General features: G+C 40.9%; 1 protein-coding gene across 1 annotated transcript; it reads right to left on the reverse strand.

Annotated features, from left to right (window-relative positions):
* Positions 1-10,634: 10,634 nt before the first annotated feature.
* Positions 10,635-57,026, reverse strand: OBI1 (ORC ubiquitin ligase 1). Its single transcript, XM_089680460.1, has 6 exons — positions 56,870-57,026; positions 38,034-38,169; positions 30,596-30,687; positions 27,862-28,104; positions 21,276-21,364; positions 10,635-12,164 (listed from the first exon to the last, which is right to left on the reverse strand). The coding sequence occupies exons 1-6, from the start codon at positions 56,939-56,941 to the stop codon at positions 10,802-10,804; spliced, it is 1,995 nt and encodes a 664-aa protein (XP_089536586.1). The 5' UTR covers positions 56,942-57,026; the 3' UTR covers positions 10,635-10,801.
* Between the last annotated feature and the right edge of the window lie 14,296 nt (positions 57,027-71,322).

Consider the following 71,322-nt stretch of genomic DNA (forward strand, 5'->3'; position numbering starts at 1 on the left):
TTGACTGCCCATGCCACCAGACCAAACCCTTCTATCTTAGTATCTCTGGCAGAATTTTGAAAGGAAGTGGCTGGGGATATTTTGGGCTTATTCAGCTACCAAAACCATTCTGCACAATTCTATATCGCTTGCTCTGTGATAGACACTTCTTTGAATCCTGGTTTAGATTTTCACTTTTCAGAAGTTTGATCATCACTGCTAAGCAGTTTCAGAACATCAGAGTGGCTGCAGACTGAAATGTAAAGTTAATTTAAAACATTAAAAGGTTTGTGTGATTAGTTTGTTATAACATTTTTAAATGATAGTGGACTAGACTACTAGCTATAATAAATGTACGGTGACATTAGAATTATAATGAAAGGAAAGATGCATCAGGGCATATTTAGTACCATTTAAGGGTGCAATGTGCATCAAATTTAGGCCATTTGCAATCCTAAACAATGAAAGAAATCATTAACTTTATAAACAGAACCGTTGGTCTCCTGAGTATCTCCTTAATACTGGATCTCACAGCATCATTTAGAAGCAAGCCAGACATCTCACACTTTCTAATGAATTTCACTCGGCTCGGCAGGGGCTCTCATTCTCATTGCTCAATTAAAGATCTGCCTTGTGTTCCTCATTCTCATCCAGCAAGGCCCTCAACTTTCCTATTGTCATTGCCATCCCATTGTGAATTAAAGCATAGATAGATTTGGCAGCCCACGATCACATCAAACATTGAAGAGAGCTGTTACAAAGCTGCATCACTTGGAACAAAATCATATACAGTCACAAACAAATGGCATTGGAACTTGATTTGGCAAATCAGTTTAATCATGTGTGAGAAAATCTTAATCACACATTTCACTTGCTAAGGGGAATAAACAGAGTTGCGCTTTTATTTTACAAATGTTAATTTATATGAAAACCGCTAAAACGCAGTTGTATAATCTAAATATTTTCTAATACACAATGCAGTATTATGGCAATTTGTAAACATTTGCATATAATAATTTGGTACAACTGTGAGCAAGAATGTTGACTTGTTTTGCTCTGCTTAATTAACCTTTAAAGCTATACTGCGCACAAGAAGTAATTAAGACAGCTCAATGACAGATTAATGTCTTTCTGATTTGGCAAAGCACATGAATGGGACAACAATAGTTTCTGTAGAAGTACTCACTGACTAAATTACTAACTTGAGATGGACATAAGGGTTCCAGTCATTAACTTGAGATAAGTGTACTTTAGGCTCAGAATAGCCTCCTTTGCATCCATTTGCATCACACCGTATTTATTAATCACTCTTCACAACGAGAATTTTTGATGCAGGATGGCTATAAATGTGCAATTCTGGAATCTACACAAATTTTGTTGCAAGTTAGGCACATTACATATTCATAAGCCAGAAAACAATAATTATGGGAGTTTTACTGAAGAATGCTGGCAAGTGTGCAGAAAGATAACAAAATAGCTGATCACACAATCAAATGAGAAACTTTGTAAATGCATTAGAGAAATAAAGCTGATAATTTGTGAAGAGCAAATCGATTGATATATGAATAGTAGGTTTGTAAATCTGGTCTACCTTTTTAAACTTAATATTAGTAACATTTCATTTTTGATTGGTCTCTTTTTCACAAAGCATAATTTAAGTCCTGAGAAACCTACTCAATGTAGCGAGAAGAGCGATCATTCAATCAACACAAATAACATCAATGTAATATTTCATCCCTTTGTCATCTGCATTGAGAGCCTGTCCTTCTGTTGGTCTCATACTCCTACAATATAAAAATCAAAATGTTTCAATGCTGTACTATCCTTCTGCAGAACAATCATATCATAACACGTACAATTGCAAAGACTAAGCAGGCATATCACACCCTGTACAGACAATCCTGTCAGTAAACGTATCATGGTAGGAAATACAGTTGTCACCTATAAAAATCCTACCTGATTATCTATTCTTCCGTGAGAGGGGCTCTCCAAAGACTGGTAGCAGCCTAAAGACATACACTATATTGCCAAAAGTATTGGGACAGCCTTCCAAACTGCTTCTACAAACATTTGTGAAAGAATGGGTTGCTCTCAGGAGCTCAGTGAATTCAAGCATGATACGTGATAGGTTTCCACCTGTGCAATAAGTCCATCCGTGAAATTATCTTGCTAATAAATATTCCACGGTCAACTGTTATTGGTATTATAACAAAGTGGAAACAACTGGGAACAACAGCAACTCATCTATAAAGTGGTAGGCCACGTAAAATGACAGAGCGGGGTCAGTGCAGGCTGCAGTGCACAAGGAGCAGAAGTTGCCAACTGTCTGCAGAGTCAATAGCTAAAGACCTCCAAACTTTGCGTGGCCCTTCCGATTAGCACAATAAGAAAGCATAGTGAGCTTCATGGAATGGGTTTTCATGGCCGAGCAGCTGCATCCACGCCTTACATAACCAAGTGCACTTCAAAGTATTGGATGCAGTGGTGTAAATCACACCACCACTGGATTCTAGAGTAGTGGAGACATGTTCTCAAGTGACAAATCATGCTTCTCTGTCTGGCAATCCGATGGACCTGTCTGGATTTGGCAGTTGCCTGGAGAACGGTACTTCCCTGACTGCATTGTGCCAAGTGTAAAGTTTGGTGGAGGAGGGATTATGGTGTGGGGTTGTTTTTCAGGAGTTGGCTTAGTTCCAGTGAAGAGAACCCTTAAGGTGTCAGCATACCAAAACATTTTGGACAATTTTATGCTCCCAACTTTGTGGGAACAGTTTGGGGTTGGTCCCTTTTTGTTCCAACATGACTATGCACCAGTGCACAAATGTAAGGTCCATAAAGACATGGATGATCGAGTTTGGGGTGGAGGAACTTGACTGGCTTGCACAGAGTCCTGATCTCAACCCGATAGAACACCTTTGGGATGAATTAGAGGGGAGACTGCGAGCCAGGCCTTCTCGTCCAATATCAGTGCCTGATACCACAAATGCGCTTCTGGAAGAATGGTCAAACCTTCCCATAGACACACTCCTAAACCTTGTGGACAGGCTTCCCAGAACAGTTGAAGCTGTTACAACTGCAAAGGGTGGGTCAACTCAATATTGAACCCTACGGACTAAGGCATTCAGGTAAAAATACTTCCTTCCAAATGCAACATCCAACATCATCAATTCGTAGACAAATGCATAATTGGATCATAATGTGTAAGCCTGTATAAAAGCTGGAAATTAAAGCAGGCCATAAATGATTCAGTTTTCTTTCCTGCAATCACAGGTTGCAGGTAAGAAAATCACTTGATTCCCCCAACAACACCGTTAGCGTTGATGGGGGAATTGATCCCAAAAGTGCTATTATGTTCTGCTGGCGGGGAGCCTTCCCTGATGGCAAAATATGATTACTGCTGGCGGCTATAGCTGTTGGCACTAAGCACACAGAAAATTTTGACAGTACAACCAGCTTGCCATAGATGGACCGAATATCGGCTATTCCCTGCTAAACTGGCTAAGATTCGATTCATCTATGGCTGGCTTAAATAATTTTAGAACTTTTCTCTGCTTCCTGTTTACTATGTGCTAAACAAGGTTGTGCCTTGCTGCACCTCTTATCCCACAGCAAGTCTATCAAGCAAACTCTGATTGAAACAATAGGTCTCGACAGTCATTAATGATGTGAAATTCCAGAAAATGCTCATTGATAGTCGTAGACTACACGATCTAGGCTGCATTGGTTTTGACTGAGCAAAACAGGACGCTTTTGTGAGATAAAATGTGAGTTAAATGAGGTTTATAGTTTGGTGATTTGCTATGTACAAATGTCCAACAGGTGTGTACAACCCTATACTGAGCAAGCATGGCATAGTTGGCAAACATGGCTATGGTCTGCCGTTGAAGGACAAAACCAGACAGGACGTTTTCTTTTTCACAACTGCAAGTGTAACTCCAGCAGATGATCGAATACACAGGTGAAACATATATTTATGGTTTTACCTGCCAAAGTATATGTAGTGCTATTCAACCAGTCTAGATACCAATCCTTCCGCCACAACTGCACACAAGCAGGAAGGTCCCTTTCCTACTTCCCAAGTCACCATCTTTCTCATTGGACAGAAATGATGATGATGATGCTGCCTAATTGTCCAATAAGCAGGCTGAAGAAAAAAAGTTTACTGCTTAGAGGGTCACTCAAATTCTTTTTTTAAAATTTGATGATACGATGCTGTTCAAATGAAATGGCAAAATAGGAACACAGTCTGCATTAAATATCAGTAGATGAGCTGGATGGCCCTATTTGTATGGACATTCGTTTCCACAAGTGGGCCTGTGATAGAAGTGTAACCACACACTGGAGATGGGCTTTAAAACAGTGCATGAGGGCATTCACTTCAAGATATACCATTTATCCTTAAAGCCCAAATGAACCTTCTATATTTATATACACTCACTGGCCACTTTATTAGGTACACCTGTTCAATTGCTTGGTAAAACAAATTGCTAATCAGCCAATCATATGGCAGCAACTCAATGCATTTAGGCATCTAGATGTGGTGAAGAAGACTTTCTGAAGTTCAAACCCATCAGAATGAGGAAGAAAGGGGATTTAAGTGACTGAACATAGCATGGTTGTTGGTGCCAGACAGGCTGGTCTGAGTATTTCAAAAACTGATCTACTGGGATATTTAAACACAACCATCTCTAAGATTTACAGAGAATGGTCCAAAAAAGAGAATATATGTAGTGAGTGGCAGCTGTGTGGACAAATATGCCTTGTTGATGAGGTCAGAGGAGATTGGGTAAACAGGTTGAGGTGATACAAAGGTAACAGTAACTCATGTCAACATGAGCCAAAATCTCTGAGGAATGTTTCCAACACCTTGTTGAATCTAATGAATTAAGGCAGTTCTAAAGGAAAAAAGGGGGTCCAACCCAGTACTAGCAAGGTGTACCCAATAAAGCAGCCAGTGAGTGTATGTAATGCAGTCATGTTGCATATGCAAATGTAAATAGGATGGTTTTTTATTAGCTTCTAAATGCTACAGCAAGGGGCTGCAGCACTTAGAAACTAAACAATCAGCATATTTATTACTGTATACACTGTCAGACTGCATTACAGTTCAGATCAGTTTAGGTTCAGTGGGGTTTAACTCAAGGGAGGGTTATTTGCTTACCAGGGGATATGTTTGCATTTCGCAGGACCCCTAACTGAAATCTCCCTATGTGAAGGCAATTAAAGTAATTGTAAACCCTTCCTTTGTAAAACAACACATTCAGTTTAAAATACAAATGAAAGGAAAAATGTGTGTATACATATATATACAGTTGTGTTCAAAATGATAGCAGTCAGACATCACTAACCTGATCAATCACTGTTTTTGGTAGAAATGATATTTCTACATGGCAAATAATTTACTAGCAGGTGTAGTAGAGTAATAGAAATCCAACAGACCCAACAGTCATGACATGCATGCTGCTGATTCTGTGTAATTGAATCACTAATTGAAAGGGGCATGTTCAAAATAATAGCAGTGTGGAGTTCTATTAGTGAGGTCATTCATTCTTTGAAAAACAGGTGGCAATTATTGCCCTTATTTAAGGAAGGAAGGCAGCAAATGTTGTACATGCTGGTTACAGTGTATTTCTCTCTGAAATTCTGAGGAAAATGGGCCATTCCAGACATTGTTCAGAAGAACAGCGTACCTTGATTAAAAAGTTGATTGGAGAGGGGAAAACATAAAGAAGTGCAGAAAATGATAGGCTGCTCAGCTAAAATGATCGCAAATGCTTTAAAATGGCAACCAAAAACTGAAAGACGTGGAAGAAAGCGAAAAACTACCATTCGAATGGATAGAAGAATAGCCAAAATGGCAAGGACTCAGCCAACAATCAATCAGCTCCAGGAAGATCAAAGAAGGTCTAAAGTTACCTGTGAGTACTGTTACAATTAGAAGACGCCTATGTGAAGCCAAGCTATCTGCAAGAAGCCCCCGCAAAGTCCCACTGTTGAAAAAAAGACATGTGCTGCTGAAGAGGTTACAATTTGCCAAAGAGCACATTGACTGGCCTAAAGAGAAATGGCGCAACATTTTGTGGACTGATGAAAGTAAGATTGTTCTTTTTGGGTCTAGTGGCCGGAGACAGTTTGTCAGACGACCCCCAAACACTGAATTCAAGCCACAGTACACTGTGAAGACAGTGAAGCATGGTTGCACAATCATCATGATATGGGGATGTTTCTCATACTACGGTGTTGGGCCTATTTATCGCATACCAGGGATCATGGATCAGTTTGAATACATCAGAATACTTGAAGAGGTCATGCTGCCTTATGCTGAAGAGGAAATGCCCTTGAAATGGGTGTTTCAACAAGACAACGACCCCAAACACACCAGTAAACGTGCAACATCTTGGTTCCAGACCAACAAGATTGACATTATGGAGTGGCCAGCCCAATCACCGGATCTTAATCCAATAGAAAACTTGTGGGGTGACATCAAAAATGCAGTTTCTGAGGCAAAACCAAAAAAAAAAAGAGAAGAACTGTGGAATGTAGTCCAATCATCCTGGGCTGGAATACCTGTTCACAGGTGCCAGAGGTTGGTTGACTCCATGCAACACAGATGTACAGCAGTTCTCAGAAACAGTGCTTATACAACTAAATATTAATTAAGTGATTCAAAGGAAAGCAAAATCTTCAAACATTTTTCAGTTTATATAGTGAATGTTTGAGTTTGTAAAGAAGAATACAAACATTGCTATTTTTTTTTTTAACAGTCTAATATTCACTTTTCTTCAGTTTTTTTAGAGGAACAACACAAATTTGATATATTTTTCTCCATGTTTTGATTTGGAATAGAATGTGTAGTGTTCCCAATGCATTTGTGTGTATGGAAATAAAAGCTATTAGAAGGATTTTGACCTTTATTCACTTTTTTAAACACACTGCTATTATTTTGAACACAACTGTATATATACACATACATATATACATACACACACTCTCTCTTTTTTTTATGTGGGGTGGGGGCGGTGTCAGATCAAGTCTAATCATTGGAGGAGAGCAGGCTGAGTTCCCAGCACAGCTAGAGAACTGACAACGCTGTGCTTTCCTACTTAGTGTGATCAGTTTTTAATAGGAAAGCAGAGGGACTGGCAGGGACACTGAGGATACTTTTTCATCCAAGTACATGGTACAGCAAGCACATATCTGGAATATGAAATGTTGGGTTTACATATTCTATAACTAAGCCCCACAGTCTTGTATGAGGGTAAAGATAACTGGAAGTTATTTTTACTTTATGAAGCAAATCTATCTTTCTACTCCTCACCTCACCCCTTCAGTCTTCTCTACCATTACTAACCTACTAAATGACATATCAGTATGGATGTCACTCCACTTCCTCAAACTTAATCTTTCTAAATTGGAACTCATACTATTCCCTCCAGCCCGTGCCCCATCCCCTGGCTTCTCCATCAAGGTCAATAATACAACCATCAGTCCCTCCCCTCATGCCAGGATACTAGAGATAATCCTGGACTCTCATCTGTCCTTTCAGCCCCAATCACTGTCCAAATCTTGTAGAATTCACCTTTGTAACATCCCCAAGATACGCCCGTTTTTAACCACCAAAACCACCTATCAACTTTTTCACTCCCTTGTTATATCTCGCCTTGACTATTGTAACTCCCTCTTCATTGGCCTACCTAATTGCAGGCTATCCCCTCTTCAGTCTATTATGAATGCTGCTGGCAGACTCATCCACCTTACCAAACCGTTCCATATCTGCCACCCCTCTCTGCCAATTCCTCCACTGGCTTCCCATTGCCCAACTGATAAAATTCAAAACATTAACAATAACATAAAGCCATTTATAACTCTGCCCCCAATTACATCATCAATCTTGTCTCCAAATATCACCCAAACCGTCCTCTCCGCTCCTCCCACAACCTCCTGCTCTATAGCTTACTTGTCTCCTCCTCACATGCTTGTCTCCAGGACTTCTCCAGCGCCTCCCCCATCCTCTGGAACTTTCTACCCCAATCTGACTATTGCCTACTCTGCTCACTTTTAGGTGATCTCTGAAAACCTAGCTCTTCAGGAAAGCCTATCCTGCCTTCAGCTAATAACCAAATCTTTTATTTCTCCCATCAGGTTGTCCCCCCCAGTTATTACCTTTTGTACCACTAGCCCCTCCCTCTTAGATTTTATGCTCCAAAGGAGCAGGGCCCTCCTAACCCTCTTATATTAAATTGTATCATTGCTGTATTGTCTCCTTTTATATTGTAAAATGCTGAGCACACTGTTGGCGCTATATAAATCCTGTATAATAGTAATAACAATAATAATAATAATGATGATGATGAAGTGAACGCTTCATGCACACAGGGAATTTTAAAAATGCTCCTCCTCTTGGCAGCAGCATTTTGGCAGAAAAAACGCCTGACACTTCTCAAAGTGTCCAACGCTTTTACAAGCATTTAGGCACGTTTACAGGCGACAGGTGCTTGGGTGTTAAATCATTTAATTGGCCAGAATAATAATTTATACTGGCCATTGAAATGAATTAACGCTCAATCACTAAATGCGCCTAGTGTTACACGCGCCAAAGAGTTTTTTTTCTGCCAAACAGCTGCTGCTGCAGGAAGCACTGGCCCTGGGTTTTTTTCTCCTGCTGGTAAATGCTACTGTTACTAAAAGCTTCCAAAAGTCTATGTATGCATGGACACATAGAAAAACAAGGAGGGCGGTTTGGATGCAGTAAAAAAAAAAAAAATAACAAAACCTCCTGATGCCCCTAAAAGTGGCTGCAAAATGCCATGTGCATAAGGCCTTAGTTATTAAATTATTTTGGCTTGTGAAAGTTACTGTTTAGATGAACAGTGTTGGAATGTCTCTGCCGCTTTAAGGGAACATCAACATTTTTTATATAAAATAACCTGATGCAGTTGTGAAAATCAATGTGAATTCTTAGAGTCTAGGTTTATTTCCTTCATTTAGAGTACCGTATTTTCCGGCGTATAAGGCGACTGGGTATATAAGACGACCCCCTAATTTTCCAGTTAAAACATAGGTTTTGGGCTATACTCGCCGTATAAGACTACCCCCCTTCCGAGGCAACACCATTTAAAAACAATCAGATTTTTTTATTGAAATGGTTATGACTTACCGGTACTTAAAATCCTTATGTTCATCCTCTGGCATCATAAGTTCATGAATGACATCTTGTGATACATTTGTAAGACAGTCATCATATGGATCAAATTCTAAATAAGATGGTTACCGCTGGATGTGCGGTAATACGGTAGCTTCGGCTACATACAGTATACAGTATATATATACAGCCTGCTGGATGTGCGGTAATACGGTAGCTTTGGCTACATACAGTATACAGTATATATACAGCCCGCTGGATGTGCAGTAATGTACATACAGTATACCGCGCTGAGCCAAGCTGGCTCAAAACAAATGTCCCTATGACATTTTAATCTGTCAGCCCGCTGGGTGTGTGGTATATACAGTATACTGAGTATATACCACTGTGGTATATACAGTATACTGAGCCAAGCTGTTTCAAAACCTGTGACATCAGCCCACCTTTCTGACTCAGTCAATCCGAGCAGGCTTTGTATTCATTAGTAGTATACATCACTCGCCGTGATTGGCCCAGTGTATACTGTATGTAGCCGCAGATACTGTACATACACGCATCCAGCGGTCTGATTACAGTAGGGATGTACCGGTACGTTTTGAAACCGCTTGGCTCAGCACAGTATACTGTATATAGCGCACATCCAGCGGGCTGACAGATTAATCTGTCATGGGGACATTTGTTTTGAGCCAGCTTGGCTCAGCACGGTATACTGTATGTACAGTATTGCCACACATGCAGCCAGCTTGACCCAAACAAACTCCATTTTCACATTTTATACCCCGCGTATAAGACGACCCCCAATTTTTGGGGTATATTTTTAAGTATAAAAAGTAGTCTTATACGCCAGAAAATACTGTAGTTAAAAATAAAGTCAGTTTTAATAAACAAATATTTGATGCTGGGTTATCTTTACTAAACATAACTCAAATATTTAGGATGGTTTCAGATCTTAAAATTCCTGTGTTACAGTAATGCCCAGAATTATTCTTTGCATTATAGTGTCATACACTTAGAATGGAACCCCAATGCACATGTACAGTGAGTGCTGACAGACCTGCACCATAATGTAGCACAATGCCCATAAAGCGCATAGTGATACACTGAATTTTCCTTCTGTTATGCATTAGCAGTCCATTCATTTAGAACAGGCTGTTATCTTTTAAAGTATGTAACTACAGACAGGTATTGTAATTATAGGTCAGGCGTGAATCAGACTCAACTTGTCAATTAAAAGTTCACATGATTTTGGGTACCTGCTTTTTGCAACAAAATTCTATTCATGTTTAAATAGACAAAGCATTTTGATAGCACCTAAGAGCTTAATACACAGGGGAAGTTTACAAAATGCTTTCTAAAGGTATTGCCTTTCATTAGTTCATAGTCAAAGAGCTTAACGCATAACTCCAGCTATTCTTTTTTTTGACAGAGTGGAGAAGGGTTAGGTATTTTTTGTACCAGAACATCAGAAGAACACTAAAATGCTGATCAAAGTAAAAATCCAAATAATTTCAAATCAGTTAAAAACCCTTTATTGCAGCTTAAAAGTTACGTATAGAAAAATAGACGTGTATCAAATTCTGTGTATCAAATAGAGCAGTCACTGGATATTTTACAAGCATATTCATCTTCTAAATGAATCACACCAATTTCTAATGACATGATGTGAGGGAGGATGCAGGTTCAGTGTTTGGAGGATTTTGCAGGGCTGTTATTACATGGGTTTAGTAGCTTTCGTTTTGCTGGAGGACTCCCACTGTAGATTTGAGAGGAAGATAGACATGATGACTCAGAAATAGATCCCGGAAAGAGGATATTTTTAGAATGAGCATGAGGTCTGACTTCCTCTTCACAAGGTAAATCATTTGAGTGCAAGTCGTTATTGAAATCTATATTATACCTATTAGTAGATGACTGAGCCATAAACAAATCTGCTTGTTCTTCATGGTCAGCTACAGCAGAGGGCAGTGAGTTGAACAGACTGCTTTCATGATGAGACAGTGCAGTGGTTTCAGAGGATTTACACATGTGAATTGGAGAGTCACTTTGAAACTGCTTGACCCAGTCTGGTGTCGAACAGGGAACACTTGTATGAGGAACATTTCTTTGGCTTTCCAGGTGGGAACCCACATTATTGGGATCAACACTGTCATAATTTAACTTTACATCTGCAGTGTTTTCACATGAGGTCCCAGGGTGGTTTAAGTCTTCTGCACTTCTGGTATGTAACCTGGTTAAAATTTGATCTGCTGCATTCCTCCCTTGTTTTCTGAACTGTAAACTACTGTCTGTCTTTTCAGAATTCTTGTCCTGTAAGTCTCCATTAATATGGCAAAAATTAGAAAATATGGCATTTGTTTGCCCAGGTTGTGTTGTTCCATCAGCACCATTTACATTGTGCTCAGTACTTGCAGGTGCCAATCTGTCAAGTTCTCGCCTTTGAGGCAAGTCATCAAACACTAATTTTCTAAGATATGTTAGTGGCTTTTTTAAATTTGTATTGCTGAAAGAGCTAGTTTTGCAGTTTGGGGTATTCAGCTGAAGAGAGCTGAAAGGTATGGATGAAGAAGGGCTTCCCAGGTCTTGAGACATTGAAACTGTGATCTTACTAAGATTGTCTCTATCCAAGCTAGTTTGTTCTTCACCATTCCAAACAGTGGAATGTAAACCATTTTTCAGTTTAGGTGAGTCAACAGTTTTAGACTGTGCTTGCTTTAATCTCACTGAAATAGGGCAAAGGCCTTTGGAGTCATTGGAATAGATTCCATCATCATTGCTGTACTTTGGAAATAATCTGGCAGTGCTAACATCTTGACAGACGTAACTAGCTGCAGCTCTGCCAGCATGTTCCTCCATGAGGGCAGTATTTCCACCCTGAGATTTTTCTATTTGCTTATCCTCTGGTGGCCTTTTCAGCTGTACAATCTGCGCTTCCAGTTCTTCAATGTATTGATCACTCCTCTCTAGAGCTTTTTTAAGTCTGCTCATCTCTCTTTCATACTGATCTACTTTAGCTTGCAATGCAGCCACTGTAAACCGTCCAAATCTGAAATCAGAGAACAAAAGAAAAAAGACAGAAAAGTTTAATTTCAAATCTGAAAAGACCCGATAGAAAGAGAGCCTTACAAAAGATACTCAGGAATATTTAATCAGTAGATTCCCTTGTCACTATAACATCCAATACAAACTGCCCAGAAATTATTTGTATTAAAAGTAATTCATTTTTAAAAACGGCATGTCCATATTGGTCAGAATGTGAATGATGGCAAATATAAAGAAAAAAAATAGCGATCATAACCCAAAAATCTAAGAAGTGATGCAAAATAATTACGATTGCAACTTCACATAGTAAAACTGCTTTACGATTGTAGATCTGATTATCTCTTCTTCACAAAACAATCTCCAATAATTATTTGACGAGTAACTCAAATAATGTGATTGTACCTCACTGCATTATATGGTTCTATTCAGAAAATCAAAATGCCATGCATATAACATGACTTCGAATCAAGGTTTAAAGACCAACTGAAGTCTCAAAATCTTTTTTTATAGTTTTATAATCCTGTACCACCACATGCTATAATTTGTGTCTGATTTCTGCTTGGAAATTGCCTAAAATGCTGCCTGCTCCAGTGCTTTATGTTGACATAGCCAAGTAACAGCATCACAAGTGTCTTCAGAAAGAGAGAGGGGATTGGTCTGACCATTTCTATTATGGAGTCTGATTACAGAGTCCAGGAGGTCGAACACTTCTGTATGTACAGTGTGGTGTAGGTTGTTGCTTGCACAATTACATGACTGAAGTCATGACATTTTCCCTACATTCACACTAACCTAAGTGAAAATGTCCTTGCAAAAGTAAAAATTCACTTTGCAAAGTTAATATGCTCTACTCCTTTAATAAATAGGGTCATTATATACAGCTACATTTCTCCTATCATCCTGTAATGGCTCTGTAAATAAGGGGTCAGCCACATGCAAGAGTTGTAAATCATTTATCAAAATGAGACTGATCCTATGTTGTCTAATACCTTACTGGGAGCACACTGAGCAAATGAGTGTGTCAACATCAGATAATCACCAATTATCCAGCACGTAAAGTAAAAAGGCACTTTATTTAATAACAAAACATATATTTTGCACAGAGCAGCCCCAATCTCTCTCTTTGCAGGTCCCCTGCTGGTGCTCCTGGCCCCTTCCTCCTGCCAAAGGTATAAAGACCCAGTTACCTCTAGGAACCTCCCATTGTCCCTTTCATCTTCTTTCCTTCCTCCACCTTCATTTTACTTCTCTCTCTTTTCTCCTTATGTCTTCTACGTATATCTCAACAGATTAATGACTTTACCGAATTAAATGCTATCTCCAATATCGTACCCTCAGTTATACATGGTGTGAACGACGGGTCTCCTTATCTATAGGAGCACCGTCTCCCCTCCACTTGCCATTTTTTTGTGGCACAACTTAACCGTCTTTGACAACCTGAAAGGTTCTGATAATGTACCTGATACATCTGTACAGTTTACGCTGCTCATTACTACTTTGTTATACACTGTACTGTGAATGTCACAACCCTTAGTTGTACAAGTTTGAAAGCTTATGTTTTGACAAAATACAGTCAGGTCCATAAATGTTGGGACATTGACACAATTCTAACATTTTTTGCTCTATACACCACCACAATGGATTTGAAATGAAACAAACAAGATGTGCTTTAACTGCAGACTGTCAGCTTTAATTTGAGGGTATTTACATCCAAATCAGGTGAACGGTATAGGAATTACAACAGTTTGCATATGTGCCTCACACTTGTTTAGGGACCAAAAGTAATGGGACAGAATAATAATCATAAATCAAACTTTCACTTTTTAATACTTGGTTGCAAATCCTTTGCAGTCAATTACAGCCTGAAGTCTGGAACGCATAGACATCACCAGACGCTGGGTTTCATCCCCGGTGATGCTCTGCCAGGCCTCTACTGCAACTGTCTTCAGTTCCTGCTTATTCTTGGGGCATTTTCCCTTCAGTTTTGTCTTCAGCAAGTGAAATGCATGCTCAATCGGATTCAGGGCAGGTGATTGACTTGGCCATTGCATAACATTCCACTTCTTTCCCTTAAAAATCTCTTTGGTTGCTTTTGCAGTATGTTTTGGGTCATTGTCTATCTGCACTGTGAAGCGGTGTCCAATGAGTTCTGAAGCATTTGGCTGAATATGAGCAGATAATATTCCCGAAACACTTCACAATTCATCCGGCTGCTTCTGTCAGCAGTCACATCATCAATAAATACAAGAGAACCAGTTCCATTGGCAGCCATACATGCCCACGCCATGACACTACCACCACCATGCTTCACTGATGAGGTGGTATGCTTAGGATCATGAGCAGTTCCTTTCCTTCTCCATACTCTTCTCTTCCCATCACTCTGGTACAAGTTGATCTTGGTCTCATCTGTCCATAGGATGTTGTTCCAGAACTGTGAAGGCTTTTTTAGATGTCGTTTGGCAAACTCTAATCTGGCCTTCCGGTTTTTGAGGCTCACCAATGGTTTCCATCTTGTGGTGAACCCTCTGTATTCACTCTGGTGAAGTCTTCTCTTGATTGTTGACTTTGACACACATACACCTACCTCCTGGAGAGTGTTCTTGATCTGGCCAACTGTTGTGAAGGGTGTTTTCTTCACCAGGGAAAGAATTCTTCGGTCATCCACCAAAGTTGTTTTCCGTGGTCTTCCGGGTCTTTTGGTGTTGCTGAGCTAACCGGTGCATTCCTTCTTTTTAAGAATGTTCCAAACAGTTGTTTTGGCCACGCCTAATGTTTTTGCTATCTCTCTGATGGGTTTGTTTTGTTTTTTCAGCCTAATGATGGCTTGCTTCACTGATAGTGACAGCTCTTTGTTGCTGTCAACTCTCAAGATGAGATCCAGATTCCAAATGCAAATAGCATACTTGAAATGAACTCTGGACCTTTTATCTGCTCATTGTAGTTGGGATAATGAGGGAATAAACACACACCTGGCCATGGAACAGCTGAGAAGCCAATTGTCCCATTACTTTTGGTCCCTTAACAAGTGGGAAGCACATATGCAAACTGTTGTAATTCCTACACCGTTCGCCTGATTTGGATGTAAATACCCTCAAATTAAAGCTGACAGTCTGCAGTTAAAGCACATCTTGTTTGGTTCATTTCAAATCCATTGTGGTGGTGTATAGAGCAAAAAATGTTAGAATTGTGTCAATGTCCCAATATTTATGGACCTGACTGTATGTAATCTAATCTGCATTTCTGTATCATCCACAAACACTCAATGAAAAAAGTGATTAAATATAAAAACTGATTACCCTGTTCTGACCTTCATACGTACTTTTTAGCTGCCCTTTTATCCATGCCCAAAACTGGCTGATCTCAGATGACACCAACACTTCTGTGGTGTTAGAAGTGAACCATGCAGGTTCCTTCAAAACACTATGCAACCTACTGTATCATGGGGAGCGAGCCTCATTCTCACCTCTTAAACAGTCAATGAAAGCAGTCATTAGGGCTTGATGCTCAACCTTGCCCAAGTGTTCTCCAACCTCTTCATTCTGGTCTCTGCACGCTCCACTATTGTATAACCCTACCTTGCCTGAATTTGAGACCCTCCTTGACCCCCCGGTCTGCGCCTTGAAGAGTAATAAATACTTAAGTGGCATATAGGATAGGGGGTCCTTGGTTACCTTTGACCAACTTAAAATTAAACATGACCTACCAAACTCCCACTTTTTCAGGTTTCTGTAACGTCGCCATGCCTTTCGCCCACAATTTAATACTGATCCATTACATTTGTTGGCTCATGATATGGAGAGTCTTTTAAGGGATCCCTCCTTAGCAAAACCATTATAAACAGTTTACAAAGTGCTCCTTTCCTTGATAAATGAGGATCTCGACCCACTACAAGCGAAGTAGCGAAGAGAGGTTGAGAACTTAGATGCAGAGGATTGGGAGGACATTTGGGACTACCCTCTCTCTCAGCTGGTGGCAACAAGAGAAACTGATCCAATTTAAAATATTTGACCCCATCCAGACTACAAAAAATGCATCCTGAGGTATCACCCCCCCCAATGCTGGTGTTGTGGGAGACACACCAGCTGACTTCTTTTATATTTTTTGGCACTGTCCTAATATTAACGAGTTTTGGTCAGAATTCATAACAAGAAGCCCCAAACAGTGGAGGTGTGCTGACTGGGCCTGGTCAATGCTTTAGCATTTACTAGGACGACTAGAACACTGCTTGGGTTGTTGCTCTTCTATGCCAGGAAGGCTAAAGTGTCATTGAATACCCTGTCATTGAATAGCTGGAATGTACTAGGAAACTCAGTTATTCCACTTTACAAACTGACTTGTATCTCAAGGGGGTGCCCAAACAAGTTTAATAAAATATGGGACATTTGGCTAGAATCATCTACTGTTAACACTAATGCTACAAGAAAAAGGGAGAGAATCCTTCAAATAAGGAGGCTCTGCTTCTGCCCTGTGAATAGTGCCCAGATTATAATTGACTGACCCTCTGAATTTTATTCATAACGTAAAGTGAGTGCTTGAGCTGGGGATTTTGGATAATATGCCCCCTTTTAACACATACATGCTCCTTTTAGGACCCTATAACTATCATGGTAGTTGAGTGTACTGGGGAGTTGCCTAGTTGAGGTTGTTTAGCATCTTATTGTTTCTCTGTTGTACCATTTTGAGCTGGTGTATGCCCAGAGGCTCTGTGTTGTACTCTTAAAAACCTAATAAAATATTTTCTAAAAAGAAAAAACAAACAAAAAAAAAAAAAAACATAAAACTTGCAGCATACAGTGAAGGAAATAAGTATTTGATCCCCTGCTGATTTTGAATGTTTGCCCACTCACAAAGAAATGATCAGTCTAAAAATCGAATGGTAGGTGTATTGTAACACAGAGAAAGAATAGCAACAAAAAATTCAGAAGAAATGCATGTCTAACAAATGATGCACTGATTTGCATGTTCATGAGAGAAATAAGTATTTGATCCCCTTCACAAAACATGACTTAGTACTTGGTGGCAAATCCCTTGTTGGCAATCACAGAGGTCAGACGTTTCCTGTAGTTGGCCACCAGGTTTGCACACATCTCAGGAGGGATTTTGGCCCATTCCTCTTGGCAGATCCTCATTAAGGTTTGGTGGCTGACGTTTGGCAACTTGAACTTTCAGCTCCCTCCACAGATTTTCAATCGGATTAAGGTCTGGAGACTGGCTAGGCCACTCCAGGACCTTAATGTGCTTCTTCTTGATCCACTCCTTTGTTGCCTTGGCCGTTTGTTTTGGGTCACTGTCATTCTGGAACACTCATCCACAACCCATTTTCAATGCCCTGGCTGAAGGAAGAAGGTTCTCACCCAAGATTTGACGGTACATTGCCCCGTCCATCGTCCCTTTGATGCGGTGCAGTTGTCCTGTCCCCTTAGCAGAAAAACACCCCCAAAGCAGAATGTTTCCACCACGTTTGACAGTTGGGATGGTGTTCTTGGGGTCATAGGCAGCATTCCTCCTCCTCCAAACATGGCGAGTTGCGTTGATACCAAAGAGCTGGATTTTGGTCTCATCTGACCACAACACTTTCAACCAGTCCTCCTTTGCATCATTCAGATGTTCAGTGGCAAACTTCAGACAGGCCTGGACATGTGCTTTCTTGAGCAGAGGGACCTTGCAGGCACTTCAGGATTTCAATCCTTGTCGGTGTACTGTGTTACCAATTGTTTTCTTGGTGACTGTGGTCCCAGCTGTTTGGAGATCACTGACGAGATCCTCACGTGTAGTTCTGGGATGATTCCTCACTGTTCTTATGATCATTGACACTACACAAGGTGAGATCTTACATGGTGCACCAAACCTAGGGAGACTGACAGTTGTTTTGTGTTTCTTTCATTTGCGAATGATTGCACCAACTGTTGACATCTTCTCTCCAAGCTGCTTGGCAATAGTTTGGTAGCCCAGTCCAGCCTTGTGTAGGTCTACAATCTTGTCCCTGACATCCTTGGAAAGCTCTTTGGCCTTTGGAGAGTTTGGAATCGGATTGTTTGATTGCTCCTGTGGACAGGTGTCTTTTATACAGGTAACAAAATGAGATTAGCAGAACTCCCTTTAAGAGACTGCTTCTAATCTCAGCTTGTAACCTGTATGAAAGACACCTGATAGCCAGAAATCCTGCTGAATGATAGGGGATCAAATACTTATTTCCCTCATGAACATGCAAATCAGTGCATCCTTTGTTAGAGACATGCATTTCTTTTTAATTTTCTGTTGCTATTCTGTCTCACAGTGTTACAATATACCTACCATTCGATTTTTAGACTGATCATTTCTTTGTGAGTGGGCAAACATTCAAAATCAGCAGGGGATCAAATATTTATTTCCTGCACTGTAAGAAGCAGGTTGCACAAGACACAATTAAGTGATACAATGGGCAGAGGCTGAAAATCCTGCACAAAACATAAAAATCATAGCAAATAATCTTTATACGGTAAATTGAGTTGACAATGGAATTCAGCTTAATTGCAAGGTTTCCCTTTACAGTGCTAACACTTTACTGACTTCACTTGTTGCTTGGAGCTGCTCTTCAAACCTTACAGATGCTACGCTCTTAGTACTCAATATCATGAAAAACTAAATTAATTTACAAAATGATTTACCATTATTTAAAAAGCCATACAAAATAAGCTTCCAAACATGAAATTTAGGCCACCACTTTAATGTGGAGCACAGTGTATAATTTACATTTTCTTTGTAATTAGATGGATGTTGGAAGAGCACACTTCTTTAGCTAACAGGAACAGAAAGTATTAATGAAGTACATACAGAAAAGATTTGGGTTTCACACTTTCCACTGGTATTCAGCACCACTGAAGCAACACATCAATGAAATAATAAATCAGAAACACCATCAGTTTTTCCTTTGTCCTTTTTTTCTTGAAAGCCCTTGTGTATAAATCATAGTAAAATCTGCATAATTTATATCTGTAGGCTAATTACAGCTTAGTCATTAATATCTTTAATTAAATCAGAATGTGAAAACATTCTTAATTAATGTTAGTGAAATGATCTTAAAGAACCAGTGAGAGTACTTGAGTAAATGCAGCCAGAGGAATTCCTCAATATCAAAAACTGAATAAAGAAAATGTGAAAAAGAACACAAACTAATACAGTCTTTACACCGATACATGGACTGCTGTATACCTGCAAAGAGGAATATGGTAGCTTCCACTCTGGATTGTTTCTGAAGATTCACGTCACTGACTGGGAACAAGCTTGTCCCCCTAATAATGTAATCTGTGACGAAACACATAGGGTGGAGCCTATGAGAGTGACATCATCATGCACGCTGAGTTGATTGACAGCCAGGTCCGCACTGTTTGCCAATAGGATTGCTATGGTTTGAGATATGCTTGATGCCCAACATTTCTGTGAGTATGCACTACACACTTAAATAAAAGAACCTGTACAGTATTACGCTATGGGATTGCTCTATATACTTTGCTTCTGAAAATTACACTTACTCATTATCCCCCATTTGGCTTGTGCAGAAGGCATGTTCAAGGAGACATTAACTCCTCATGCACTGATTGACCCCTCTGTGCTGGTTGTCCACTGACCCACCTTCTAAGCTTCAACTTTTAAACATTATAGTTGACATCTGGATAATGGAATACCTTATTGCAACTGCCGATGATACTCTCCTGAAGTTTAATAAATGTTGGGAAGTCTGGGACCAATCTGTATATTGTGACTTGTCCCACCCCAATGCTTCTAGTTGCAGCTGTCTTACCTTTTGATTACTTTTGATACAGAGCGACATATGTTGCAGCAATTCGAGTGACATGTACCTCAGCTGCTGAGTAACTGACCTTTGGTAACTAGCTAAAAAATTCCTGTATTTGCCAGCTGCTGGAGTCATCCATTGGAGGTAATGATCATGTGAAAAAACAGTATTCTAAACCCTCAGGATAATAACAATAAATATTCTTTACTAGGAATTAGAAAAGTCATATTACAAGGAACATATATTCCAAATCCCAATAAAACCATTTAAAATCAAACCCCAAATGAAGGACCAACACAGCAATAAACTGTGTTCAGCTGCTGGAAAAACACAGCATAAAAATAGTCACTCCTCAAAATGTCTGAATATAAATAGTAACCTGTATAAGAGGCAAGATGGTTTCTCCCCTACGTAGCTGAAAAATAAAGAGTAAGATGGCATGTTAGGTGGGACGTGTCTCCACACATTGCAGCCCAGGCCACTTCACCAGGAGAGGGGATTTGCAGTTGCACAAACAAAGAATTCTCCAAAGAAAATTTAGTCCAAGTGTCATGTGCCTGCATCACGTTACCAACTTGAGCTTCTGCATCGATTTCTCCTCCTAGTTTGCATCTTCTAAAACAGGAAGAGACCAGAAAGATTGCGTGACCCAATATCAGAAAACAATTTTATGATACTTTCACAATTAACCTTTATGGAGGTTTTAAAGCCGAAGTGCTGCTCTAAGAGATTCTTTATTGATGTAGGTCTTTTTTCTGATGTCTTGCCTTCTGCTTTAACACAGTCATGTCTTTGTTAAGAAAAGAATCAAAATGTACTTTTTAGTTAAACTAGTTAAATAGTTGAAACTGTGTTGATAAAAGCATCCTGTTATCCTTACAAATGCACACAAAGGAAAGGGAGAACCAGTCCTAGGATCCAATCATATTCTGCGGCATGCACATCTGCTGTCAGAGTGCATTTTCACCAAGCTTTGCTATATTGAACAGTGGGAATCTGGTTGTGCAGCTAGGTAGAAGTGCTGGAATGTCAGGATTAGCTTGAGAATCACAAACATGGGAAAACACATTCCATATATGATATGTATTCCAGCTGTGTTAATAGATCTAGAAATGGATGATTTCTTTCAGCCTGTTAAGGAGTTTAGGCGGTGGTCTCTAAAAATTTGCATTTTGTAAATTTTTTTACTTTCATTGTTTTGTTTTATATATGGAAAAAAGAGTGTTATTCTCGGTTTTAATATCTTGATCATATACATATTGTTTTGGTGAAGTTTGTTAACATTTCTAAAAGTAAGGATTGACAAAAAGTGGCCAATAGAATATCACAGAAAATGCATACTTTTGGGGTGAACGGAGTTCTACTTCATTTTTCAGTCTTAAGTTTTCTCTTAAAATGTCAACATTTTCATTTTTCAGCCTTCTATTTTCCTGTAAGAAAAAAAGAAGTAACACATTAACACTGCAACATACAGAGGAAAAAACGTGCAGATACATCGTGCCACTGCAAGAACATTGTTTTTAATTAACATTGGGACAGAAATGGCACTTTGTATTCATATTCCCTAAACACAAAGCAAATTCCCCATCAAGGGAGGAAAACAAAGCTTTGCATTTAGTGCAGAAAGTCATTAAGGGAATGTACTAATTGCTTTTCCATGTTTTTTCACATGACTAGATATATTTTGGCCAAGTAAAATCACAATATGCAGGTATCAGCAAAATAGATGATCATTTGCTCCGCATGACTAAATAAAAAGAGACATATTAAATTTGAAACATGGAGGTCCGAGACATATTAAATGTGAATCAGGTAGGTCAACTTTCAAAACATGTACATGCTGACGTCTAACTGCTTAGAAGCTTTGGGCTTTTGAAAACTGGGTAAACTCAGTGTAGCCTGATGAGTATACGCAAAAGCACAAGTGGCAAACACAGTGAAGTACTTTTTCTGAAAGATCAGCATTTGTCAACTTTAAATTACTCATTGAAGGCATATCTCTGTACAAAAAACTGATTTACCTAATAACAGACACTACAGGAGAATGTCCACATCACAAGCAGTTATATGCTGCCCTTCTGTACAGTTTACAAACAAATTCAGGATCTTTTACTGTGTACTCTAATTTTTCTCTGTGGTTGCAACATCTTTAGATCCTAAGGTATAGTTCACCTGAGCAACAAAGAGTCAGTAAAAACAAGTGGCTGATCCTTATTTTACCGCCTACCAATCTGACCGCCTAACTACAAAATAACATGGTGAACACTAAGGTGTGTATACATTGCTGCAACTGCGATGATTCACAGTGCAGAAAATGTAACACTTTGGGGGAGATTTACTAAAACTGGTGCAGCTGTGAATAGTAACCAACCAGCTTCTAACTTCAGCTTGTTCAGTTAAGCTTTGACATTAAAACCTGGAAGCTGGTTATTTTGCACAGCTGCACCAGATTCTGTGTGCACCAGTTTTAGTAAAACTCCCCCATATGTCATGTCTGGCAGGCAGTACCATTTACATCCAAGTATTTGTGCTTGGCATGTGGTTGCAGCACAGAATTGCAATTCAAAATCTCTTGGAAAACTGGAATAAACAGGCATTCAAGAGAAGACAGTACCTTATTCAAAACCCCAAGCAAACCAGTGTTCAAGCTCCCCTGAAAAGCAAGGTGCAGTAAACTCTGATTCCAGTGTTAAGGAAGCCTAACTATAAAAGCCACTCCCCCAGTGGCATACCAGGCCAAATGGTTAATATCATGAAATGCCCCCAAGCCTATCATGTTTAAAGAGGAGCTTCAGCCTCTCCGAAAAATTAAATGTCATCAGCTACAAATACTGTTGCTGCATACTTTTTATAGAAGGACATTTACCTGTCCAGGGATCCAGTGCTGTCCTCACCCAAGCCGATTCTTCAATTGGCTTTAGGTTCCTGGCACCGGCATCCTAACTAAGGGAAACCGGAAAAAAAAAAGCTTTAAAGCTTCACAGCCAGTTTCCCACTGCGCATGCGCAAGCTATGCTTTGTGAATGGTCCCGCAGTCTTCTTGGACCTGTGATGTGTCCCAGAAGGCTGTAGGGAAGGAGTGTGGGGGGACTATCACTCAGATCGCAGAGGTGATCCGACCGAAAGTGGGAGCAGGTACCCATAATAACCAGGTACCCACTCCCCGTCCACCCCCCCCCCAAAAAAGTGCCAATTGCTACAAAGCAGAGGGGTGAGGGGGGGCTAAGGCAAACAAGCAAAATTTCCCTTTTTGATTAACCGTTTCAATACCGTGCAATTTTACACCTTCCTGCCCAGGTCATTTTTCAGGTTTCAGCGCTCTCACACTTTGAATGACAATTGCGCGGTCATACAACACTGTACCCAAACTAAAATTTTATCATTTTCCTCACACAACTAGAGCTTTCTTTTGGTGGTATTTAATCACCGCTGGGGTTATTTTTTGCTAAATTAACAAAAAAAGACCAAAAATTTTGAAAAAAAAAACACATTTTTCTTTGTTTCTGTTATAAAAGTTTACAAATAAATAATTAGGCCGAGATGTATTCTGCTACATGTCTTTGGTGAAAATAACCCAAATTAGGATGTATTTTTTAGTTTGTAGGAAAGTTATAGAGTTCACAAACTATGGTATAGATCTGAATATTGATCAATCCTGAAGTACTGAGAGCCAATCTAATTTCTTGAGGTCCAAGAATGTCAGAATAGTACAGATATCCCCAAATGACCCCTTTTTGCAGAGTAGACAGTCCGACGTACTTTATAAGAGGCATGGCGAGTTTTTTGAAGTTGTAGTTTTTTGTCATAATTTTTTGGAAAATGAAAAAATTTAAAAAATTATTTTCACTATTTTTTTTTTTACATACTGTCACCAGTGCAGTGCAGCGTCATCATATAACTGGCATGGCGGTGAACAGGGACACTGACTGGTGACAGTATGAAAAAAAAAAATATATATATTTTTTTTTATTTTTTTATTATATTTAATTTTTTATTACATTTTTTAAGATTTTTTTTTCATATTTTACTATGACCAAAGTAGTACAATGTTACCATAGTAACATTGTACTACTTTGGGGAAGTGATCAGTATTTTTTTTTTTTTTTACACAATTTGCTTATAGCAAAGAATTACTTTGCTATAAGCAAGCATTTACCTGAATGAAATTCAGCTTTTTTTTTTTTTTTTTTTGTGCTTAGCTGTGATGTGGTCACAGCTAATCACATGACATGTGCATGTGATTAGCTGTGACCATTCACAGCTAGGCACTAGTATACAATGGATGGCATCATGAATGAAGCCATCCATTGTATACAACTGTCATGTGACCTGCTGTGATTGGTCACAGCAGGTCACATGGTACCAGCAACGGGAGCCGGTACTCGGATCTGTCATCGGCCGTGTCCGAGGTGCACGGCCGGTGACAGATCGCACTGCTGCGCCGCTCTGCATTAACGCAAACTGCACATGTGCGGGAGCACGCCAAATGGCATGCACCCGGAGTGCAGAGACACTTTTGAAGCCGCCAAACGGCTATTGGCCGGGCGGCTAATGGTTAAAGTTCCGCTTTAAGGAGGTTGAGTCTAGCTGTGGAAAGCGATTTCACCCTATACTTCTAGAAACAGTGGCATTTTGACCAATAATACCTATAAAAACAACATTCATAAAACACAGACACTATCCTTTAATACGTAAATGCAATAGTATGATAACAGTTATGCAGTTAGATCCCGACTAAGGTGGCTGTGCTATAGCTGAAGGCTAGGTTTTGATAAAGCAAACTGCACTGTTAAACCAAAATTGTGTACTCTGCCACAGTAGATGTATTCATATCCTACCCAACTGACAGATAAATGAATAGATACGGTTACGCTGATTTGATTATTTTCATACATAGACATGCAAATATACCTATAAACAAGTCTAGTGCATGGACTGTCACAATTGTGCTGCTGATTGGGTACACACCTACTGTGCTGGGGTTTGTGTCACAATTTTGTAGTTCCATATTGCCTGTGGTTAGTTCACAGTCGTGCAGCTAATCCTATTTTGTGCTACAGTGTAGGGGCCTGTGTCACATCTGTGCAGGTAGATTCGTACCACCTTAAAATGGTGGCCTGTTTATTTGTAGGGTAGTTCAAAGCTTATATATTTGATCTATTTTTCATGTTCTAATTGCCTTTGGGTAACGGTTTATTTTTGCAAATGCACAAACACCAAGTTAAAAGATAAGGGAATGTAAAAAATAATGCTTGATATCCTAAGAAAATCACACAGGAGCACCCGCAAAAAATATATATTGGTTATAAAAAGAAAGGTTTGAACTCATCTCAGGCAAAGCATTACCGAAGATACCCAAGGGCACATAAATGTCTCCATCCGTCACCAGGTTATGAGAATATTCTCAAACCAGCCTGTGATAGATGATGGCAGGTACTACTTTGATGTCCTATGATGCTGCATTTTAGGGACAATACAAGAAACTGAAATATAGATAAGATAACACTTGCTATAGGGGTTATATTACACAGGCAGTGAGATCCAACTGATCTCAGAAGTAAAGCAAGCAGATTCACAAAACCGAGTTTCCGAATTGTGTGACAATAGCTGTTCACTATTTTGGGGGTGGAATAAATAAAGCTGAACTCCAGGCAAACAACTAAATACACAGATAAAAAAAATATAAGCAAGTTGCTTACCTGCCAAAGGATTAATATTTATGTCCATCCATTTCTGAGATTTACACCGCTCAGCCAAAACACACAGTTCTATCTGGCAGGGCAGGAATCGTAATTTTTCTTTACTGGAGTTAAATAACACTTAGATTTTGTTCCTCCCCTCAGCCTGTGACTGAATATTGAAGTAGAAGCAGTCAACTGATGAGTTCACTTACCATCTTACTCTGTTCTTTCCTACTATCAGCATGCTCTTTGTTAGTACATGAGAGCTGCAGGACAACGGACAGGCTCCTTGTGCTGCTTCTTAGCTCTGCTGTACAATGCATTGCAAGAGGCTGAAATCAGGGTGCTTACATTTCCTTACTTGTATTTACCAATTTATGTAATTGTGAATTAAATACAGAGCTGAAATAAGTTGTGTATTTTATATCTACCTAGTTCAGCTTTATGTAAGGGTTAGGATATGTCAACTTTTTATTGCTGTCTGTGATTCCATTCAAAGGATTTATGCTCACCGTTTAACCCCTTGACGCCGAGCGCACACAAATATGTGGCTTCTCGGCGTCTGGGCCTTGATGGCCACATATTTGTGTGCAATTAAAAAATACATATGTGCCGAGAGAGCGCACCCTGTGCGCTCCAAGTACGTATATCTGCTACTCCTGTAAAGGTCCCAACCTTTTCCGATCATGTGACCGCCGTGACGGCGAATCACAGCGGTCACATGACCCTAAAACACCACCCCCAGCTTCTGAAACTCTTAAAGGGCCGGGAGGCGCCAGCGACAAGAGGTTAAGTTTGTGAAATTAGAGAAAACAATAGTCTCAAGGTCAAGAAAAGCAGAAATCAATCTTTTCTTAAAACTTCCTGTGTCCCCACTTGTGGGTTTCTGCAAGCCCCTGTTATATGAAAGCAGAGATGGGAATATTCCCCAGCGGAGACAACAATACCAGTCAGAGGATCTAACCCATCCATGCTTGCTGGAGCTATCTTGTTTGTGCTGAAGACTGCGCTGGACTGACTGGATCAGTCACTGGTCATAGGTGGGTGGGTAGGGAGATGCTCCTCCAGTTGGGTTGTGCCCAATCGTGTATACTGGCAGTAAACTGTCTCAGGGTTTGGGCTGTTGCCTTTCTGGTACGGCCTTAAGGTTGTTTCCACACGTATACTTGGAATAATAGGAAAGAAGGAGAGCCAAATGTCTAAAAGAATGTGCTTTTGATGGTAGATTAAGAGGCATTTATGAGAATAACAACAAGTACATGAAATCTCAATAAATGCCTCTTAATCTACCATCAAAAGTGCATTCTCTTAGACTTCGGGCGCTCCTTCTTTCCTACTATTCCAAATGCTTGCTGGAGTTGGCCTTTATAATGAGGTAAATGTGTATGTTTTTCTCATAGCATACCTGAGCTGTACTTAAACTGTGATTTACAAAACAAAACATTGTTTCCTCCAGTCTGTCTGCCTCATATGCTTCTTATATACTCAGGAGAACTTGATATTGACTTCATCCCCTAACATGTTATCTCTGCTACTTTCAGTGATGTGGTTTGGAAACTAACTTGTAAAAATCCAATGATTTGCCAAAAGAATCATGGCAGGGGCATCCATGTGGCACACAACCTTACTTGAAGACCATACACAAAGGTATGATGATGTGAAACTTTGTAACCCTCACCTTACTCATTACACACTTATTTTCTGCCCCCTTATCCTCTTCTTTTCCACCAAGATACCTCTCTCTCCAAACTTTCCAATTCTATTCTCAATAAAGCTGGCCTTACACGAACATAGTTATTTTGCTCAGCTTTCTATCTACACAAAACAGTATGGATGGGCAAATCCTCCTTGCTGGACTACTGTATTCTGACAGGCACTAGCACTGGCTGTCAGAAAACCTAAAAATGACTGCAGCTAAATGACCGTACATACTGTTTGGCAAATAGTTTTCAGTACACCTTCAACATAACCCTGAGTAATTGACTCTTGTCGAGTTGGTAGGGACACCCATTGTTAGAATTTTGGCCTATTCAAAGGAAGTAGACAAAATTCTAACAGTGTATAGCCAAGTTTAGGACCTTTTGTGGGCAATCTTTCAGCTGCTTAGCAAAAACAGACATAGACATAGACATAAGTGAACTTCATAAAACTCTGTTACCAAAGGTTACCAAAGGTTGTCATTACTTATCATTAAAAAAAACATATATAAATAAAGGAAGAGTATAGCAAACAAGCACACGAGGTACCTCTTTCAGGTTGTCAATGTCCTCTGTAACTTTTTTATTTGCAGCATTGACCTCCTCAAGCTTTTTGTTCCAGTCCTCTAGCAGTTTATTACAAACTTTGTTATTGTCCTCTGCTTGCCTATTTCCACAACTGCAAAGTGACGACTTGGTGACAGGACCAGCAACTCTATGAAGCCTTTCTTCTAGTGTAAGATTTGTTGTTCTCAGTTCTTCGGTCTCTCTTAATAGGTATTCAATTTCATCCTAAAAAAAGAAAAATATATGTTGGGCTGTTGTGTTAAGTGGTCCAAAAGTTAGGATGGCTAAGGAAGAGATCAAAAGAATGCAAATTCTGCCACGTGGCCTGTGTTCCTAACAATACGTCTTGCACTGTAAGCCTGGATTAAGGAGAACTTTGCGTTAGAGAGCTATAGACCTTGCCATTGCCAACTTTCCATTCTGCAAGTGTCATTATTGCAGCCCTACTGATCCTCAGGCTTCAATACTTTGAGTTATACCTCAGACAAGTATGAAGGCATGTAGATTTGGCTTTCCTTGGACTTTCCTGATAAAAATACTTGTTATGGGTCAGTGTCTCAATCTTAACTGCCTGGCTATTATACTGATCATTTGGCTACAAACAGTTTCTGAAAGACGTCAACAAGACTCCATGATAGGGTGTACTTTTAAGTGAATAGGTTGACTTGAAAACAAAAATCCAAAAAGCGGACAGCAAAAGAAGGCTCTTAATGCTTACCTCTTCAGTGGGATCTGCAAGAGCTACAGCCTCCAGCAGAATCTTCACATATGACAAAATCAGATGCCTGGCACCCTGATGTATGCTGTGGTTCATCCCCTCAGATCTCACATCACTACTGTGTCCTGTTGGGGTGGATGCCAATATGTTGTAGAACCCAACATGTTGTAGAACCCAACATGCGGTAAGGAATTTTAATATTCCATAGTTTTAAAGAAGGGGGGTGAGGGAGTAAAACTCAACTAGAATGAAGATCTGTTTTCAAACCTTGTTCCCAGCGTCACCCCAACAGAGGCATGATAGGGAGATTCTAATTGGTAGCTGCTTACAAAGATTCTCAGTTCAGACACTTTTCAAAAGTCCTATTTTTCTATACAGTCTTATCCACATCCAGTGTGTTCTTCCTTAGAAGGAGGGTCCTGATGGTGAGTTTACTTCATTTTTGCGTCTAAGGAACCAGGCATGAACTACTTTATTCTACCTATCAGAATAAAGTTATCTCGGATTTGCCAATTTTTTCTTGCGATTTCTTAGACAAATTATCGGAAAAGTAAAAGTGAAAAAGTATTTTGTACCTTATAGAGGGTTCATGATGGAAAGTCTGATCATTTTTTTTTTTTTTTTTTTTTTTAAGTGGCTATACAAATCTGCAAACAAAGATGAACAAAGCATATCTTAATATAGTGTGCCTCAACCTACTGCATTTAGTGTAGATTCTGTCTGCTCTCTCAATCCTTTGCTATCTGCATGAATCACTTCTGACAATTTCTCCAGACACCAGGCAATCCTTGGAGACACCCCTTCCCCCCCCCCCCCCCACAGCACATAGCAGGTGAATGACAGCCTCTTTTCTCCTGCAAGCTGAGAAATATCATCTAAATCAGCCTCTAACAGAGAGGAACCCTTGAAATAACTTTCCAGTCTCAGGGAACCCCTGCTAAAAAAGTATTGTAGGAACAACACATGATACATTAGTTTTATGGTCAGAGGTAAGAATGCTCCTTACAATTCTGGCCATTGGGAAGAATTACAGATTGCCAAAAAGATCCATGGTGTCAGTGGGAACTTATCAGAGAGGCAAGAATTGATCATTGCGCAAGGAACCCTGGTTGAGAAATCCTGATCTCAACTGTGTATTTTGGAAAGAAGTGAAGGAGAGAAGGCTGCAGATAAACAGGAACAGCTTAGTAGGAGGATTTAAATTATTTACGGTGTATTGCCAGAGGCTAGTCCCTTCAGTGGGCTTATGAAAGGGTTTATTATCACTTTAAAAAAAGGACTTTCCTCGTATTAGTTCCAGGAGAACAGAAAAGGAGCATATTTATAAAAGCAGTGATTATAAACATTTACTGGTGGTGAAGCAATTAAAACACATGTATCTGAAAGATTCACTTAAAATGAATGTTTGAAAATGTCGGATTTACGGTTAAAAAATGTTTCCCAAAGTGACTGGAACAGTAACATAAAATTTCCTCCAACAATTACATGCGGAATCCTGAAAACAGTACATACAGTCATTGCCATAAATATTGTCACCTCTGCATTTCTGTCAGATAATGCATGACTTCGTCCAGAAAATTGTTGCAATTACAAATGTTTAGGCACTCTCATGTTTATTTGTTTTGTTTGTATTGGTACAACACAAAAAAGTGGAGAAACAAAAAAAAAAACAAATCTGGCACATTCTACACAAAACCCCCAAAATGGACTGGACAAAACTATTGGCACCCTCAATTTAATACTTGGTAGCACCCCCCCTGAAATCAATCGCTTCCAGTAACCAAGGAGTTTCTTACACCTCTCTACTGGAATTTTGGACCACTCTTCTTTCACCAACTGCTCCAGGTCTCCCAGATTGGAAGGGTTCCTTTTCCATTTGTAATTGCAACAATGTTCTGGGTGAAGTGGTGCATTATCTGACAGAAATGCAGGTCAATATTTTTGGTCATGACTTTAGCTACAGCATATGTACTCAAAAATATAGGCAAATTAGGTTACCTCATACTCTTTTTGAAGAACCTCAAGTCTAGTTTTTCGGAGGTGTTTTCGCACTGAATGACTGAGAACATTTTCATTTTCAGTTGTCCCACCTACAAAAGAAAACATCTATAAATGCAAAGAGCTAGATCTAAAAAAAAAACTAAAACTAAAAAGGCAACCTATAATGAATTTGGAACCATTGTATGGTAAAGCATTCCCAGAGCACGATAGGTTAGCTAAAGAAAGAGTACAGCAAACCCTGATAACTTTGTGGCTTATTCTGACTGAAACCTCACCCAATAAAGAGGAGTTATCTACTTCTAAAGGCTTATGCACATTGCACCTAAGGAGCCTGTAAACAGACTTTTTTTCATGTAAATCTAAAGGCTCCTGCATGACAGTCCAAATAAATCCAAAATTCTGTTATGTGATACACAAGCCTCATAAAAGTGAACAAAAACACAATCTACCTTCCCTGACTGAGCCAAATCCTCTCTTTCATTTGTGTGGGAGGGATTCAGAGGCAGCGCTGCCAATCCAGAAAAATATAGGAAGGGGAAGCTATGGCCAGGTGCTGATTGATAATTTACAGGCATGAGAGTCTGTAGTGAAAATGCTGATAACAGCCCCAGCATCTCCTCATCCCAGTGTAGTGGATACAGGCACAGCTTACATGAGGAGTGAACTGCAGCTGCAGCATCGTTGCCATACCTTCACAGGAAGCAGCATTAAGTGGACTTCACTGGCAGGCTTGACAGGTTTTTGTGGGACTTTGCAGGGGAACCAAGAGAAAACTACGTATGGACACACTTCTATTTTGGATATGAAATAAAAGATACAGTATTCACATTCAATCTAGAGATTTACCTTGAACTACTTTTCTTTCTCTGCTAGGATGTTCTCAGTATGATGGTCAGCATTATTCAGCTCACTCCTTCTGAGCCCTGATCATCATTGACCTACCCTCCAACCTGTGACTGGAGGAAGGTAAAAGGAGATGCAACACAGCGATGGTCTCTATCACTATGGCCTCTGTTCCTTTCAGCATGTTATTTGTCAGAACGACCTGTTTGGGTCTTTGTACAACAAGAGACAGATACCAGTTCAAATATAGGTTCCTATACTGCTTGCATGTTTATTTATTGTAGGTACGTACTGTATATAGCACCATCAATTTATGCAGCGCTTTACACATATATTGTACATTCACATCAGTCCCTGCCGTGTTTTTAACTTCTGCCTAGAGTTCAGCTTTAGAGCGTTACTGAACTGTATGTGAGTTGCACATGCTATATATAGTATATAGGTTAACCCTCACCTTGTAAATCAACCCATTCAGTTTAAAATAGAAATGAAAGGCAAAACATTTGTGTAAAATATAAAAACCAGAGTTAGACTTACCAGTAACTCCTTTTCTATAACTCTTTCAGGACAGCCCCCTTGAGACGTAGAGCTCCTCCCTCAGGGACAGGAAACATGTAAGCAGAGTACTTTAAAAGGCGGACCTCCAGGCCTCCCTCATCAGTTTCACCCAAGAACCACAGGAAGACACTAAAAGAAATAACCATATATGCATAAACATACATTACCTTTCAATCTTAGGGTGGGAAATCCCGGCTGTCCTTGACGACTTATAGAAAATGAGTTACTGGTAAGTCTAACTCTGGTTTTCTCAAAACGTCTTCCAGGACAGCCCCCTTGAGATGATAATCAAGAACCTACCCATTAGGGAGGGGCTACTACCTGGAGGACTTTGCACCCAAATGCCTGATCTTTGATAGAAAGCAGATCCAGTTGAAAATGTTTCACAAAAAGGTAGAAAAGCTGGACCAGGTGGCCGCCTTACAGATCTGTTCTTCGAGGCACTGACTCTCTCTGCCCAGGATGCTGTCAAGGATCGGGTTGAGTGTGCATTAACAAACAGGGGTGGAATCTCTAATAAATTGCACGATTCTGCAATAGCCATCCTACTCCATCTAGCTATGGTGTATTTGGAAGCCTTGGAACCCTTCCACGCTCCTGCAAAAAGAACAAAAAGAGAGTCCGAATTTCTGAACTCTCTGGATCTACTAAGCCCAAAAGGCCCCTTCTCACATCCAATAAACTCAATCTTTCCTCTTCCTTGTTTGCGGGAGCAGAACAGAAGGTCGGCAAAATTAAATCTTGAGACCTATGAAAGGAGGAGGAAAACTTGGGAGGAAACCGAGGATCTGTTTTGAGCACAATTCTATCCTTGAAAACGTGCCAAAAAGGACTCCATAATGGAAAGTGCGTGCAATTCACTCACCCTATGGACCGATTTGTGATTGCTACCAAAAATACAGTTTTTAGGGTTAAAAACTTTATATAAGATTTCTCCAAAGGTTCAAAGGGAGAAAGGACCAAATCTTTTAGAACCAAAGATAGATCCCAAGCTGGACAGGACCTGACCGCTGCCGGCCTGGCCATAGAAAGAGCCCTGAAAAAATCTGGTACAAAGGGATCTTGCTGGAGGGGGACCTGAAGGAAAACACTAAGGGCCGAGGCCTGCACCTTTAAAGTGTTAACTGAAAGGTCCTGGAAAAAATCCAACACCAATGGGATATCCAGAGGGCTACGACCTCTATCCAACAACCCGGAGTTGAATCTTTTCCAGACCTTAGTATAAATAGTTCTGGTAACTGGTTTACGGCAGTTTGCCAAAGTCCTAATTACTCTGTCAGAAAACCCCTGAAATTTCAGGAGTTGTTTTTCAGTAGCCATGCTGCCAACCTCAGGGTTCTTACTTGAGGGTGCATCACTGGACCCTGAGAGACCAGATCTTCCCTCTCTGGAAGGGGGGGCGTGGGAACCGAGGCCAGGCTCCACAGCAGAGAAAACCATGGCCTCTTTGGGCCAGAATGAGGCCACCAGAATGAGGTTTGTCCTTTCTAGCAAAAACTTCTGCAGGACTGCTGGGATCAGCCTCACTGAAGGAAACGCATAACAGAGACTGAACTCCCACGCACATGCAAATGCATCCACACCCAAAGCCTGATCTTGCGGATTTAAGGAGAAGAACCAGCTGACCTTCCGGTTTTCCTAGGAAGCAAAGAGATCGGCCTCCGGAATGCCCCACCTCAGAGTGGTGGTCGCAAACACTTCCTGGTTGAGAGACCATTTGTCGTGTTTGACTGGATGCCGACTTAGGAAGTCCACTAGGGAATTCTGTGCTCCTTTCAGATGGATGGCAGATATCAAAAGCAAGTTTTGCTCAGCCCAAGTTAGAATGCTGTCTGCGATTGTTTGAAGAGGAGGGCTTTGTGTACCCCCCTGCTTGTTGATGTATGCCGCCGTAGCCATATTGTCTGAACATATCTGCAGGTGACAGTCTGTTAGATCTGCCTGAAAGGCATCTGACGCTCGTTGGATTGTTAGAAGCTCCCTTTGATTCGAGGATCTCTGAGAGCTTCCTCCACGTACCATGACCCCTGGGCCGCTCTGTCGCCTAGATGGGCTCCCCAACCAAAGCTGCTGGCACTGGTCGTAATGATAACCGGATAAGGTGTGTTCCACTCCAGACCCTTGGTTAGATTGTATTGCTTCCTCCACCACCAAAGGGGTTCAGCCGGATTGTGAGATCCAAAGCAGATCTGTCCCCGTTCCAAACCCTCAGAAGAAAGGCCTGCAGTGCCCGCTGGTGGAATCTTGCCCAGGGTACAGCTGGGAAACATGATGTTATGAGACCCACTGCCCTCATGACTTCCCTTATTGTTGTGGACAAATTGCTCTGCAACCCTGCCAGCACCTGATCTATCCTATGAAACTAGCCATGAAAAAACCTGGGTAAAGGATGTTCCTTACAAAGAAGATTGATTCCATCCTGAAGTGTTTGTATCTTAAAGACTGATTGAGTGGACACAGGTTTAAAATAAGTGAGACTTGCCCGAGGGCTTTCTCACTAAAACCCTGGGAATAACACCCCTTCCCCCTACTCGTTCCGGGGAACTCGAGGAAGGACCTGCTGATCTACCAGGTCTCCAATTACGCCACACAGAGCCTGTGCTTTTCCTGATCCCTGGGAAGGTTGGTTACCAGATACCTGGCAGGGGGACTGTAGTTGAACTCTAGCCTGTACCCTCTATCAAGTCCAGAATGTACAGGTTCAAGAAGATTTAAGCCCACTGAGGGAGAAAGCTCCCCAGTCTTCCTCCCACTGGGACGCTCAAGTCAGAGACTTGGCAGGGCCCTGAAGAGGATTGAATAAGATCCCACCCTTACCCTTGTTTTTGTGCCCTGTCCAATGTTTCTTGGTCTGAACATCCTTAATTTGTTGGACCTGCTTTTTTTGGTAAAAAACCCTCCTGGAGTAAGATCTTTTCTTACTCTCTGGAAATGCCCTCTTTTTATCAGCCGTACGCTCTAGAGCCTCCTCGAGACCTGGACCGAAAAGGTTATCGCCCGTAAAGGGCAATGCACAAAAGGCGCAGTTTGGATGTGGAATCCCCAGCCTAGGTCTTTAACCACCCTTCTGTCTGATTTCACCAAGGCCCAAGTCCTCGCGGCTAGCTTAACTGATTCAGCCGAGGCATCTGCAAGGAAACCTACTGCTTTAAACAGCAAAGGAAAGGATTTTAGAATTTGCTGGTGGCACAGCTGTGCAATAAAGCCAGCTTAAAGCTAATAGAGGTGGAATTCCAGGCCGTGCGGAGTAAGATTTCTCCCCCTTTATCCATAGGATTCTTTAGGGCCCCCATATCTTAAAATGCTAAGTCCGTCCTCTTAGAAACATTAGATAGGGGGGAGTCCAACTTTGGAAATTTGCTCCATGGCTGGGATCCCTCGTCCTCAAAAGGAAATCTGTTTTTAAGATTACCTGAAAAAAAGGGGCTTCCTTTCAGGGTTTTCCCATTCCAGCTTAATGGTATCAACCAGGGAACTATGGACTGGAAAGTCCCTAGTCTTTTTTGCACGTAGACCCTGATACATGAGGTCATGCTTAGACAGATATACATCCTCCTCCTCGATCGCTAAGGTTTCATAGATAGTCTTAAGGAGGTCATCTACATCATCAAAGGGCCAATTTGTACCTGGAACCTCGGGAGGAGCAAGCTTCACCGTCGTCCTCCTCTGAGTCCAAACCTGCCTGTAAGGAAGCAAGGGACCTAGGATCTTCTTCCAGGTCCTCCTCCCTTCCCGATACTGCCGTACCAGCTGACTGCGTCCAAGGCCCCAGCGGTGTCTGCATTTTATCCAGCAGGGATCTAAAAGACTGAAACGTAGCTGTCAAGTCATCCTTAATGGAGGCGAGAACCCTATGGCAGGCTGTAAATGACTCATCCTTAATTAGGCTATCCACGCAATTGTGGTATAAGGGCTTTTCCCAAGCTGAACCCAATTTTGCCGCACAAACTGCACACTTCTTCTTAGGGGCCTGACTGTGTTTTGTCCTGGGTTTTAACCTACAACAAGCAAAAGACACAATACAGAAGATAATCAGCCCCAGGCTCCTCATCCAAACAACACTGTGCTGGGGGAGATCAACGAATGTGTGCCCCACTGTCACGTGCAATTCACAGACTGGGGAAAAGAAATCCAACCCCAGGAATTACCAAGAGGGAATTCCAAGATCCCAAGCCTACCTGAGGGAAGCCAGTGCCTAAGGAACCGGGGTCCGCTTGCTGAGAGGGGCCAGTGCCTTCCATCATGTCCCTTGTGGTGTGGTATCCACAGCCTCTGCTGCATTTTTCACACCGCACGAGCCTGATGCCTGCGCTGCCAATGCAGACTGGAACCAGGAATCTCCCTGCGATGACGTCACCGCAACCGGAACTTCTGCTGTTTGAAACGCAGTTGCTCCGCCCCAAGAAGTTGCAGCTGCCTGCCCATCTCTCTGCTTCCACAGCACGAACCAATCTCCCCAGGGGAGATGGGGCGAGAAAGCCCGAAGCTCCATCCTGCTATACAGGGCTCGGGTAGCACCAGCATCGTCGGTGGTCCTCCTCCTCTGAGGAATGGAAGGACACCATGAGAGCAGCCTCACTCCTCTGAAGTCATGGAAGGATCACGCCGGGCAAGAGGAGGTACTGTACCAAAAAACGGGAGCCACCAGCACCACCCTTGAGATTAGAACTCCAATACAGGTTCCTTTGAACGTGTACCTATCCTTCCGGAGGAAACACTAAAAACTGAAGAGGGAGGCCTGGAGGTCCGCAGTTTAAAGTACTGTGTTTACGTGTGTCCTGTCCCAGAGGGAGGAGCTCTACGTCTCAAGGGGGCTGTCCTGGAAGACGTTTTGAGAAAAAAAACATTATAAAAATCATTGGAGGGCAAACTGAGTTTCCAGCGCAGCTAGGGAACTGACCATGCTGTGCTCTGTGCATGCACCCTGCCAACATCCCCCCACCTCCCTGACTCCCATGGTGATTGGGATACATCGGGATTTTGACAGCAGGTTTCAGCCAATGATTAATAGCAGAGACCTGCTGATCAGCTGTGTCCAATCACAGCTCAGATACTTGTATTGACAAACACATAGGGCTCTGTACAGAGGGAACAATCTGTCAGTTTCTCATTCCTGCAAAGGGATGAGAAACTTAGAGGTCATTTAGTAAAAGCAGTACACATCACACATAGTTAGGCACACATTTAACCCCTTGATTGTCCTAGATGTTAAGCCCTTCACAGTCCATTTCATTAGGACAGCGATAGCATATAGTATTAGTACTGATCACTGTATTAGTGTCACTGGTAATGTCAGCATCAGTCTACTTCTTACTCAGTGTCAGTTATTGTCAGACTGCCCGCCACACTATCACGATCCTACTATAAGTTTCTGATCACTGCCATTACTAGTATAAAAAAAAATAAAAAATAAAAATAAATCAATATACACTTATTGTTTTTTTTTTTTTACCTAAGACGTAACAAAATACATTTTGGCCTAAATGTATGAAGAAATTAATTTTTTTTTATTGGATATGTTTTATAGCAGATAGTAAAAAATTCTGGGTTTTTTCCCCCAAAAGCATTTTTGGTCTTTTTTTATAAATCTAAAAAAAATATAAAAAAAAGACAGTGGTGATCAAATGACACCAAAGAAAGCTCTATTTGTGTGGAAAAAAATAATGTAAAATTTCATTAGCGTACAGCATTGCATGACTGCACAATTGCCAGTTAAAACAGAGCAGTGCTAAAAAGCAAAAAGTGGGCTGGTCATGAAGGGGGTAGAACCTTCCGGAGCGCAAGTGGTTAAAGATGTGTACAGAAGCTAAGAGCTAAATCCACTGCCAAAAAAAGAAAAATTATATTTCAGATTCCATATTCAGGTGTCTAAAAGAAAAAGAAAAAAAACCAGAAATGTATTTTGTACATGTACAAAACAACTCTACATTCCATTAAAAAAAAAAGTCAGAGTCTACAGGGTTTGGTCTTATTTCATCTTAAATTGCAGCCATCCTGAGTGACATTTAAAGAGCTAAAAAGCCATTCGCAATACCTATGATATCTTTGCAGGGATTATCAGGTGTAATAGGGACTCTGCAAGCTGGACATTGGTTATTGTTCTTCAGCCACAAGTCAATACAACTTGAACAGAAAACATGATGGTTGCTGCAAACAACAGGCTGCCGTACCTGTAAACAAGAGGAAAAAAGCCTTATAAAGTCTATACAGTATATAGATGGCTAATAGTACAGCCAGAAAAAATATAAAATATTACCAGTTCATTCAAATAATTACAGGTGACAGTCTTGTATTAACATTTATGGAAACCTGCTTCTCAGCTCCCTAGAATTACCTCCTTTATTGGCTTGAAGACCTTATAAATGAATGTACCATTTTCCTAAATGTGCTACACAAACCACTTGTGGGCTGGTATACGTCAGAACTGAGGATTAAAACCCAACTCCAGCCAAAATTACAGATTTTTTTTACATTTTGAGCATGGAAGAGTTAGAAATTCTGGTAAAACCCAACTCCAAGAAGCTCACAAATAATCCCTTGCAGTGGAGGTGTACCCATACTGCAATGGTTGATTGCTTGTTTAGGTCTAGACGACCAATCCTCTGTTCTTCCACAATGCTAACCCGGTCCCTGAAGCATCTTCTCCCCCATCCTGATGTCACCAAGACAATGATGTGTTGATGCTGAGGGTAAGGTTAAAGTGCAAACATTCACCCCTAAACTAGCAGGTAAATTGTTACTAAACCCAGGACCCTGCATTCACTATATCTGGTCTCCCACAGTACACAGAACATGGAAATGCAACTATTTCCATAAATATAAACTGCTAAATACCTTTTTTTAAAAGCAGTTAGAGCAGTCTTGTGACTATCAGTGTCCAGCCGTGCACTGGTTAAAGCTTGTAGGAGTACTCTTTTTGCTCTAGGAGATGCAGAACCCCTAACTCTCTCTGGACAGTGCTGATTGGCCCTGTGCTGATCACATACACTCTTCCAAGAAAAAAACAAAACAAAACAAAACAAAACCAACCTCTCTAGCAATACACACCAAACTGAGCATGTGCAGTGTCTCTCCACACGATATGGGGATAAGAAGGGTGCACTGGAAGAAGGGGAGGATGAGAGAAGCCAGGATCAAACAACATTTTCACACAATGCAGAGGATTAACCCCTTAGGTTCCATAGTGAGTAAATTAAGCATGCTTTACTGCATATACAACTGATTTTGGTTGTGGGTTTAGTACAGGGTGGATAAAAATCAATGATTTTTTTTAAAAAATTAAAAAAAAATCAGATTTTTTTATTTAAATCAGATTTTTTTTAATTAAAATTGGATTTTTTTTTAATAAAATGCTTTTTGAGGAAAATATATTACCATCCAAACGTTATTCCATCATGAAATAAAGATTCGTTTTTTATTTATGTAGAATAAGGCTGTATATGTTTAATTTTTTTGGTAAAAAAATTCCATTAATCCATTCACAATGTCATGCTCTTCCAGAGGTTTTTGTAAGATTATTGGGCAGTTTCTCTGCCTACAAAATATAATCACAGATGCTTGGTTTACTTTTGCAGTTATCAAAACTGAATTTGACTCAGCGGAGATCACATGCCTCTTCTTCACAGCAAAAATGTTATAACATGAACAGAGTTAAGAAAAAGACCTTCATCCTAACTTCTACAAACCTATGAATACAGAATCAACCCCTTCAGTGCTAAGTTTCAAGACGTTCAGTGAATAGAATAGAAACAATATTTGTCTGATTGTTTGGAGTGGAATAGATCTGCACAAGAAGAAAGTGAACCTAAGTGTGAGGAGGAAGGGGCTGACAGTCTAAGTTTCTTAAAATATATATATTTTGTTTAGCCAAGTTAGTTAACAAACATGGATGTTTGTTTAAGCAAATAACATATGCTGTAATGTTATTGTTTCAGTTGAATAAATCTATTTAAATTGTTATTATTAAGGTAATGATTATTTTTCTCCTTCCTAAGTACAACAGAAAAGTTGTCCACATATGAATGATTAATCTATTAAACTGGGGATAAAAAAACTAATATGAAAAGTTGTTATTCTAAAAATCTTCATCTACTTGCATATTAAAGTTATACCAGCAAGAATTAGTCTTTATGTAGAAAACTAGGATTTAAATCAAGCCTTACTGACTAGTGACTTACTGACTTAGAATTTAATGGATAAACCCATTTTGTAGTGTGTAGGTGGGTAGTACAATTCTCAATATTTAAATTACATGAACAATATATGAAGATTGCCATTGCTGAGCACTCTTTCCGAAAAGTCTAGTCACCTGGAGAGGACTTCATCTAGGAATGACTACGTCTGTCTATGCACTGAAGAGGTAAGGGTGCAGAGGCAAGGGTGGGTTCTGTATAAAGGGAAAGCACCAATTGTATGAATGAAAACAAATCTATCAATTCCCCCATTCACACAGTACAGTGTGGATGGAGGAATCTCCTTTGCCAGCTACTGTACGTAGACAGCTCCAGCTCCTGCATCTGTCAGAATACCCAAATAGTGACTGCTTCTGACTGGATGCTCATCTTCAGTTAGAAGGCTGTTGGGAGGAAGGGTGCCAAAAGGGCCATCCACAGCTAGAAGATTGGTTGGTTCATCAGGAACCAGCCTAACTTTACTCTGTGTATTGCCAGCTTCACACACAAGGAACCAATTCTTAGAGAGAGCTAAAGAAGTGAAGAATCAGAGGATGGTCATATGTGGAGGTTGACCACTCTATGTGACAGGTAAATATTTGGCAGCTTCTACTATGCTTTGCAGATTAAAGGAAGCATTGGGATAAACGAATATGAAATTTAGGTTGAGACAGTATCTGAACAATGCAAAATTAGTAATGGTGGCATATAACTGACTAAATGTACTGAACAGTGAACTAGAATTAATTCTCTTATCAGACAAAAAGATGACACACATGGTTATACATGGATAAAAAAAAAAAATCATGAAAAAAGTTAGGTTTTCTCTGCAATGATTTTATAAAGATGGATGCGTACAGTGATGCAAATTCTCTACTAAAATAAGTGATATGTTTGATACATATGTCATGTTCCCTCCAACTTCCACTCACCTTCCAAGAACAAAACACATGGTTGATCTGTTTAACCACAAGCCTACAGGGCACTTATACCCCCTACCTGCCCAGGCCAATTTCCTGCTTTCAGCGCTGTTGCATTTTGAATGACAATTGCGCGGTCATGCAACACTGTACCCATATGAAATCTTTATCATTTTTTTGTGACAGATAGAGATTTATTTTGATGGTATTTATTCAACTCTGGGTTTTTTATTTTTTCTTAAACAAACCAAAAACCACATAAAATTTTGAAAAAAAAAAAGTTTTTTCTTAGTTTTTGTTATAAAATTTTGTAAATAAGTGATTTTTCTCCTTCACTGATGTGCTCTAATGAGGCTGCAGTGATGGGCACTGATAGGCTGCACTGATGGACACTGATAGGTGGCACTGATGGGCAATGACAGGCATCACTGATGGGCACTGAAAGGCAGCACTGATATATGGCACTGATAAGCAGCACTGACAGGCGGCACTGACTGGCACTGATGGGTGACACTGAAAGGCAGCTCAGATGGGCACTGATATGTGGCATTGATATGTGGCACTGATGGACACTGGCACGTGGCACTGATGGACATTGACAGGTGGCACTGCTGGGGCTACACTGATCATCAGGGCACACTGATCATCAGTACTTCAGACTAATACTATTTGTGTATTCTAGCTACCAATAGGTTTTATATTGAAACTGCTGTCATTATACCACTGGGCCCCAGTCCTACCATGATGCTAGGTAGAGGAGCAGAAATGTTGCCACCAAGATGTCATTGTTCCATTGTGACAAGCCTACATCTGCGAACAAAACGGACATCCCACAGAATGAAACCTGATCAGTGAAATTAAATATTCCCAAGCTGATGCACTTTCACTTGAAACCATGCCAAATTCTGTTGAAGAGTGTGCTCAAATCATATATACATACTTTAAGGACTCCTGCACACTGGATGTTTGTAACACTGCTGTAAACAGTGTCTGGGTTTTTTTTTTTCTGCCTCTAGATACCCCTGCATGTTAGCCTATAGGGTTGATTTACTAAAACTGGAGAGTGAAAAATCTGGTGCAGCTGTGCATGGTTGCCAATCAGCTCCTAAATTCAGCTTGTTCAATTAAGCTATGCCAAAAAAAAACAAAAAAAAAACAAAAAACTGGAAGCTGATTGGTTTCTATGCAGCGCTACACCAGATTTTGCATTATCTAGTTTTAGTAAATCAACCCTTATTGTTTGTGTCTATGCACACATAAGCATTTAGATGCAGAAAAACAAAAACACTGCCAGGGCATCCAGAAACATCAAGCATGCAGATGCGTGACACGTATAAATGTGTTTAAATCCTAGGCACATCAAGCTCTTGAGAGTTAATTCATTTCAATGACCAGCATAAATTATTATTCTGGCCAATGAAATTAATGCCAAAACATTTGCCACACTTAAGTGCATTTACAAGCACCAAGTGTTATTACCGCCACAACTCTGCTGCCTGGTGGAAAAGCATCTAAGAGAGATGGGCAAACACCCTGTGTGCATGAAGCCTAAAGAGAACTGCATAAATGTACACCAAAATATTGAAAAACATTTGTGAAAAAATCTTATCCAATCTAAAGAAATCCACCAACTATTATACAATGAAAGGCTACAGTGGGGATCGAAAGTTTGGGCACCCCAGCTAAAAATTTGTATTAATGTGCATAAAGAAGCCAAGGAAAGATGGAAAAATCTCCAAAAGGCATCAAATGACAGATTAGACATTCTTATAATATGTCAACAAAAGTTAGATTTTATTTCCATCATTTACACTTTCAAAATAACAGAAAACAAAAAAATGGCGTCTGCAAAAGTTTGGGCACCCTGCAGAGTTAATATCTTGTACTGCCCCCTTTGGCAAGTATCACAGCTTGTAAACGCTTTTTGTAGCCAGCCAAGAGTCTTTCAATTCTTGTTTGAGGTATCTTTGCCCATTCTTCCTTACAAAAGTCTTCCAGTTCTTTGAGATTTCTGGGCTGTCTGTCACGCACTGCTCTTTAAAGGTCTATCCATAGATTTTCAATTATGTTGAGGTCAGGAGATTGTGAAGGCCATGGCAAAACCTTCAGTTTATGCCTCTTGATGTAATCCCTTATGGATTTCGAGGTGTGTTTAGGATCATTATCCATTTGTAGAAGCCATCCCCTCTTTAACTTCAGCTTTTTCACAGATGGCATCAAGTTACCATCCAAAATTTGCTGACATTTTATCGAATCCATTTTTCCTTCTACTCGTGAGATGTTCCCTGTGCCACTGGCTGCAACAGAACCCCAAAGCATGATTGATCCAACCCCATGCTTAACAGTTGGACAGAGGTTCTTTTCATTAAATTCTGTGCCCCTTCTTCTCCAAACGTACCTTTGCTCATTCCGGCCAAAAAGTTCAATTTTAACCTCATCAGTCCACAGAACTTGTTTCCAAAATGCATCAGGCTTGTCTATATGTTCATTTGCAAAGTTCAAACGAAGATTTTTGTGGTGAGGACGTAGAAGAGGTTTTCTTCTGATGACTCCTCCATGAAGACCATATTTGTACAAGTATCTCTTTATAGTGGAATAGTGTACCACAACTCCAGTGTCTGCCAGATCTTTCTGGAGGGATCGTGCAGTCAAACGTGGGTTTTGAATTGTTTTTCTCACAATCCTGCGCGCTGTTCTGTCTGATATTTTTCTTGGTCTTCCAGATCTTGCTTTAACTTCCACTGTTCCTGATGACTGCCATTTCTTAATTACATTCCGAACAGAGGATATTGACATCTGAAAATGCTTTGCTATCTTCTTATAGCCTTCTCCAGCTTTGTGAGCGTCAACTATTTTCAGTTTCAGTTTTCTAGACAACTGCTTAGAAGAACCCATGGTGCTGATTATTGGGGCAAGCTCAGATGAGTCTGGGCATTTAAAACCTTTGAGATTGACATCACCTGGTCTTCCCAGACGATGAATGAGAACAATCCATGACACTGGCAGGTCTCAGCTTTGCAAAGGGGGCAGTGCATGCTATAAATTCTGCAGGGTGCCCAAACTTTTGCAGACGCCATTTTTTGGTTTTCTGTTATTTTGAAAGTGTAAATGATGGAAATAAAATCTAACTTTTGTTGACATATTATAAGAATGTCTAATCTGTAATTTGATGCCTTTTGGAGATTTTTCCATCTTTCCTTGGCTTCTTCATGCACATTAATACAAATTTTTAGCTGGGGTGCCCAAACTTTCGATCCCCACTGTATACTTAAAGAGGAGCTCCAGGTTTCTCTCCAAAAAATAAAAAAAATCAGCAGCTACAAATACTGTAGCTGTTAACTTACCTGTCCAGGGGTCCAGCGCCATCCTCACCTGGGCTTGTTCTTCATCAGCATCCGAGTTCACGACGCCAGCATGGCAAGAAAGGGAAACCGGAAGTGAAGCCTTGTTGTGTTTGGTTCCATAGTCTACTGGGACCTGTGAAGTGTTCCAGAAGACGTGGGGGTGAGGGGTTGTTGGGGAGTGTGGCGAACTGAGCGAGAAGTGGGAGCAGGCACCTGTCAAAACCAGTTACCCGCTCCTCCCAACCCAAAAATTGCCAAATGTGGCAGTGGATGGTGCAGACAAGTGTAGATTTCCCTTTTGGGTGGAGCTACACTTTAAGCAGGCCATACATGTAAAGATGGATAGAAAAATCTTCTGCTGCTGGCTATTGTATTTAAACAGCCAGCACCCATAGCAATATGAATACCCAAGCAGTGACTGCCCCTGATTGGCTACAGTTACTGTTCAACCAAATTTATTCCACCCAAATTCTTTGTTTTCTGAATCTGTTTGTTGAGCCTGGTGGTATCAGCAGCAAGGGGGCCTATGGCTTGAACTTTGACTGATTCAAGGCATGTATGGCCAATTTTATAGGATGGTCAAATATGCTCAGACATCTTTATTGTTTTGTTTTCTCACTAGCAGGATAGTTTTCCAAAACCAAATGTTTCTGCTCTTGTCAATACCAGGTGGGGGCAAGTGGCACATGCATTCAAAATAGGAAGAGATTTCCGTATACTGACACTGGCAGCATTAACAGGTGTGGGAGAAAATGGGGAAAATCTTTAGTCTTTAACTAGTTACAGACTTTGGGCATGCTATACACTCCCAAAAACCTTCATCATTGTTCAGAGGATGTGTGTAGCACATCCAGTATCTGCTTTTGGACCTCCCCCCAAAGTGTACCACAGTGGTCTCCAAAGTGAAGCCTGGGGGCCAGATGTGGCCAATTGCTTGCCTTTATCCGGCCCTTGGGGCATATTCCTCCCACTGATAGGAGACCCTGTTCTGCCAACTGATATCAATGGGGCACCATTTCTCACACTGATGCCAACAATGGGGCACTATTCCTCCCCACCCATACTAACGATGGGGCTCTATTCCTCCCACTGACACCAATGATGGGGCATCTTTCTTCCCCCTAATACTAAATGTGGCGATGTTTACTCTCACTGAAAATTTCCACTCCTGCTGGTCACAGTCCAGCCCCTGTAAAGTCTGAAGGATAATCAGCTAGCCCTGTGTTTAGAATGGTTGGAGACCCCCGGTATACCTTAATTGTTGGATGTGATTAATCATAGCTGCCATTACTGGGTCAGCAGCTCTAGCTGTCAAAAAGGCAGTCTGAATCAGTGATTATTAACAACATTGCTCCAGACCATGATCATACAACAATACAAAGTTACATATTGTTACTTTTGTATCATTCTGTTCATTCATCAGCAGATCAAAGGGATGAACTTACTGTACATCTGCAGATGATTTCAGTTAAAGCAACCTGAGATGTAAAAAGTTTTTTTTTTTAATAAAATGTTTAACCCCTTTATTAACTCTAATCATCCCTAATTAATTCCTTATTCTCTCACTTCAACTATTATTTTCATGCTGTTTTTTTTTGTTTGCGCCCATCTTGTTAACTATTGTATTAAAGTAGAAGCTCCGCTTGTTTACCTCCCCCCCCCCCTCTACTGCTATCTTTGGCACTTTTTGGGGGGAGGAGGGGGAGCGGATACCTAGTTTTGACAGGTAGCCACTCCCATTTCTGACTCTGTTCGCCGTGGCAAAGTGAGACAGAAGTTTGGCCCCCCTCCTTCCTCCTGCAGTCTTCTGGGACACTTCACAGGTTCCAGAAAACTGCCGGACCAATCAGGATGTGTAGTGCGACTCGTGCATGTACAGTGGGCATCCGGCTGTAAAGCCGCAAGTTGTCACAGCCTGGTGCCCACAATTGAAATGTCAGAGCCAGGGAAAGAAGAAGGAGTAAAGGGACGGCACAGGTGAGCACATTGCTGGACCCTGGGACAGGTGAGTGTGTTTATTAAAAGTCAGCAGCTACAGTTTTTGCAGCTGCTGACTTTTAATAAACACAAAAATGACTGGAACGCCGCTTTAATATTTAAACACTTTTGTTTGTTAATATTTTTTACACAATTACCAGCACACAGGTCACATCTTCCTATTCTGCAAATCTTTCAAAAAAAGTTCATAGAGATATTGGGCAAATGAGTGATATATTTCTGTTTCTTTGGAAAATGTACCTTTACTTGCGGCACATGAACTGTGGTGGTGTTTTTTTATGTACACTGGGTGGTCTAACCCAGGGGTTGGCAACCTTAACCACTTCCCATTCGGCCCATGTATATAGACAACCGGACGGGAGCAGTGCAGGAGTGGGTTGCCGTTCATAAACGGCGCCCACCATTTTAGTTTGTGCATGCTCCCTGGGAGTGCGCGGCACCGCGATCCAGTGCCCGCTGTGTCCGGAGGACAGTGAACACCGATCACTGTACGGGACCTCTGTGTGAGGTCCCGATCATGTGATCACTGTTTGGCCAATCAGTGATCACATGAATAGTAGTAAGCAAGATGTCACTTCTGACATCATTGCTTACTACGTGTGAAATCTGTGATTGATCACAGAGATCACATGGTACAAGGCTAGTCACAACAGCCTTGTACCATGTGACAAGCTGTGACCAATCACAGCTCTCACAGCATTTCTCAATGGCTGCAAGAATGCAGCCAGACAGAAAGAGAAATGATTGCTTTTACAGCCTTTATGAGTGTAAAAGCAATCAGTGTATAAAAAAAAAAAATCTTCATCGCCTCCCACAAGTAGTACAGTGTGGCTATGACGGTGACACTGTACTGCTAGGGTGATAGTATGTAAAAACAAAAAACAAAAACAAATCATATAAAAAAAAATATAAAAATGTAAAAAAAAAAAGTTTGGAAAAATATAATTTTTGGTTATAAACTAATTTGTTTTTTTGTTTTTTTTTACTAAAAAGATAACTAAATACATTTTGGCCAAAATTTATGAAGAAAGATTATTTATTTGCAAAATTTTATTTTTTCAAAATTTTTGGACTTTCATTTATATAGCAAAAAAAATTAAATAAAAATCCTAGTAGTGAATAAAATATCACCAAAATAAAATGTGTATCTGTCTAAAAAAAAAATGCTAAAAAATTCATATGGATATAGTGTTGCATGACCGTGCAATTGTCATTCAAAGTGTGACAGCACTGAAAGATGAAAATTGGCCTGGACAGGAAGGGGGTAAAAGTGTCCAGACTTGAAGTGGTTAAAGAGGTGGAGATCTACCTGAACAACATGGGAGATGTCAAAGATCACCGGGCACAGTGTCGCCTCCTTACACCCGATTTAAACCTTATTGCCATACTACCGTGCAATCACATGCACTGCACAGCAATCATGCGTTTAAACCAATTTATTGCCTCCTCATTACCTGTCAAACACACTTGAATCACTTTTCAGAGGAGCACTAGTGTCTGCTGCACTTCTGAATGAGCCTTTAGTTGCATTCAGCATTGGCACCCTTAAGGCTTATTTACACATAAAGTTGGGGGTGGTAAAACTCTGCAGATGAGTCATGGTTTTACCGTCCCCAGTCCCTACACACCTTGAGTTTCTAAGGCAGCAGCCCTACGTATACACATGCTGCAGCAGGAATTAACCTCCCATTTGCTTTTGGTGGGTGCTACCACCTGCCAAATCATTCAAGTAAATGGGGCCACTCTGCAACGCTTCTGCAGGGGTCCAATGGGTTAGCAGGTGGTGAGAAAGCAACACAACGCTGCCTACTTTAACCCCTTGTTTGCTGTACTGTTCAAGGTTGCAGGGCACTTGCAGAGCAGCCTCATTCACTTGGAATGGGTCATGCTTGGCAGGTGCTACAACCACCCACCAACTCCTGCTGTTCCCTACTACAGCTAGAACTTTACAAGTAGTCCCTCAGCATTGCACTTGGTTTGATGCTCTGGGATGGCAAGCCCAGACTGCGATCTACGGGCTGCTGACCCCTGGTCTAACCACACTGGATACATGGGACTGTTCTCATGTGTTTTTTACTTACAACCTAACTGTATGATGTAAATCTCAATCACAAAAGGTCGTCAACAAGGTAAAGGTAAAAACGCTGATGTCTTTATTATATATGCAGAGTAAAAATGTCCCAAATGACAAGCAACACTAACGCAATTCAGTCAAACAAGACCTTATATTAACATGTTCACGATCATCAGTCTCTAACCACAAGTAACCGATGGATGTGTGGATTTATATGAAAAGACTCCTGTCTACCTATCATTGCCTTATACAGAGCTCCAGACCACAGCTGTCACTTTCATCTGTCATTTGTGCAACAGATTATGCTGTCTAGCCCTAATCATAGATGCAAATGAGCCCCTATAGGCTGGGATCAGGCAGAGAAGGAAGAGAGACCCACCATGGACACTGCTAGGGCAGGAGCCTCTCACATCACACTCAAACATCCTCTTAACTCATCCATAACCCAAGGTTTGAACTTCCAGTTTTTGTACTCCCTGTGAGCTGGATCATTGCCGTTTCACTGCTCACACATAAATGTGCACAAATGGTGTTAAGGCCCACAGACCTTCCTCCCCGTCTCTAGAAACATTTAAACCTGACTAGGGGGAAAGAAATAGTCATACTTCCCTAAATAAAAATATAAAGCAAAAAAGGCAACGCTCCTCCTTAATATAATCTCAAAGTGCTGATACGAATCTAAATAAATCTTTAAAACAAAAAAGTGTATATAAATCAATATTATATATCTATCTCAGAAATAATAAATTATCTCCAGCAAAAAGTGTCCTTTTACAACTTATTCAGTAAGCCAAAAATGTGGGAGAAAAAAAAAAAATATATAAAATGTCCAAACACCATAAAAAAAATTAAATATATGTATAAGTGCTTTTATCTTCAATATTCAAACTTCATGTGAAAAAAGAACAAAAAAAAAAAAAAACACACAAATCACCGTGCACAAATCCACCACCAGATAGATTGGGTAAACTCACCAGAGCAATATGCTGGTCAGATTATAAACCAGCACAAACTCTTCTGCTCTGGGAGCAACGATCTACAGATGGATAACCAGCATATGTGGAATAATTCAAATGGCACTAAATTCTTCTCAGTGTCAGAATGAACTCAGGAAGTAAGAGGAAAGACTCATAGCGTAACACTGTATCAAAAATGTATTTATAAAAACACATATATTCCACTCACATTTACTGGTGTCTGAGCCGACACCAGCATGAATAGTGTGCACAGCAAAAATCAAACAGCCTGCTCTGGTGTACACAGAAACCAGAAGCTCACTGAATGCGGTGACGTCACCTCCAGAAGCCCCGCCCACATCACCTCCAGAGGCAGGGCTTCTGGAGGTGACGTCACCACTATCTGGTGGTGATTTGTGTGTTTTTGTCACATGAAGTTTGAATATGGAAGATAAAACTCCTTATACATATATTTTATTTTTTTTTCTGGCGTTTGGACATTTTATATATGTTTTCTCCCACATTTTTGGCTTACTGAATAAGTTGTAAAAGGACACTTTTTGCTGGAGATAATTTATTATTTTTGAGATACCGTATATACTCGAGTATAAGCCGACCCGAATATAAGCAGAGGTACCTAATTTTACCACAAAAAACTGGGAAAAACTATTGACTCGAGTATAAGCCGAGGGTGGGAACACCAGTGGGAAGAATCGTGCCTCATCATTGGTGTCAGTGGGAGGAATAGTGCCCCATCATTGGTGTCAGTGGGAGGAATAGTGCCCCATCATTGGTGTCAGTGGGAGGAATAGTGCCCCATCATTGGTGTCAGTGGGAGGAATAGTGCCCCATCATTGGTATCAGTGGGAGGAATAGTGCCCCATCATTGGTATCAGTGGGAGGAATAGTGCCCAATCATTGGTATCAGTGGGAGGAATAGTGCCCCATCATTGGTGTCAGTGGGAGGAATAGTGCCCCATCATTGGACGCAGTGGGAGGAATAGCGCCCCATCATTGGTGTCAGTGGGAGGAATAGTGCCCCATCATTGGTATCAGTGGCAGGAATAGTGCCCCATCATTAGTATCAGTGGGGGGAATAGCACCCCATTATTGGTGTCAGTGGAATAGTGCCCCATCTTTGGTGTCAGTGGGAGGAATAGTGTCCCATCATTGGTGTCAGTGGGAGGAATAGTGTCCCATCATTGGTGTCAGTGGGAGGAATAGTGTCCCATCATTGGTGTCAGTGGGAGGAATAGTGTCCCAACATTGGTGTCAGTGGGAGGAATAGTATCCCATCATTGGTGTCAGTGGGGGGGTGGAGGAATAGTGCCTCATCGTTGGTGTCAGTGGGGGGGAGGAAAAGTGCCCCATCGTTGGTGTCAGTGGGGGGGAGTAATAGTATCCCATGATTGGTGTCAGTGGGGGGTGGAATAGTGCTCCATGATTGGTGTCAGTGGGGGGTGGAATAGTGCGCCATCATTGGTGTCAGTGGGGGGGGGGGGGGGGAGGAATAGTGCCCAATCGTTGGTGTCAGTGGGGGGGAGGAAACGTGCCCCATCGTTGGTGTCAGTGGGAGGAATAATGCCCCATCATTGGTATCAGTGACACCAATGATGGGGCACTATTCCTCCCACTGACACTTGCTGACCCCTGTTCCAGTATGGTGCTGCTGCAGCCAGCATATGTGGTTGCAGCAGCACCTAAGCACGGCACACTTACCTGCATCTCCTTCACTCGATTTTCGCGGGGCCGCTCAGCTCCGCCTCCTCGCCGGTGATTGGCCGCCTGTGTGCCTTTCCTGAGCTACAGTTCTGGCGGCCAATCACCGGTGAGAAGGCGGAGCCGAGCAGCCGCGCGAACATCCAGTGGACGAACCGAATGAAGGAGCACCCGCGCTTCCTGGACCGGATCGTCGTGGGACCGGAGCCAGGTAAGAGACAGCAGCCCCCTGCAGACGTTGACTCGAGTATAAGCCGAGGGGGCCATTTTCAGCACAAAAAATGTGCTGAAAAACTCGGCTTATACTCGAGTATATACGGTAGATATATAATATTTATTTATATACACTTTTGTTTTAAAGATTTATTTAGATTTGTATCAGCACTTGGATATTATATTAAGGAAGAGTGCTGCCTTTTTTGCTTTATATGTTAAGGGTTGGATTAGCTGCACACCCCTCTCTCTCTATCTATATATAACATTTTACATATTGGTTGTTTTATTGATTTCCATTGGTGCTGTTCATAGTCTAATCAGATACTTACCTAAATCTTTGTGACTTTTTCTCCATACTTGCCTATTTTTGTCCTCCCTGGGTGTCTGTTCCAATGCTGTCATTTTTAAAATGCCTGATACTGATACGGCATATGCATGTAATGAAGCGCATGACATTGTCTGCTTCATCTTGTGCATGCGCCCTATGACATTACAGGCATCTGCTGGGGATAGAAAGTAAAACGCCTTCCCCGAGATCTCACAAAATCTTGCAGTTTGCGTACAGGACAGTAATGGAGACGTTTCCTTCCCAGGGGGCATATGTGCAGCTGGAGCCACATCAATATTTCCTTTAAGGAAAACAAGTAGGGAAAAAAAGTGTTAGGTGATTGCACATCAGTATGCAAAGACGCATGCTGAAGTGAAATATAGGGAAAAGTCATCTTTAAGCCTGGGTTCACACTGAAGAGCTGCAGCACACTGCGTGTGATTCGCACATGAACCACACCGCATTCCTGTGCAAATCACCTGCAAATTCTGTGCAGTGCGATTTGAGCCATACATTTTGCAAGTTCAAGTGCTACAGGTATATGTCCACCATGGAGCACATCAGCAATTTTATATTGAGCATACATGACAAACACATGTCATGAAACACGATATTTTGAAGAAAGAAATTTCTCACTGGATATTCTGGGACTTTTTATGAATTTTGCTATGTGCATTTGTTGATATTAGGTTAGTTTAATGTGTTTACTAGTATTTATGAAGTTTATAATATGCATATACACACTATACATACATATATATATATATATAAAAATAAATGGTTGGGATTCATTGCACGTTATCTATTCATATCACTTATTGTGTTTTATGCATTGACATGTGTTTGCCATTTTTATTTAAAAACATTTTTTGGCACATTTGATATTGGATTTATCATTGCACTTTATCTATTCACATTGTCAGTTGTAGCACTTATTGTGTTTGATGCATTTCCCTTTTTTTTTTCAATATTTTTTGCACATTTATATTGGATTACACACATTTTAGTTGTGCTACACTTTTTCTATATTGATTTCTAATGGTGTTTGAACGCACAACAGTGAGGAGCGGCAACATAACACAAAGGGTTTTGATATATATTTGGGCTAGCACAGAGGTTATCATTTGTTTGATTTGTAAAAGTTATAGAGCCAATGAACTATGGTATGTATACTGGAATTTTTTTTTCTTTTTATACTACTAATGGCATTGATCAGCAACTTATAATGGGACTGCAGGAGTGAGGCGGGCAATCTGACACTACCATCACCAGTGACATTAATACAGTTATCAGTGATAATACTATATAGTCACTGCCTGGGAAGGGGTTAACATCTATGGCCATCAAGAGGTTAAATGTGTGCTGCTTTTAATAAACGATCTCCAAGTTTCAGAGACAGATAAGATCACAGACAGATCACTCCCTCTGTACAGTGCTCTGTGTTGTTTACCAACACAGAGCTCTGGGCTGTGGTTGTACACAGCAGATAGGAAGTTGAATTAGCCTTGAATTATTGTCCGGTACTTGCTGACAGACTCTCGTTTTGTACTACCACAGCAGATACTTGTGGCAGGGGGGGGGGGGGGGGGGAGGTTGGGTGTCAGGGAGCATGTGCACCCGAAACCTGGAAGTAGGCAGCGATGTATGCACACATTGCTTTGTCTACAACAGCTGTCCACAGTATATTGCGGTTGGGTAGTCACGACGTCGTTAACCACTTGCCCTCCTGAGGATTTACTCCCCTTCCTGACAGGCCATTTTTTTGCATTACGGCACTGTGTTACTTTATCTGCCAATTGCACAGTCATGCAATGCTGCACTCAAATGAAATTTACGTTGTTTATTTCTGCACGAATTCAGCTTTCTTTCTGTGATATTTGATCACCTGTGCACTTTTTATTTTCTGCGCTATGAAAAAAAAAGACCGGCAAATTTTGCAAAAAAAAAAAAACCAAACAAACAATATTTTGGACTTTTTGCTCTTAAACATGTCCAGTAAAAAATTAAAAAAATCTAATTTCGTCATAAATTTACGCTAAAATGTATTCTGCGACATGTCTTTGCTAAAAAAAAATCCCAATACGTGTAAATGAATTGGTTTAAGTAAAAGTTATATTGTGTTTACAAATGGCGTATAGATACTGGGAATTTTTTTTCCTACTAGCAATGGCAGCGATCAGTGACTTTTAGCGGGACTCCGGTGGACATTCTGACACGGGGGGGACTTAGTGTCACTGACACCCCCAGTTACACCAATACAGTGCTCAGTGCTGAAAAAAAAAAAAAAAGCACTGACACTGTACTAATGACACTGGGCAGGAATGGGTTAATATGGTGGGCGATCAAAGGGTTAACTAAGTGTAGGGAGTGTTTTACTAGGGGGAGGGGGATGTGCTTCACTGTAAGCACACTGCTCTGGATGGCTGTGTACAGCCATCCAGAGCAGTGTGCCGGAGCTGACAGGGAGGAAGACTGTAAACAAAACAGTCTTCCTCCCAATCGGAGATGCTCGGTAATCACTTGGCAGATAATTACTCACCAGGACCCGGTGATTGACAGCCACGGCCGCGAATGGTAGCATGGGTAGGGCTCGCCCTAACTGTAAATGCAAAATCACGTATATATATATATATATATATATATATATATATATATATATATATATATATATGTGTGTGATTTTGCGCACCCATACCACCCTGCAGCAGTATTTCTGCTATAGGGTGGTCAGTAAGCGGTTAATATACAAAGCACTTCAGCGCACGAGTGCAATGTGAACAGGGCAACCAGAGAACAATGGTTAGCTTTGTACAATCACATTGATCCTGCCGTGATCTATGTTAACATACATAGGGGTCAATTCACTCAGAGTTAAATAACGACTGAAAAAATGTGGTAAAATAATGTATGCGGTAAATGTTTTGCAAATGTGCAATTCACTAAGAATTCTGCAGTAAAAAACTCATGCAGTAAAATATCTGTATTGCGGTAATTACTGCATATTTTCATATGGTAATTTAACGCACGGCAGCTGGTTGTTAACCACTAGCCTACAGGGCATTTATACCCCCTTCCTGCCCAGGCCAATTTCCATCTTTTAGCACTGTCGCACTTTGAACGACAATTGCGTGGTCATGCAACACTGTACCCATATGAAATTTTTATCATTTTTTTGTGACAAATAGAGCTTTCTTTTCATGGTATTTAATCACCTCGGAGTTTTTTATTTTTTCTTAAACCAAAAACCACTGAAAAGTTTGAAAAAAAAATGTTTTTTCTTAGTTTTTGTTATAAAATTTTTTAAATAAGTGATTTTTCTCCTTCACTGATGTGCGCTAATGAGGCTGAAGTGATGGGCACTGATAGGCTGCACTGATGGACACTGATAGGTGGCACTGATGAGGAAGCACTGGTAGGTGGCACTGATGGGCATTGACAGGCATCACTGATGGCCACTGAAAGGCAGCACTGATACATGGCACTGACTGTCACTGATAGGCAGCACTGATAGGTGGCACTGACTGGCACTGATGGGTGACACTGAAAGGCAGCTCAGATGGGCACTGATATGTGGCATTGATGTGCACTGGTAGGCACTGATATGTGGCATTGATGTGGCACTGATGAACACTGACACAAGGCACTGATGGACACTGACAGGTGGCACTGCTGGGGCTACACCGATCATCAGGGCACAGATGATCAGTGTACATGTCCCTCCGCGGAAAGCCGATTACCAGCTCTCCTCTCCTCTGTCAGCATGACAGCTCGAGAGGAGAGAAATGCCGATAACCGTCATTTCCCTGTTTACATGTGATCAGCTGTGATTGGACACAGCTGATCACATGACCGAACTGACATCTTCGGCTCTTTCCGTGATCGGTGATCCACTGTGTCCGAGGGACACAGCGCACCACGCTCCCTGAGCTGCGCATGCACGGTGAGAATGGGAGGATGTCATATGACGTCCTCCCAGAATGAGAGAACCACCTTGCATCCGTCATATTACTATATGGCAGGCGGGAGGTGGTTAAGGGAGCCATCTGCGGCATCCCTAACAATGGATGACTCATCAGCTGTCAGCGGATGTCCCACTAACAGCTGAATGTAAACAAAACATGCAAGCAATTACAAATGATGGAAAAAAAACAGTGTGCCCCCTCCATCAATACCAGACCCTTTCGGTCTACTATGGAATTTAAATTTAAAATCCCACACCAAAATTAAAAAAAAAAGAAGAAAAAAGGGCCCTGGTATGGATTTTGGGGGAACGTCACACCAAAATGAAGAAAAAAAAAAAAGTGGTGTGCAGGTCCCCTCACAATCCTAAGAAATTTTGGGTCTGGTATGGATTTGAGGGGGGGGGGGCCCCCACACCATTTTTCCTAAACTTTTGGCATGGGGTTCCCCTTAATATTCATACCAGACCACTAGGGGTTTGGGAGGGGACCCCCCTTCACTGCATCTGAGAAAATACCGCATGTGATACAGCCAGCAAAACCCTGGTGACAAATATTGCATCTTTTTTTACTTTTTTACTTCTGTTTGTGAACTGGACTTAACAGCTTATCGCATGATTTTTTGCGGTATTTACTAACAAACCGCAGAATTGCTTTTTGGACATTTTGTTACCGCATGCGATCATTTATGCAAATGAGTCACGTGACAGTCATTGCATGTGGTAACCTTTAGTGAATTAACACCTTAGACATTTTGTTACCGGATGTGATCTATGGAAATGAGTCACGTGACAGTGTCATTGCATGTGGTAACCTTTAGTGAATTAACACCTTAGACATTTTGTTACCCCATGCAATCATCTATGCAAATGAGTCACGTGACAATGTTATCGCATGCGGTAACCTTTAGTGATTTGACCCCATAGTGTGAACAATTCCTGTTGCAGTCTTCATTTTTAAACTGCCATACCCTCACCTTGGGTTCCATAAGAGCCGGTCCCAGCAATCCCTACACTACCATTGTTCGTGTCAGGCAGCACTGACAGGTCACACCTGATACGTCCTCTGTGTCATTACATTGTTTCCATTGATGGTCCCCTCCAGCCGGCTCCCATGCCTGACCTCTGCTATCACCATGGAGGGAGGGAAGACCAGTGCCCCGGCTCTCCCTATACAAATCCTTACCTTGCCCAGACAGATGTGACAGCTGATCGGCAGAGTCAGAGCCAGGGTGACATTCTGTACGGTGTGCTCCATTGTCCAAGTCCGGAAAACACTACTCCACACTCCGCTCCATTCACTACAATGATCAGCTACGGATCGCCGTACAGACCAATCCCCTCCGTACAGGAGAACGCGCGCTCCCTCTTCCCGGGACCCGAGGAAGTTGGCGCTCTGCACACCGGAAGTGCGGGCACAGCCCGGAGACAGGTGCGAGCTGTGTGTATGGAAACAGAGGGGTCCTTCTCATCCCCTCCCTTGTTACTAGTGGAAGCCGTTGTCACCGAGGGAACAGGAGGAGTGGAGACACGGTGACACCTATCCTACAGGGGGTTTCCATCAGGAGACATTTCTATTGAACAGAGATATCTCCAGTGGGACAAAGAAGAAAAAAACAAACTTGAGAGCCTAGGGCTTATTGACATTTGCAGTTAGGGGGACGGTAAAAATAGACAATTGAGCCACATTTATTATAGACACTCTTTATGTATGTTTAGTGTTGCCACCTCGTCCCTCTAAACCTGAACACGTTAATTACATAGGTCATGGGGCTGATTAAGGTGGTAATTAAATGCATTTAGTTCCTTATCTGCATTAATAACCGCTTCCCCACTGCCCTATTGAAGAACTGCTACAGGGCGGCAGGGCTGCGCAAAATCACATTCGTGATTTAGTATTTCTGGGGGGGGGGGGGGGGGCGCATGTCCTACCCATGCTGCCATTGGCAGCTTCAGCTGTCAATCACTGGGTCCCATTCACCAAGTATCACTGATTGGGGGGGAGGTCTGTATGTAAACAATCCAGATCTCTCCCGTCAGCTCCAGCACGCTGCTTTCTATTGCTCTGCTTAGCAGAGCAATACAAAGCAGCGTGCTTATACAGTAAAGCATAGCACACAGTAAAACACACCACACACAGTTAACCCTTTGATCGCCCCACATGTTAACCCCTTCCTGCCCAGTGTCGTTAGTACAGTGACAGTGCTTTTTATTAGCACTGATCACTGTATTGGTGCCACCAAGAATGTTAGTGACAGTTCCCCCCCAGTGTCAGAATACCCACCGCAGTCCTGCTATAATTCACTAATCGCCACCATTACTAGTATATAAAAAAAAAAAATTCCAGTATATATACACGGCCATTTGTAAATGCTATAACTTTCACGTAAACCAATTAATTTACATGTATTGGAATTTTTTTTAGCAAAGACATAGCAGAAAACATTTTGGCCTAAATTTATGATCTTTAACATTTTTTACTGGATATGTTTTATAGCAAAAAGTAAAAATATATATTTTTTTTAAATTATGTGTTTTTTTGTTTATAGCACAAAAAATAAAAACCGCATAGGAAATCAAATACCACCGAAAGAAAGCTCCATTTGTGGGAGAAAAAGGCAATAAACTTCACTTGAGGGCAGCGTTGCATGACTGTGCAATTGTCAGTTAAAATAATGCAGCGCCATATTGCAAAAAATGGCCTAGTCAGGAAGGGGGGTAAATCCTCAGGAGGGCAAGTGGTTAATATGTGTTTGTGTTTAAAGGGATGAGGTGGCAACCGCTTGTATCCTATTGAAGCTTTTTTGTCCTGCAGGAGTTTGGCAGCAAAAACATGGTAAAAAGCTGTGTTCATTCATGTGTGCGTCCGCATTTGGCATCAGTACATTCTATTGACCAGAATTATGGCAATTAATGCATTAGTGCAGGGATACGACTAGTGTTAATGCTCATTAACCACTTGCCCTCCTGAGGATTTACCCCCCTTCCTGACCAGGCCTTTTTTTGCTGTTTGGCGCTGCACTATTTCAACTGGTAATTGCGCGGTCATGCAATGCTGTACCTCAAATGAAATTTATGTCTTTTTTTTCACACAAACAGCTTTCTTTCGGTAGTATTTGATCACCTGTGCGCTTTTTATGTTTTGCGGTATAAACAAAAAAGAGACCAAAAATTATGGAAAAAAAACAATATTTTTTACTTTGGGCTATAAAAAATATATAGTAAACTCAAAGGTAGTCATAAATTTAGGCCAAAATGTATTCTGCTACGTGTCTTTGGTAAAAAAGCCCAATAAGTGTATATTGATTGCTTTATGTGAAAGTTAGAACATCTACAAACTATGGTATAGATACTGCAATTTAAGGCATTTTTTGCTAAACAGAGCTGCACTAGTTTAACTGACAATTGCACGGTCATGCAATATGGTACATAAATGAAATTTATGTCCTTTTTTCACACAAATAGAGCTTTCTTTCGGTGGTATTTAATCACAGGTGTGCTTTTTGTTTTTCATGCTATAAACAAAAAAAGAATAAAATTTTTAAAAAAAAACAATATTTTCTCATTTCTGTCATAAAAAAAATCCCAAAAAACTAAAATTTTGTCATAAATTTAGGCCAAAATGTATTCTGCTACATGTTTTTGGTAAAAAATCCCAATAAATGTATATTGATTGCTTTCTGTGAAAGTTATAGCATCTACAAACTATGGTATAGATAATGGAATTTACACAGCTTTTACTTTCTGACTGGCCATCACATTTCTTGAGGTGCTAAAATATCAGGACAGTACAAACACCCCCAAATGACCCCTTTTCGGAAAGTAGACATCCTAAGCTATCTGCTGAGAGGCATATTGAGTCCATGGAAGATTTATTTTTTTTCCACAAGTTTTTGGAAAATTACAAAAACATTTTTGTTTTCACACAAAGTTGTCACTTAAATGATATATTGCTCACACAAGCCATGGGTATATGCGGAATTACACCCCAAAATACATTCTGCAACTTCTACCGAGTATGAGGATACCACGTGTGAGAGTTTTTGGGAGCCTAGCCACACATTGGAGCCTGAAATCCAATGACCACTTTGAAAGCCTGAAGGTGCGTAACTTCTTCATTTCACTTCCTCACTACCTATCGCAGTTTCGGAGGCCCTGAAATGCCAGGATAGAGTCAAACCCCAAGGAATTTAAAAAGAGGCATGGTGAGTATTTTGCATATCTCATTTTTTCTCACAAGGTTTTGAAATATAAAAAAAGAAAAGAAAAAATGTTTTTGTTTTCATTCTTCATTATCCAAAAACTTGTGGCAAGAAACGTGATCTGCAAAATACTCACCAAGCTTCTTATCAAATGCCTGAGAAGTCTCTGCCAGAAAAAGTATGTGGTATGCCCACCATTAGAATATACCGCCCTGCATCCACCCACTTCTAATGGTGGGCACACATAAAAAAGTGGCAAAAATATTATAAAATATATATGCCGAAGCATAGGGGCCATCCACCCACTGGCCACCCCAGGCCCCCATGCTTTGGCATATGTGCTCTTTAACTGCAGATGAAAATTCTTATCCAACAGTACTGTACACACCTACTTATGTATATTCTGAGAGCAAGACCCTGTTGATGTCAGAATAAACAAGTCGGTGCTGCAGCTGAATGACATCTTCATTTCTCAAGCAGGCTTTTTCGCCCTTTCTAAGATGGGTATTTACAAGCCATTGATGGAAGCCCAGATAATTAGGTCGCATGGTGCCACCTGCCAATTTCAAGATCGTACAAATGTCTAAATAGTGGCACGCTTGAATAAAAAGTGTCCACGTGTACCCCATACACGTTCATTCTCCACGGTAACCCCATATGGAAAAAGGATGACTCCAAGTCCCAAACTATCCTGCCACTGCTCCTGTCAGGGCTCCGGTATGACCAGAGATGTGTGGACCGACACAGGGAAACGCAGACTTCAGGTATAGTATAAAACAATACAATTTATTAAAGGCTAACATAAACACAGTGCAAACAAACCAAACCTCCAACAGATAATATTATGTACAACACCAAATGTAGTCCGGTGGGCTGGGTTGGTAGCAAACGCGCAGACAAGGTGCAAGGAGCAGCCGAGGTTGGTACAGGCAGAGTTTGTGCAGAGTCAGGATCAAAGCAAAGTCAGGATCAGGCAGGAAGCAGACAGGATGCAGGTACAGGGGCTCATGGGAACAATACACCAAGGCACTGACTGCAGGCCTGGCCATTCCTTAAATACACCTCCTGCAGTCAGCCTCAGGTGATCGCTTGATTGCAGGAGTGAGCTTCTGGCTGCTGAGAGCACCCGCTGGCCAACCCTGGTACTGCAGCCCACACGGCAGGTGAGTCCCACCACCAGTGGTGAATCCATTCCTGACAGCTCCCCATGTAGTCTGGGCATCCTGGGGGCTCCACGTGACTATCTTTTCCCTTGTAAATCCAAAACTTATATGTATAGCCTGTTGCCCTCTCACAGGTCTTATACATCTTGACCCCATATCTGGCACACTTGCTGGTGAGAAATAGTTAGAATGCAAGGCAGCCAGAAAAATGAATGAGGGACTCATTAACACAGATGTTTTGCTGGGGATTATAGACATTGCAAATTTTTGGTTATGGTGATTTACAAGGGGCTGAATTTTGTGGAGCCCGTCAAATCCAGGGTCACCCCGAGGATGACAGAGTGTGTTGTCATTGAAATGCATAAAACACATTATACTCTCACATCTATGCCTGACCATGGCAGAAGAGAATATGGGCATATGATGAATTGGGTCTGTGGACCAATACAACTGCAATTAATTTTTTTTAGTAATGCCCATGTTGAGGGTTAGGCCAAAAAAACTTTAAATTCAGAAATGTAATTGGTTTCCATGCCAGTGGTCTGGCAAGGTTTAAATTTGGGATAAACTGTTGTTGATTTAATCCACAGTCAATGCATACAGATCTCCCATGAAAAACAGCTCCAAATAATTAAGGGGAGTATTAAAATTTGCTGTTTCCACTTGAATTCCAGGTTGGGCAGTGAATGGGGGGAAGTACGGGTGCTGTAGAATTTGTGGGCTACCAATCAGGATTTGCAAGCACATCTGGAAGGATAATAGGGGCTCTATGGGCCTGTGTGCGAATTCTTGGTGGTTGCGGGACACTACTTGTGTTTGCCACCGCTCCAGCTTGTACTGCACTTATGGGACTCGCCACGTCACCAAGTGATACTGCAGTGCTGGTATGTGAAAGACCAGGATGTACTAGGCTGCTGGTACTCGACAGTTCACCAAAAGGTAGAGCGGCACTAGTACTGGCACTCTGCTGTATATGAGAATCATCATGTGATTGTAACATCTCAGCAACCTGGGAACAGGATCGGGTACCCCAGATCTTAGAAGGGACTTCTTCATCGTCTGAGCTATCTGTCAGGGTGCCACTGCTGTCTATAGGTTATTATTCTGAGGCTGATTGTGTCAGGGAGTCTTCTCCTTCACTCTTATCTGACATGCTCAGAATCCTGTAGGCCTCTTCACTAGAGTACCTTTCCATTTACATTTTGGCCACTAAATTTATAGGTACCTAGTCCGACTCATGGGAAAAAGAGCACCTGGCTGTCAGGAACTGCTTCAACCGCTACAAAAAAATTTACCGGCAAGTGCTAACAGAGATCAGGCCTGATTCTGCGAACACTGCGGTTTTGTGTGCAATATATCAAGTGACAGTGACCTACTGACACTGCAGTTACTGGGGGAGAACAGGGGGGTAAGCGTAGGGGTTAAACACATGTGCTGGCAGGTGCCAGGGCTAATCCCGCTAACACTGGATTTTTGGGGACACTATACTAATATGAACGCTGGTATACTGCTGATCTGATCAAAGATATTGATCCGTTCAGACACTATACTAGCAATGGAGGTTTATTGTGTATGTAAGCGTGTTTCTGGCAATCAGTGGGTTAAATGGGATTACCGGTGTACTGATGGGCAATCTGACGCTATCTTGGAGGGGCATGAAAACCGCTGGAGCGCAAATCACGTATATACATGACTTTGCACACCCGTGCCACCCTGTAGCAGTATTTCTACTATAGGGCAGTGCGAAAGCTGTTAAACATGTCCAGTAAAAAAAAATTTTAAAAATCTAATTTTGTCATAAATTTAGGCCAAAATGTATTCTGCGACATGTCTTTGCTAAAAAAAAAAAGCCCAAAATGTCTAAATGAATTGGTTTACATGAAAGTTATAGTGTTTACAAATGGCAGTATAGATACTGGAATTTTTTTTCTATTCTTTCCTTTTACTAGTAAAGGCAGCGATCAGCGACTTATAGCGGGACTGCGGCGGGCATTCTGACACTGGGGGGAACTGACTTGGTGTCACTGACATCCCCAGTGACACCAATACAGTGACCAGTGCTGGAAAAAAAAAAAGCACTGGGCAGGAAGGGGTTAACATGAGGGGCGATCAAAGGGTTAACTGTGTGCTGGGAGTGTTTTACTAGGGGGTGGGGGTGTGTGTGCTTCACTATAAGCACACTGCTCTGGATGGCTGTACACAGCCATCCAGAGCAGTGTGCCCGAGCCAGCAGGGAAGCCCTCCTCCCCATCGGTGATCGCCGATAATCACCGGCCAGGACCCGGTAATTGACAGCCGCGACCCGTGTGCGCCCCCTACCCGAAAATGCAAAATCATGTATATATACGTGATTTTGCCCACCTGTGCTGCCCTGTAGCAGTATTTCTGCTATAGAGCGGTTGGGAAGCAGTTAAAATGTTACTAAACCCACAATAGTAAAATCAGTCTGTATATTATTATTATACAGGATTTACATAGCGCCAACAGTTTGTGCAGCGCTTTATAAAATGAAGGTAAACATTACAGTTACAATACAATTTGGCACAAGAGGAAACAGAGGTCTCTGCTCGTTAGAGCTTACAATCTAAGAGCAATAAAACATGCATGGTATACTCACTGTGGAACCTAAGGGATTAATCCTCTGTGGTGTGAAAAAAGGCTGTTTGATCCTGTCTTCTCTGATCCTCCCCTTTTTTTTATTGTCCCCAATCCATCTGCTGATAGAACAGAGCCTTGGGGGCAAGCTGCACATGCTCAGTTTGGTGTGCATTGCTAGAGAGTTTTTTTTTTCCTTGGGAGAGTGCATGTCATCAGCACAGGGCCAATCAGCACTGTCCAGACAGAGGGTCAGGGCTCCTGCAGCCTCATAGGACAAACAGGGGAGAATGAAAACTCCTCCTACAAGCTTTAACTGGTGCTCTGCTGGACACTGATAGAAGTCGCAAGACTGCTCTAGCTGCTGATGAGAAAAGGTATTTAGTAGAGATGCCCGCCCGCCGCCACTTGCTGCTGCTCAGTGGTTCTCAGCCTTACCTGAGAAACAATCGAACGATCCTGGTGCTGGGCATAGAGATAAGTGAAGGAAAGATGGCCTCCACTCACCTCTATGCCCTTTGAGGACCAGAGTGATGTCACTTCCGGTTCTGGTGCCTTGTAAACATTTTGGGCATACGTCCCTGAATGCACATGGCCCTATACATCAGGACTGCTCAAAGCAACATCCAGCTTTGTATAGTGGCGGCATATTTCAGACCGTCATTGATTTAGGACTTCTGGAAGCAGGCTGTAGGCTGCACCTGTTTCCAAGGCAGCCTAAAATGCTTGTTTGTAAGCTGTACAAACCAAACCACCCATGTGCATTAGCCATATAAATGTACAGTATGTGCTTTATAAACAGATGCTGGTGTTGCACAGACTGCCCATCTGAATCTATGCTACATTCAGTTGACCTGTGTTTGATAGTTATTTTATTCTGTCCTAGTAGGGGCAGTAAAAATAGGTGGTTGGGCTGAAAATTATGGCCACCACTCACCAAGCCGCAAGTTAACATGGCCAGAGTCTATGTTAGTACACATTGATGCTTTTGCATAATGGCAAAATCTATACAACAGGCTATGTTGGCAGGCAGTACCCTCACTAAATGGGACCCATTAAAGTGAATGAGGCTTTGCTACATTGGTTAGTTGTTGTAGCTCAGGATCTGTATTTCAATAGAAAACCCCAGTTTGGCTGAAGAGGGGTCTTTTATTAGGAGGTAGTACCTTCTGAACGCCATGCAGCCACAGATCTACCATCCTCTGAAAAATGATCCACAGTGGATCACATGGTAGAAAATGAGACTTGTGTAAACTAACAGTTTGTGATTCTCAACTTTGGTTACACTTTCTGGTTCACTTGCTGCTTTGCTGTTTATCTTCCCTGTCTTGGGGTTATGTCACACTAGCAACTTTGTAGCAGAGATTTGCAGCAGCTACAAATGTATCTGTTTAACCACTTCTCTCACACCTGTTCACCCTCTGTGGATCAGAGCAATTTTTACATTTCTGCTATGGACCTGTTTATTCAGCAATAACTTTGACATTACTAAAGATAACAAAGCAATACATACTGTATATAGTTATTTTAAAGACGAAAAGGCTTTCTTTTCATGATAGTGTTTTTTGTTTTTTTTGAGCCATGTTAATGTAAAAATAAATAGTGTTACTGCACATAAAATATGCACGTTTTATTCTGTATATTTCTGTATAAATTGTCACTAAAATTATGAGATTATGACATTTTTGGGCCTCAAGAAATTAGGCTGGCTGTCAGTACTTCAGGATTGATCAATTTTCAGATATATCCCATAGTTTGTGAACTCTATAACTTTCCTACAGACTAAATAATAAATACTGAACAAATGTAGCAGAATACATCTTGGCTTAAATTTATGAAGAACAATTATGTATTTGCAAAATTTAATAACAGAAACAAATAAAAATGTAGGGTTATTTCAAAATGTTCAGTCTTTTTTTCATTAATTTAGCAAAAAATAAAAACCCCAGTGGTGATTACCACCAAAAGAAAGCTCTAGTTGTGTGAACAAAATGATAAAAATTATTTTTGAGTACATCCTTCATGAATGCACAATTGTCATTCATAGTGTGAGAGTGCTGAAAGTTGGCCTGGGCAGGAAGGGGGTGCCTGGAATCTAAGTGGTTAAAAAACTAAAACAAATAAAAAAAAAAATATACGTGTATAGAAAAAATAAATAAATATATATATATATATATATATATATATATATATATATATATATAAAATTATATAATAAATAAATATTAGCTGCTTGCCATAGATTTACTGTGACAGGGTGGCAGCTGTAGGCTCAGCAACGCAAATAAACATTGTGAGCCTGCTTCCAGGTCTGGGGCATGCATGCACTCTCCCAATGCTAACTCGCACTGTGGTCGGAAACAGCGGGATTTCGTGATCAGGTCCCAGCCAATGATTTATGTCTGGGAAGGGCTGATCAGCTGTGTCTAATCAAAGCCAAATCTCTTAGTAAAAACAGCACATATCACACACAACCCTTGTTAGGCACACAGTTAACTCTTTGCTTGCCCCTTGATGTTAACCCCTTCCCATCCAGTTTCATTAGTACAGAGAGTGTACCGTATTAGCACTGATTACTGTATTAATGTCACTTTTAATGTCAGTGTACCTCCCAACCAGCGCCAGCTAGCCCACCACACTGTCACATTCCTACTAAAAGTTGCTGATCAGCGCCACTACCAGTATAGCGTCATAACTGCATACATTCCATTATATATACCTTAGTTTGTAGAAGTTATACCTTTGACACAAACCAATTATTATACACATATTGGGATTTTTTTTTTTTTTTTACTAAAGACATATAACACTGTGGCCTGAATTTATTAAGAATTTTATTTTTATTGGATTTGTTTTATAACAGAAAGTAGAATTTTTTTTAATCAAAATTTTTGATTTCTTTTCGTTTACATAATAAATTTTGTTTTTAAAAAGTGGTGATCAAATAACACCAAAATAAATCTCTTATTTCAGAAAATAAAGTTGATAAGAGTAAACTATGCTAAAAATAGGTTAAACACAGGAACATTTTATTTAAAAAAAACAAAAAAAAAAAAACTTTTTTTACTTCTCAGGTTGCTTTAAAATGGAGTTCCAGCTGATTTAAAAAAAAAAAGTGTAGCTGCTGACTTTTAAACTACAGACACTTAGCTGTCTCTCGATCTAGCGGTATCTTCACCTTGGCTGGTTTCACCAGCCATCTTCTCTCCCCAGTGTCAGCATCTTCAGTATGGGCACCCGGCTGTGACAGCTTGCGGCTTCACAGCCGGGTGCCCACTGCGCATGTGCGAGTAGCGCTGGGCTTTGTGAATGGTCCCGTAGTCTTTTGGACGTAGTCACGTGTCCCAGAAGACCATGGGGAGGGAGGGGGGATGACGATCGCAGCGGAAGTGGGGTTGGGTACCTGTCAAATTCGGGTACATGCCCCCTCCCCCACTCCCCAAAGATGCCAATCCTTAATGGGGAGCGGGGGACAATGCATTAAAGCAGAAATTCCCCTGTTGGGTGGAGCTCCTTTTTAACTGACATCATTTGCAGATTTAAGTCCATCCCTTAATATGCAGATGTACAAACAGAATACTACAAAAGTAAGGATCTGTGACTGTGTATCTTTGTTTAACCTCTTCAGCTTCAGGTGATTTTACTCCCTTCAGGCCATTTTATGCTATACTGCACTGCACTACTTTAACTGGTAATTGCGCGGTCATGCAACACTCTGCCCAAACAAAATTTATAGCATATTTTCACACACAGAGCTTTCTTTTGGTGTTATTTGATCTCCGCTGTTTTTTTTTTTTTTTTGTGATATAAATGAAAATATATTTTTTTTCCTTTCTGCTATAAAACTTATTCAATAAAAAAAATTTAAAACCTAATTTCTTCATAAATTTTGGCCAAAATACATTCTGCTACATGTCTTTAATTAATAAAATCCCAATAAATGTATATTAATTGGTCTGCATGAAAGTTATAGCACCTACAAATTATGGCGTATATATGCTAGCATTTTAAAAATACTGCTAATGGTGGTGATCAGTGATTTATATTGGCCCTGGGTGAGTGTGAAGGGCAATCTGACGCTAACTGCCACTGACATCACCAGTGACATTAATACTGTTCTCAGTGATAATACTATACAATGTCACTCTACTGATGACACTGGCTGGGAAGGTGTTAACATCTAGGACAATCAAGGGGTTAAATGTTTGTCTAACTATGTATATTGTGTGTAAAGTGTGCAGCTTTTAGGTGTCCTGCCTTTGCAGGGATGATAAACTGACAGATCGCTCCCTATGTAAAGAGCTCTGTGTTGAATGTCAACACGAATGTGAATGTACACAACTGATCAGCAAGTTACACAAGTCCCTCTAGTTCAACCAATAAAAAGAAAAACAAAAATTATACAATACCATATACACAATCCTATACCCACAGGTGGTCCAGAGGAATGCAAAAAACTCCCCAGCAAAGCCTGATCCAATTTGCTCCTGCAGAGGAAATAAATTCCTCTCTGATCCCCCAAGAGACAATCTGCTGTTCCCTGGATCAACTTTACCTATAAATGTTAGTATCCTGTTTTATTATATACATTTAGGAAATAATCTAGGTACTTTTAAAAGCAATTTACTGAACTGGCCAGAACCAGCTCTTGAGGGAGTCTATTCCACATTTTTTCACTGCTCTTATTGTGACGAAGCCTTTCCATATTTGGAGATGAAATCTATTTTCCTCCAGATGTAAAGAGTGCCTCTCTGTGTGTCCTCTGTGATGACTTTTAAGTGAAAAACTCTTCACAAAGTTCACTATATGTACCACGGATGTATTTATACATGATCATATTCCCCCTTAATCTCCTCTTCTCAAGAGAGAATAAATTCAGTTCCTCTAATCTTTCCTCATAGCTGAGCTCCTCCATGCCTCTTAGCAGTTTGGTTGCCCTTCTCTGCACTTTCTCCTGTTCTCTGATCTCCTTGTGAGTTGGTGCCCAGAACTGAACTGCATATTCCAGGTGAGGTCTTGCTAATGATTTGTACAGGGGCAAAATGATATCTCTCTCTCTCTGGAGTCTATACCTATTTTAATACAAGAGAGGATTTTGCTCCCTTTAGAAAACGCAGCTTGGCATTGCATGCCATTGCATGCCATTATTAAGCTTGTGATCTACCAGAACTCCCAGATCCTTCTCCAACATTGATTCCCCCAGTTGTACTCCCCCTAGTATGTATGATGCATGCATATTCTTAGCCCCCAAGTGCATAACCTTACATTTATCAACATTAAACCTTATTTGCCCCATAGTTATCCAAAAGTGCATTGAGGTCAGCTTGTAAGTTGGAGACATCCTGTAAGGACGGTATTCCACTACATAGCTTGGTGTCATTTGCAAAGACTAAAATGGTACTTTTATTCCCAGACCTTATATCATTTTTAAATATATTAAAAGTAAGGGCCCCAACACTAATTACCCTTAGACCATTCAGAGTATGCATCATTACCTACTACTCTCTGAATACGATCTTTTAGCCAGTTTTCTATCCATTTACAAGCTAATTTTCACAGTCAGTAGACTTTACCTTACACATTAGCCGTGTGTGGGGAACTGTGTCAAATTGCGAAATCAAAGTATACTATGTCCACAGCCACCCCTCTGTCCAAGATTTTGCTTACCTCCTCATAAAAAGAAATCAGATTTGTTTGACAACTACTGTTTTTCATTAATGCATGCAATCTGTTGATTAAAATATTTTTTTCTGACAAGAACTTATCTATGTGGACTTTAATTAAACTCTCTAGTATCTTCTCAACTCTAGAAGTTAAACTAACAGGTCTGTAGTTACTTGGTAAAGACTCTTACCCCTTTTTGAATATAGGCACCAAATTGGCCTTACGCCAATCTAGTGGTACCTATGCCATCCATTAAACAGTCCCTAAAAATTAGAAGCAATGGCTTTGAAATGACAGAGCTGAATTCTTTTAGGACCCGTGGGTGTATGCCATCCAGTCCAGGTGCCTTATTCACCTTTATTTTGTCTAAATATTTCTGGACCATATAAATTTTGAGCCATTGTGGATCATTTGGAGCTGTGTCCTTATCATCCCCATTAAGGACAAAGAGCTTAAAAAGTTATTTAATAAATTAGCCTTCTTTTTGTCACCAGTCACCTACTCTACATCATTATGTAAAGGGCCTACATGCTCAGACCTGACCTTTTTACTATTAAAATATTTGAAGAATTTTTCAGGGTTTGTCCTATTATGTTTTGCAATCTTTAGCTCTTTTTGAATTTTTGTGGCCCTGATTTCCTTTTTACATATTCTGTTATATTCTTTGTAACATTTAAACGATGATAGCTTTCCTTCATTTTTTGATATTTTTTAAAAGCTCTTTTCTTATAATTTATAGCTGTTTTAACTTTGGCTGTAAGTCACACAGGTTTTATTTTTACCCTTTTAAACTTATCAGCAAGGAAATATATTTTGCAGGTTTTTGCCGTGAATCATTGGCTGGGACTTTCTGATAAACACCCACTGTGTGAAATCACAGCAGGTGCTGGCAGGAAGTAAGCAGCAACATACCCATACATCGCTTTGCCTACAGCGGCTGCCCATTTGCAGTACATTACGGGAAGGTGGTCATGAAGAGGTGTACTGACATAATTTGCAGATCTGAGTTCATTCCTTTGATCTTCAGATGAATGAACAAAATGATATAAAGTAACAATATGGAACTTTGTATGGTTGTATAATCATGGTCTGGAACAGTGTTTTTTTTAAACAGTGATTCAGACTACTTGACAAATTGAGCTGTCAACTTGTTTTCTGAGTATACAGTAATGCTGCATAAAAACATAGTTAACTATTACTGTATACTGGGAGGGAGAGTCCCAGAAGCAAGGCAGAGAGACTGGTGTACTACACATATCCTGTGTACAATGATGTTTTTTTGGGGTGTGTCTGCAACTGGTGGAAGCATTTGTAAAGGTAATTTTTATAAAATTAAAATAACAAACATGTTATATTTACCTGCTCCACAGAGTGGCCATGAACCTCCTCTTCTGGGGTCCCCCGCTGGCATTTTCTGCTTCTCCTCTACTTCGTCTGCCTCCGTGGCCAACTGCTTGCTATGGGGGTAGACATGCGGGCACAATCCCAATCCAGACTGTGTGGGGTTTATTTACTAAAGCTGGAGAGTCCAAAATCAGACTCCCTTCTGCATAGAAACCAATCAGCTTCTAACCTCAGCTTGTTCAATGAAGCTTTGGCAATGAAAGCTGGAAGCTGATTGGTTTCTATGCAGAAGGGAGTCTGATTTTGGACTCTCCAGCTTTAGTAAATAAACCCCTGTGTGTCTATTGACACACACGATGCTGCTCAGCACCTTTCTCTGCTCACAGGATTTGATTGATAGCAGCAGGAGCCATTTGATTTTGGAACAAATGAATTTCCCAAATGAAAGCTATATGTATTGTTAGAAAATTTGCTTGAGAACAAAATGTCCATGGGATGTATACAGCATGTGCAATAACAAGTATCATAATAGTTTTTTTTAAACTAACCTTCAGTTTATCCGTACTCTACGTTCATTCAGTCTCTTTTAACTCTTGTGTACCTTTTCTTTTGTACTCTTTATGGTACCTGAGGACAACCAAGTAACTTTTTAACAATGGACATTCACCCAG

This window comes from Staurois parvus, unplaced genomic scaffold, assembly GCF_062004578.1.
Source record: "Staurois parvus isolate SC_StPar_1 unplaced genomic scaffold, SC_StPar_1.0 ptg000243l, whole genome shotgun sequence".
NCBI classification, from domain to species: Eukaryota; Metazoa; Chordata; class Amphibia; order Anura; family Ranidae; genus Staurois; species Staurois parvus.

Coding starts and splice junctions, on each gene's coding strand:
- OBI1 (XM_089680460.1), bottom strand. CDS start 56,941: ATGGAGCACACCGTACAGAATGTCACCCTGGCTCTGACTCTGCCGATC. Junction 38,170..56,869: donor GTCACATCTGTCTGGGCAAG/GTAAGGATTTGT, acceptor TCTTGTTTACAG/GTACGGCAGCCTGTTGTTTG. Junction 21,365..27,861: donor ACATTGACAACCTGAAAGAG/GTACCTCGTGTG, acceptor TTTTTCTTACAG/GAAAATAGAAGGCTGAAAAA.